We start from the raw sequence: 68,966 nt of genomic DNA on the forward strand, positions 1-68,966 counted from the left end.
TCATTAGATCTGTCACTCTCTTTTTCTACTATCCTCCCTTATTAAGATATGATGTGATAATCTCTAAAAATTATTTATTTATTTATTTATTTTTTAATAAAAATATGATGAAAAACTCAAACGGGCCAGAGTCATGGAGTGGGTAAAAGAAATTGGTTGGGCCCATGATTATTAATATCAGAATCTGTCTCCCCCATGATTATTACAAATTCTCAACAGAACTTAATTCTATCATCCCAAACTATTTCTCAAGGTGCAGAATCTGTCTTCACAAAGGGGCTTAGTGAAAATATCCGCAAGTTGATCTTCGGATTTTACAAATTGAATATCAATAGTTCCCTTTTGCACATGTTCTCTAATGAAATGATATTTTATCTCAATGTGCTTTGTTCTTGAGTGCAAAACAGGATTTTTTGAAATATTTTTGGCACTCATGTTGTCACAGAACAAGGGTATACTATTGATCTTTAATTTGTAATCCTCTAATTGTGTTTTTAACCATATTAATTGTGAACAACAAGCAGAGGCAGAGATATATTCAGCTTCGGTTGTGGATAGAGCCACTGTGGCTTGTTTCTTGCTTGACCACATATTGAGTGAGCTTCCAAGGAAGCAACACATGCCGGATGTGCTCCGTCTATCCACTCTGTCTCCCGCATAATCTGCATCACAAAACCCTACTGCACAAAAATCATCAGACTTAGGATACCATAATCCAAAATTACAAGTCCCCTTTATGTATCTAATGATGCGTTTAACAGCCGTACGATGATATTCTTTTGGATGAGATTGAAACCTTGAGCAAACACCCACACTTTGGACAATATTCGGTCTAGAGGAGGTAAGGTACATAAGTGAACCTATCATTCCTCTATACCTTGTTTCATCCACATCTTGACCATCATCATCCTTTTCAAGTTTTGTATTAGGATGCATTGGAGTACCCATTGATTTGGAGTTTTCTAGGCCAAACTTTTTGATAAGCTCTTTTGCATACTTTCCTTGGTAAATAAAAGTACCACTAGGAGTTTGTTTAATTTGGAGGCCAAGGAAGAAAGTAAGCTCTCCCATTAAACTCATCTCAAACTCACTAGTCATGAGTTTTCCAAACTCTTCACACAAGAAAATGTTGGCCGATCCAAATACAATGTCATCAACATAAACTTGAACAAGGAGCATATCATCATTAGATGCTTTAATAAATAAAGTAGTGTCGATGGTACCCCTTTGAAATTGATTTTCTAACAAGAAGGCACTAAGCCTTTCATACCAAGCTCTTGGAGCTTGTCTAAGACCATAAAGAGCCTTAGTTAGTTTGAAAATATGATTTGGAAACTCTTTATGTTCAAAACTGGGGGGTTGTGCCACATACACTTCTCTATCAATAAAGCCATTAAGGAAAGCACATTTAACATCTATTTGAAACATTTTAAAACCTTTATGGGCGGCATAGGCAAGAAGCAATCTAATTGCTTCCATTCTAGCTACCGGAGCAAAAGACTCATCAAAATCTATACCCTCTTCTTGATCATAACCTTGAGCCATTAATCTAGCCTTGTTACGAATAACTTGTCCATCTTCACCAAGTTTATTTTTAAATATCCACTTAGTACTCGTTACCTTCTTACCATCCGGATGAGGTACTAATGTCCAAACCTCATTCTTGTCAAATTGAGCAAGCTCTTCTTGCATTGCTTTAACCCATGATGGGTCCTCAAGAGCTTGTTTGACATTGTTGGGCTCTATTTGTGACAAGAGAGCAAGATTGCTAGATTCAGTTTGCCTTTTGGTGGATGGTCTTGTTGTTACTCCTTGAGAGGGATCACCAATGATGAAGTTATGAGGATAATCCCTCATAGACTTCCATTCTCTAGGCTTTCGGACAGGTGTAGAGCTTTGATGAACTTCTGGTGGTCTCACTGTTTCAGTTGCTCGTGCCTGCTCAGGAGACAAAATGGAAATGTCTCCTCCAATCTAACGAGACGAAACCGGGCTGACAGATTCTTCATTTTGCACAGATTTGGGATTTTCTTTATTTGTTCCAGCCTCTTCACAATCTGAATCAATATCCTTCACAATACTGGGAATTAAGTTAGAATCACAAAAAGTAACATGTATGGATTCCTCTATGGTTCTATGCTCTTTGAGATAAACTCTATAGGCCTTGCTTGTGGTGGAATATCCAACAAACATTCCTTCATAGGATTTTGGATCAAACTTTCCAAGATTTTCTTTATTATTAAGCACAAAACATTTGCATCCAAAAACATGAAAGTACTTAAGATTTGGAGAGGTTCCTTTCCATAGCTCATAAGGGGTTTTCTTTAACTCTTTTCTAATGATTGTTCTATTCAAAATATAACATGCTGTGTTCACAGCTTCAGCCCACAAAAATTTAGGAATCTCATTCTCACATAGCATAGCCTTAGTCATCTCTTGAAGACTTCTATTCCTTCTTTCAACCACCCCATTTTGTTGGGGGGTTCTAGGGCATGAAAAATTATGAGAAATCCCTAAGTCATCACAAAATTTTTCAAAATCTTGATTTTCAAATTCTCTTCCGTGATCACTTCTCAAATGGGCAATTTTCAAATCCTTTTCATTTTGAATTTTCTTACAAAGGGTGGAAAAGGCATGAAAAGCATCATTCTTATGGGCAAAGAAAAGTACCCAACTAAATCTAGAGTAATCATCTACCACCACAAGACCATAGTGTTTACCTCCTAAACTTTGAGTTCTAGTAGGACCAAAAAGATCAATATGTAACATCTCCAATGGCCTTTTGGTTGAGATTCCATCTTTTGATTTAAAAGAGGATTTTACTTGTTTGCCCAATTGACAAGCGTCACAACTCACAAGTAAGATCCTTATCAAACTTGATGTTTGGAATTCCTTTAACCAAATTTCTTTTGACTAGCTTAGAAATTTGATACATGCTAGCACGTCCCAACTTTCTATACCAAAGCCATTTTTCAGATTCAAAAGATGTAAAGCATGTTACATTTTGTTCCTTTAAATCCTCAAGAGTTAATCCATACACATTATTGCATCTTTTAGCTTCAAGAAGAACATTCCCAGTTTTCTCACAAAAAACTAAACAAACAAACTTCTTAAAAATAACTTCAAAACCCAAATCACATAATTGACTAACACTAAGTAAATTATGTTTCAAGCCATGTACAAGAAGAACATCATTTATACAAGAAGAAAAGTTTTTACCAACTTTCCCAACAGCCACTATTTTTCCTTTCGCATCATCACCAAACGTGACAAGTCCTCCATCATATTCATCAAGCTTTATGAAGAAGGTTGTCTTTCCGGTCATATGCCTAGAGCATCCGCTGTCCATATACCACATATTTTCTTTTCGTTTGGATGCTAGGCACACCTGATCTATGTGATCTGCCATGAGACAAGGTTGTGACTTGGTTTCGGATTCCTCATCATCATCATCCGAGTCATTTTCCAAATCTTCCCATGAGGCCATCAGTCCCTTCTTCTTTCCTCTTTTCGGCTTTTTCTCCTTCTTTAACTTGGGACAATCAGATTTGAAATGCCCCATTTTCTTGCAGTTGTAACAAGTAACTTTGCTAAGGTCTTTCTTCACTCTCCTTGAGCTGCTGCCTTTGCCTTTAAGCTTCATCATTTTCCTGAACTTTTTGGCAAACAACACAAATTCATGTTCAGAGGAGTTATCATTGGACTCTTCATCCAGGGGGTTAGTCATAGAAGAAAAAGCAATTCCTTTCTTTTTTGAATCTTTTTTCAAATAGGTGTTTTCAAAAGCAAGAAGATTTCCTCTCAAATCATCAACTGTCATGGAATCTAAGCTACTGCTCTCAGAAATAATTAAAGCTTTTGTTTCCCACTCTTTTGTGAGACATCTCAACACTCTTCTCATTAGCACAGATTCAGAATGTGTAATTCCTAGAGCATCTAAGCCAACAATGATGGCATTGAACCGTTCGAACAGTTCATCAATGGACTCTCCTTCCTTCATTGCAAACATTTCATATTCTCTGTTTAGCATGTCTGTCCGAGTCTTCTTTACAATGGTGGTTCCTTCATGAGTGATTTGTAGCTTGTCCCAGATTTCCTTTGCCGTTGTGCATCGTGATACCCGTCGGTATTCCTCGAAGCTGATAGCACAGTTGAGTAGGTTTACTGCCTTGGCATTTAACTCCACCTTCTTCCTATCTTCCTCGATCCAGCTTGCTTCTGGTTTGAGAGAGACTATTCCTTCAGCACTTGTGTTATTTGGAAATTGAGGGCCTTCTAAGATGATCTTCCAAAGTTTGTAGTCCACTGCTTGTACAAATATCTTCATCCTCTCCTTCCAATAGGTATAATTTTTCCCATTGAAAAGAGGAGGTCTGTTGCTTGATTGTCCTTCAGTCAGATTATAGGATACCACATTTGCGCCACTGTTTTCTGCCATGAGGATCTTTACTCCAAGCTGCAAAGCTTGATCTCTTTGAGACCAAGCTCTGATACCAATTGATGGTTTCAGTGGCTAAGAGAAGGGGGGTTGAATCTTAGCCCCCTTTTTGCTTGCTAACACTTGCTGAACTTATATGGGACTTTTCTGTTTTTATCTCGTCCCTAGCCACGAGACTTTTTCATTTTGTCTCGTCACTTGGCACGAGACATTTTTTATTTTTAGCTCCTGTGCAGCAGAAACAGAAATGGAGTAGAGAAGAGAGAAAATTACACCAAGATATATCCTGGTTCAGCTGCTAAGTGTAGTGCAGCCTACATCCAGTCTCCATCACAAACATGATGGAATTTCACTATAATCTTCCAGATTACAAACTGTAAAGTGCTAACCCAACTTACAAGGGGATTCCCACAGAATCATGAAACACAACATAGACGTACAAAGGAACTCTAAGACATCTATGGCTTTTTCTTTTAATTTTGCACTCTCTGCCTTTTTCCGCTCTATGGCTTTTTCATACAAACCTCACTGTTTGCCTTTTTTCATGACAAAATTAAACAGAAAGATACTAAACAAAATACATTAAAGGAGAAGAAAATCTGTAAGCTTAGGTAGCTCTGAGAATCCTGTGCCTTACACTCTCACTGCTTACTTCTAACTCCTTGCTCCAAACAGTGGCTGTTCTCCCTTTTTATAGAAGAGAGAAGCCTCCACACTTGAAGCCAAAAACCCAAGCTAACTTCTTCTTCCTTCAAGAAACCGGTTCGGCCACACAGAGAGAAAAGAGATAACCATGCAATAACCAACATGCAATTACCTCTAGTCCTTCCTTGGTCATCATTCTTCATCAATCCGAGCTCTCCATCATTGGCTTGCTTTCCAAGATAGATTTCTGGCCCTTGATGCTTCATGATGATGATGGCTTCATCTGCTCCAATCTCTGTCTCTTCCATCACTTCGCCACTCTAGCTACTTCCTGTGGTGGTTGAGCAAAATCAAAGACAAGCCATGCCTCCAAGAATCTCACCTTGCTGGCCGAATCTTCTTCTTCCTTTTTGAGCATGAGGAGCTCAAGATTACTTCACCAAATCTAACCACATTTGGTGAATATCTTAGCCATAGCATGCTTTTATTTTGATATGTTTTCTTGCCATCAACATGATGGTCTTGATACTAGCTCCTTCTTCTTCTTGTTGGTAGCTTGCTAATGCTTCCATGTTTCCTGATGGAAATGACCGAGAGAGAGAAAGAAGAAAGAGTAGAGAAAGAGAAAAGAAAAGCAAAGCTATGAGTGATATCAAGATAAATTAAATTAGGTGCAACTTTTCATGCTTTGTGTGGCAACGTGTAGACTTCCATCAATGCCATCAAATCACTTTGCTTTTTCTCTTTCATGTTTCCAAGACATTAAACACAATTGAATAAATTTGAAATCCATTCCTTAGTGGGAGATTGGTGTCCGTGAAAACATGCAGCTATACAACAAAAAATTGGATTTCACCATGATGATAAAAGAATAGCTTAACCGTTGGGCCCCATTTCCTTTTTTAATTTTTGGACCAACCTATTTGGTCTTGCACCAACAATTGATTTGGGCTTACACCATTAAATCTGACCCAACTATCACAATAAAAAATTCAGCCACATATTCTTAGATATATTTTTGCACAAGGCTGAATTTTATTTCTCCATTGGGCTTGCTATTTTTTTCGGCCCGACACAAAATCTGCACAACAAAATTATTAATTAAACAAGTATGAATTAAGATCAAATTAATAATTTTGTAATTAATTATTTTTAATAATATTTATTCATCATCAAATTAAATTAGAGTTTTCCAAACTCATCAATTTTATATAGCTCCTTGGTTTTCACGTATTTGGTGAGTTAGTTTCTTTCAATGTCATAAATATATAATTTGGTGAATTCTATATTTTTTTTGGATACTATAATATAATAATATATAATGCTATTGTATATATACGGAAAAAAACACATAATTTATCAATTAGATTGTCTAACTAAAGAGAAATTAAGACTCTAAATCTATCAATTTAAACAAAATAAAATTTTCTTAATTTGTGTGAGCATATATTGAATAGTTTTGAATATATATAATAGTACTGGTTTATTTAATTTTATCATTCATGCCAAGATAAACTTTCATTGGGTATCTTTTCCTCAAAATTATTTAAAGATGAAAATAATTGAAGGAATAGGGTAAGTAAAAAATCAAAGTATAGAAAAACACGTTTAGAACCCTTTACTTCAAATTGTAGATCAACTTTGACATATGAACCGCACATTTTTCATCTAGAAATCAATAAACTAATAGTAGCCATAATTGAAATAATAAAAAATCAGCTCAAATTCAATTTAAAATTATTTTATTTAATATTTATTATTAAAATAATTATACAATTTTAAATATAAGAGATATATAATTATAAATATTATAGATATAAAATTATAAATATTATATTAGATAAAATAACTTTAGATATTATCTTTTTAATATTATATATAATATTAAAAAAATAATATTTATATATAATGCACGTAGAACTTTTTCGATTTCTGTTAATCTTCATTGAGACGCCCACGAACTTTTATTGTGGTTGATGTTATTTAATATGACCAACTATTATATTTGAAAGTAAACTGCCAAGATCGCGTTTGAATAAATAATTTAAATAAATTAAAAAAATAAAATATAAAATTTTTTATTAATAATAATTTATAAATAAATTATTTTATGTTTAAATTTTTAATTATAAAAATATTTTAAAGTTATAGTATTTAAAGAAATGATTCAAAAAATATAATTTTTTATACAAAAAAATAGATATTAAAATAACAATAATAACAAATACCTTCCAATAAAATTTTAATTCACAATCATCCTGATGACAATGCTAAAAAATTATTGTGTAGTTAGTGTTTAGTATTTAATTATGTATGATATGATAGGTGTAAAAATAGAAAATAAATGTAAAATATATGTCATGTATTTTTTTTGTTCTTCCTCTTTCATGGAGACGAGAACTTGCTGTAACAATTATAAAAAAAATAGCAAGTTATATATATAAAAATAAAATCACATGTGAAAAATAGAATTAAAATTGAGATTTCATACCACACATAATATTAAATACAAATTTAATAATAAAAATAGAGTGATAGAATGATAAAAAAAAATACATGGAATAAAGGACATATGCTTCAGGTAATTTAGATGGAACATCGTGTGAAAATGATAGTGAAAAGACAGTAAACATTACGTGAAGATCGCGGTGGAAGATCACTATTTTCAGTAAAAATAGAAAATAATTTTTATAAAACTTTCTTTTCTTTTGAAGACAATTTTTTTTAAATAGAATTGATAAAATAACTCATTAAAAAAGAGAAAAGTCATATTTTTATATTTTTTTAAAAATTTTGAATTAACATATATTACATACACATATTCATAAAATAATAAATTATTATTAATTATAAGCTTTCTCACTTTTTGTTTTATTTTCCTTCTAGCTATTTTGTTTTTATTTTTTTGTCAAGCTTTTCAACTATTTGTTATCTTGTTAACTTATGAGTGATGTGGAATGAAATTTGCTAAGTGATCTTGCAAACTCTAAATTTGAATCATTTTAATTGTTTTTATAATTGGTGTTTGGGCTTATTAAGAGTCACCCAAATAGGCTATATATTTTTTTTGTATTGAAAAGAACTGTCCAAATGCCTTTTTATTATCCTGAGCCAGTTTTATTACATCTAAGTCCTAAAATTTTTCTATAACCCAATTTTATATTTTGGTAAAATTCTTGTAACCCAATTACATTAGGAAGGATTGGTACAAAAAATAAACTAGATTTTTGGTCGGATTTTAAATAGCCCAATTACATTATATTTTTGTTAGTTTGCAAATTTGAATATTTTTTTTCTTTAGACTAAACCCTTGAACTTTATTCAAATCCAACAGTCTATCGTCCTTAAATACAAATTTTTTTTTGTACTTAGACAGTTAAACAACGTTATTTCATATGAACTTAAAAGCAATGTTTCCATGATTTTGTTCTTAAAAATACGATTATCTTTTCTTGGACACATTCACATAAACCACATCTAGCAATTGTAATAGCTAGTGACTGACAAATTCTCAGTTGATTGATTCATATCCTAATTCATAACTGACATCACCATATATATATATATATATATATATTAAGTAGCATTAAAACACATTTTGACTCTTTTGTCTAAATTCAAGAGCATCTTAACTTCTTTCAAATCAACTTGGGTTGGTCAAGTGATCAGCTCACTCATCCGCTTAAGCAAGTGTCGGGGTTCGAATTCCACCTTGTGCATACAGCAATCCATTGGCCAGGACAGACCCTTAAATAGAGCTCCGATCCGTGACGGATTAGTTCTTAACCTATCGGGTTGGGGGATACCGTGGGCAACAAAAAAAAAACTTCTTTCAAATTGCAATAGTGGTTTACATATATTACATACACATATTCATGAAATAATAAATTATTATTAATAAGAGGCTTGGTTACTTTTTGTTTTATTTTTCTTCTAGTTATTTTGTTTTTATTTTTTTGGTCATGCTTTTCAGCTATTTGTTATCTTCTTAACTTATGGGTGATGTGAAATAAGATTTAGTTTGGCTAAATTTTTTAAATAAGTTCTTTTGAAAAAGGAGTTTAAAATATAAGAGCTTTTATTAATAACAACTTTTAAATAAGTTATTTTGTGTTTGAAAAGTTATTATAGAAGTCCTTGTTTTAAAGTTGTGCATTAAATAGGAGTGATAAAATAGCTTTTGAAAATAGGAGAAGTCACATTTTTTAACTTTTTCAAAAACTCTTAAATAACTTTTTGAAAAGTTAAAAGTTTATCTAAAAAATTATACCAAACACTATTAATATAACCTTTTATAAGTCAAAAGCTAAAAAAAAAAGTAGCTTTTAAAATTTTTTAAATAAACCCTAAGTGCTCTTACAAATCCTATATTTAAATAATTTTAATTGTTTTTATAATTTGTGTTTGGGTTTATTTGGAGTCACCCAAATAGGTTTATATTTTTTCTGGTATTAAAAAATCAGCCCAAATGTCTCTTTATTACCCTTAGTCAATTTTATTACATCTAAATCTTAAGATTCTCCAATAATCCAATTTTGGTTTTTTGGTAAAACACCTATTACCCAATTGCATTAAAAAGGATTGGTATTAAAAACAAACTAGATTTTGGGCCGGATTTCAAATAGCCCAATTAATGTCTTATTGGTATAACCAAAACTACTACTTTAAGCAATATATATATATAAGGTAAACAAATAAGAGAAAAAATCGAAAGATTTTAGTAAAAAAATTTAATCTAATAAACTTTTTTTAGAATTGGTGGTTTAAAATTATGATATCAAATTTAATTATTATGATTAAATTTTAAGATTTTAGTTATTATGATATCAGACATGTTGATATTTAGAAATTTTTAAGATCAACTCCATCTTGAGTGACCTCACACATTTTGTTTAACCAATGATTTTTATAATAAATTGTATGTACATTTATATTATGCTTATAAAAAATATATATTATTACTACGTGCACATGAGTACATCTCGTCTCAAGTTTTATTGTATTAATTTTTTCTTTTTCAGGATATTTTTTATGTTGATAAATTCTTTTCTAGATCATTGACTTCTCCAACTGTGTCTGACTAGTACACACGTAAATACGCGCAATGATAGTAACTTAAGTGCAAAGAATAAATAAATATGATAATGTTATCTGCGTATCGTAGCAAGACTTTAGATGGTTTTTTTTTTATTAACAACAAAAATACAAAAAATTAACACAAATAATTAGAATCACTTAGTAATAAATAAGATACTTTATTAGGTAAATTATTATTGATCACAGAAAAATATTTGGATAAAGCGATTATTTTTTTAACTTATCTTTCGTTATATTAGTCATTCGAAATATATATATATTAAGGTAAAATTTCACGTACAGTTATTTTTATGTAAATTTAATAAGAAAAAATATATAGAACCAATTCCAAATCAGTTAAGAATGGAATAACTTAATTAATTATAAATATAATAATTAATTTTATTTATTTATGATCTAAAATATTGATTATTAAATATTTCACCACATTTAAATTAGGAGGAGATACGTTTAGTATCATTGCAACGTGAATCACAAAAACTGATTCTATTAGCCTCCGTCTCTTCACCTTCCTTCTCTCTCTAAATGCCTAAAACATGATAAATCAAAAAATAGATTCAGAACCATCCAATTTACAAAGAAAAAAAAACATCATAATACCTAGTATAAACATCATCCACATAAAAATTCTGAATTCACCCAAAGACATTTAGCTGATTTTTTACTAAAACCATCTTGATTTCCTAGTATTATTGATTTAATAATTGAAAATTATTAAATAATTTAATATGTTCAACTAAATTGTCATCTAAGAATTTTTAACTATTAACTTTAAATAAAGGCAACTACATATAAATTTCCATCGTACGTAAAAAAAACAACCCATAGACATTGCATTAAAGCCAGAATTTCATAGACCACTTCATATAGCTTATGTGATCTTGAGAATAACCAATTGCTACTTGAGATGTTTGAATAGAATCCGTCTCTACATTTAAAACTTAGTTACCTGAAATGAATCTTACAATCCAATATCCATTATAGTCTCGAACTACTCCTCTATATTTCTCATACTGCAAATGTGGAAAGTAGCTACCAATTACCATCAACATTAAGTTAGCCGATTTCAGGAGATTTTCATAACACAGTCGAAACTCGAAAGTCTACCAGTACAAAAAGGATACTTAGTTCCACTGATAAATTTTTCTGTTAAGATGTGATATTTGATTCAGAGTTATGATTTTTCACTTAATTTTATGAGTAATTTTTATTTTTCTTTGTCTCAATTTTACTCCTCGAGGCAATGATCTCCCTCCACTTTGGCTTAGTATAAAGACTCGATATGTAACGACAAAACGACAAAATAATGAAGGATAATATGGGTTCAATTCAAAAGGGTTATATGTTATGTATGTCTGAACATATCTCGTGAAAATTGGAAACATGCACATGATATGTTCAATTGTTTAGGTTAATGTTGCCTTTTATTTAATTTAATTGTTGACGAATACATTGGATGATTGAGAACTTTCATCATATCATATAGAGGGTTTGGTTGATCAGTCACCTCAATCTCAATCTTCGTAATTAGTTCTCAAATCCATCCAATAATCCATGAAAAATAAACCATAAACCTATCATTATTAAACATTGTTGTTAAGAGCAATTGAGGTATTTACACCACTTATATTTTCATTACAAACAAGGGTTAGGGAACAAAACAACAAAACGTCATCATATCATATGTATGTACAAAAAAAGTTATTAGTCCATTACAGCAACATAAATATTTTTAGTTTGAATTTAATTTTTATGAGTTACTAACATAAAAGATTTTACATAAATAATTAATCTTATATTATCATATTAATTTTCAAATATATTACTTACAAGATCATATGAATACATAAATTTAATTAGATGATTGTATAAAATATTTTATACTATTAATATATTAAAATTATTTTTATCTTTTACAAATGGAAAAGTCATTGGAATACAAAATTACAAATGCATGATTCTTATTCCTTTGTCAGCTGGCAATTTCTCTCGTGTGACCACATTCCTTCCTAAAACTAAAATGACATTCATATGAAATTAAAACTACCCCGTGGTACACTCTTTTGACTTGTTAAATTCTCTTTGTAGGATGGACAATTGATTATTGAATTATTCATATAATTAGAAAATTATAATTTTTTGTTTTCTTCTATTGACTTATTAATTTGTCAGTCATGGATTCATTCCCTACATTCTTTGTCTTTATCCATAATAAACGAGCAAATCTGAGATTCAAATTGGTCTCATATGACAAAATATCTTATTAGTTAAGCTCTCAGTAACATTTGTGATATCTTAAAAGATTAAAGAAAAAGGTGGTTAGTTTCTTGAAGAAGGAACCAAGATTTGTTTAAATTTCATGGGCAAAATTAGCACTTTAGTTTAACCTCCTCCTAATAACTCAATCTAAAAATCTTGGTTATAACTATGGACAAAATCAAATCAATTTTGATGGTTTAAAGTTTAAACACAATTATATTGCCCCGGCCAATTATTTTTGTGGGGTTGGACAACAATCATCCTTTATGAACCGTATGCTTAGATCTCAATTAATGTTTCAATTCAGAAGGAGCCCACTTAATTAATAGCTTCCCAGTTCCCTCTCTCACTTGCTAACAGTATGTTCATTAATTGCTTTGAAAAAATTATATCGGTCTAACTTGAAATGTAGACGCTTATAATTTTTAATTAGTTTTAATATTATTACAACCAATTTCCCTTAGAATTGATCATGTAAAGGAAAATTGATGGTTTTTAATATGCAAAAGAATGTGATGGATGATCATATATTACATTCATTTCTCATCATTTTACCGCAATTATTTTTCAACATTTTATTTTAACCAATACTATCTGCCTCTCTGTAGGAGGACATACTTATAATTTTCATAATAAAAATACTATTTGTACATTAAAATTAATTATTAAAATAAATCATTAATATATTTATATATAAATACATGGATTGTTTAATTTATTTTTAATATATATTTATATTCCAACATATATTTCATATTAGTAACTGATTTTAGTGTACATTTAACATGGTTATTTTTGAAAATTACTTTGCATAATTCTTTCATTAAAAAAGAGAAAAGAAAAGAAAAATTCTTTATTAAAGAAATGACAATATCTGCAACAAAGCAAATACATATACCAACTCCAAGTGATTTGATATTTATATTATAGATTAGACCAACTCTCACAATCTCACTGCCCTGTTTTTCTCAAACACTTTGTCCATTCTTTCCCCATCCATGTGCTTAAAGCAACTTCTCTTTACTTACCCTTTCCCTGTCTTTTATGTTCATTCCAAATTTCAAATCAAACATTTTTGTGATTACTCCTGTTAGCCTTAGCAGTTAGCACATAATTGATAGATATAGTTATATAGCAAATTTCACTCGCTCACAGTCACTTTTTCCGTTTCTTTTCTCCTCTTTTTCTATTCTTTTCTGAAGAAACAAGAGACCCCTGATGAAAAGGAACCTTTTTTCAACTGATTCTCAAATATTGTAGCCATGGCTACTTTTAGACAGATCCTTCTGTTTATATTATGATCCAAAAAAGTCACCTTTTTTCAGCAGATATACTTGTTCAGGTAATTTTGTGGCGGCTGCTGCTGCTGCTGTCGGTGGTGGTGCCTTGATGATGAAGGATTTTCCTTCTTGTTTTGGAGAGAATGGTGTTCAGGTAGCAGATGCATCATCATCCTCCTCCTCTTCAATCACAACAACAAGAGCATCACAGAATGTGGTTACTTGTGTCTATCAGTGCAAGCTAAGAGGATTTTCTTGCTTGATCATCAGTCTCTCATGGAGCAAGAATCTCATGGGTCAAGGCTTCACTGTTGGAATAGATGAGATGAACAATCGTCAAAGCCTCTGCAAGGTTGATATAAAACCATGGCTCTTCTCAAAGAGAAAAGGGTCCAAGAATTTGGATGTTGAATCTAGCAGAATACACATAATTTGGGACTTGAGCTCTGCTAAATTTGGTTCAGGGCCAGAACCATTGGAAGGGTTCTATGTAGCTGTTTTGTTCGACAAAGAAATGGTGTTGCTCCTAGGTGATCTCAAAAAGGAAGCATGCAAGAAGGTTAACAGTGACTATGTTCATTATGTTAATGAAGCCATTTTCATTGCAAAGAGAGAACACATATTTGGCAAGAGATTCTACAGTTGCAAGGCTCAGTTTTGTGACAAGGGTCAAGTTCATGATGTTAGGATTGAGTGTGACGCAACAATAGGTGTTAACAATAAAAACAGTGAGCCTTGTCTTGTGATTAGGATTGATAGCAAGACAGTGATGCAGGTGAAGCAACTCAAGTGGAAGTTCAGAGGGAACCACACCATTTTGGTGGATGGTTTAGCAGTGGAAGTGTTTTGGGATTTGCATAATTGGCTCTTTGGAAATGCTTTGGGGAATGCAGTGTTCATGTTCAGAACATGCATTTCAAGTACTGAGAAGGGGAAATCATCAGTTTCAGATCCTAGTGTTTTGTCTCAACAGTTAAGGGAGTCACAGTTACAATTCTCTCTCATTTTGTATGCTTGGAAGAATGAGTAGACAATAGGGGACTTGATAATAAGCAAGAAAGGATGTTACTATTCTTGAGGGTTATACTGATATTGCTAGCCACAATTTTCAACAAACATGTGATCATACAGTTTTCTCTCCTTTTTCTTGTGCTTTATATATAATTTGCGGCTTTTTAAAGTTCAGAATATTGATTTACATAGAGAACTTCTGTTTCTAAATTTTGGTTGGGCATGAAAAGAAAAAGGTTTCAATGCTTGCTTTCCAATTCTACTTTGAATAGTCACCTAAACATGCTGCATGAGGTTTGAATAATCAATAATAAAGCAAAGACAAATACTGAGTACTGAGAAGTGAGTGCAAGAAAGTAGAAACAGAATCTGCTCATATTCCTAACTCTGACATGTTTAAATAAAAATCAGTAGGATAGACTTTGACTCAGTAGTACAATTACTTTCCTTCTGATAATGCGGTGCACTGAAGAAAGAAGGTGCTATTAAATTATGTTTCTATGTACAAAACTTGGATGTATTTAATTTATTGAAATTTTTTGGTGGTAGGGGGTTGGTTTTGGTTTGAGTCTTAATTCTTTAGTCATTAGCCTTAGATATTGATTTGGAAAACTTAAATATATGAAAAATAATTTCTCTTGCTAGCAAATTCTCATATATGTTGGTAACCCATGGTTACATATATTCATACAGAAATTAACGTTACAATCTCTAAGCCAATTCACCTAATTTGAATGAACGTTTTATTTTAAACAGAAAATCACTGCTTCTTGGTACGACCATATGTGTCTTCAACACCATTTGTAACTCTTTCTCTTCGCTCAGCAATCATTTCTGAATATGCCTGACCCAACACCAAACATATTTAACCTCTCTATCCCTAATTTTGAAAAAACAAGAGTATTTAGGGTTTGAGATGATAGCTGACCTTGGGGTAAGAATAGAGGAAGATGAACCACCATGCGAGTATTAGTGATGATACGAGCGAAGTAACTAGCACTGAATGCGAAATTAACCAGCTAATAGCAATAACTGAAACTCCTGTTAGGGTTATTGTCCAAGGTTGACACCTACACAAGACATACGTATAAAAATACGATTGTTGTGTGGAAAGGGAAAGAGTTTTGGAGTTACCAAGAAGGTTTGGTGTCCCAGACGGAGTCGTATTCGAGGGAGAGTTGATTCAGGTAACCATCCATGTCATCCACAGCACCATTTTCTTCCAAGAACAATGCTTCTTTTTTTGACTCGCTGGGATTCACACCAAACGCCGTAACCCCTTTCGTTCTCCAATTCATTTGTGTTTCGATTGAGCTACGTGGGAATCCGGACACAGGAACCGCCATCAGAGGCAGTGTTAGTCTCACTCCCATCATTTTTGCCGCTCAATACACTTATTAATTATTATCTGCTCCCTCTTATATGTTTATATAATTATATCTGATTAATGATTTTAAGTTTTAACCTCACATTTTTCTGCGGCTACGGTTTCTTAGCCTTTTTCCTTATGTATATATATTTTATTTATTCTTGGGTATCCACTACCCATTACTGCTCATAAGAGAGCTTTAAGCTTCAACGTTAGTTGCCTTTGGTTTTACACTTCTACCGTTCTCCTTTGTTCAACTTCATTTTTCGCTCTTTTTTAAGAGAAGGGGTTGTGATTTCATAATTCATATTAATGCCTAAATTGTCTGTTAGCAGTATCACAATAAACTATAGTAATTAGTAAATAGTAAGTTTAGCTAGTACGTTCCAAATTGCATCACCAAGACTAGACCCGAATGAGTTGCTATGAATAATGTTTCCCTTTTCTTAACTACTAATTCGGTGAATGATTTCATTGATTTGCATAATATATTGTTCCTTTTCTTTTATTTATTTTTCTGATTCAGTAAATGATAATGGACTATAAATACTCTAGATTAAAAATGGTGATCTCCAACATGATGTATCGAACTACCGAAAATGAAAATTTCACTATCATGTGATTCCGAAAATTGCGTGTTTTTAACCAATCTGCATACAACTCAAAATTTTCAAAGGGAGCAAGGAAGAAATGACATCAATTTGAACTGTGTATCAAGACAAATATGGAGGGCTCCAACTACATAAAAGATCCCTTTCGGGTTCACAAAAAGTAGAATACATCTCTTCCGAAAAAATAAAATAAATCCATCGTACTGATGCTTAATGAAAACAACCTTCTATAGGGGAGCTGAGGAAGAGAACAGAAAAACAATTAGGGAAAAGAAAAATCTAACAGTAATGAACTTCAACAAGAAAATGTCAATGAAAGTTCGAAGTTACCGGTCCACAGTTACCTGGTATCCATAGTACCATTTTCATCTTCCTCTATTGCTCCCCTAGTACACAAAATTCAGAATGCAAAACACGAATGCTATGATTAGAGGCGAGAGTTAAACAAAGCATCTCTCACAAACAGTGCAAGCAACAACATAACTAAACTCCAAATGAGAAATGCTAGAGGCCAACACCTTTTATCAATATTAGCCAACCGTTTGGAGTTTGGACCAACACTTTAGTTTTATTATTTTATACTATTAGGAATTACAGTTTAGGGTTTAGAATTTAAAATTCTCTTTGTTGGCCAAGTGTTGACAAAAAAATGATAACTTTTGTTGGTCATATAGTATTTGCTCATCAAATTGGCTCCGTTCTTGTGGCGGCAAAACAGCTATCTCGGATATCCAACATTGGATATGAAAAACAGACTAGATGCAACTTGTCATGTAAGCTATTGCATTCGCCAAAATATATTATATCTATTCCTTCATAAGCTTTCAAAATAGTAAGATCATAAGCTAAACAATCACTGTAAATTTTTTACTAATATAAAAATTCAATTGATTGCTTTCAACATGGTCCATCATGCGCGAGTGTGCACATACAAAAAGAGAGTACCTAGTTCACCAAATTGTCGTCCTTATATCAATGCGATAAAATGTGATCCGTTGCAGGGCCAGAAGGTCGATGCCATCGGGACTTTCTTTAAAAAATACCATAGCTAGCATTATTACTATTTTAGCTGCTCAATGGTGATGGAGGACTTCTCTCACTATTCACCAGTATCAGGGGTCTCTGTTGCTGAGAAACAATCAAGAAATATGAGACTTGGCAACTATGGAAGTAAAAACAAAAGGTCTCTCAACCTGAGGTAAATACTCAAACTTGAAAAGTGTATAACCTTCTGTCTGATGGATAATCAACCATCAAACGCATCCAAGGCCTTGTATCCAAAACCTCCTTGACCGGCATAATACTGCAAAATAGAGCAGAACTTTATGATTGAATATATAATCACAGCTTTTTTTAAAAGAAAGTTTACGTTATGTGACCTTAAGGTCGGGCGAAACCATAAAATCAGCCACCGATGCAATGACCAGGTTAGCCAGCCTATATTACACCCCTTTGGCCCTTCCCGGACCCTGCGTAATGTGGGATGCTTGTGCACCAGCTGCCCTTGAAGAAAGTTTAAGGAACACATTGACAAATTATAAGCATTACCTAGAGCTGTAGCACATATGCTGCCGGTCAGTCCTTAATCCTAAGCCTTCCCTGTTGGATATGTCCTATTTAAGAGAAAGAATATTGAATTAAAATTTCAAATTTTAGAAGAAACTTATCTGTAGTGTAAAATATTTCTATCTACTCACGAGATGAACAAGTGATTTGAAATTGCCTGCAATGATTGCTGTCAACAATCTAGCAACTTCCATCTGCACATTAAACATTAGCATTTCTGGAAGAAATGAAGAATGGTTTGCAAAAGAAGGGAATGAAATTACAACACTCACCTCTTTGAGATGCATGCAATCCCTCAAATTTAAGAACTCAAGAAAATTCCCACCTTTGCTATTTCCAAGGTTTCTGAGAAATAAAGTTTTTAGCTTTTCAAATAAATATTCAAAGGAGACAATCAGAATCTGAGGTGCTATTATCGAAGTCTTGTAAAAAAAAAAAAAAAAAAACTGACCTCAAGAAGCTTCCCGTGATTGAAACGGATCTTGAAAAGTCAAGATATTTCAGTTTCTGAAACCCCTGCACATGCAGTTTGTGATTAATAACTCTTTGAATACAGTGTTTTGCTTTTACTTTTATTAAACTACATTTCAGAGAACTATTAGCCAAATTAGGAAATAAACAGTGGCTCCAAATCTCATACCCTCACTTTCACTACTGCCATCTCAATGCACATTCGTATTAACAAGATACCTTATACCTACATGAATTAACGGAAAGTTCCAATAGATGCACAATTCATGAATGTCTGAAGCAAGAGGTTTGAAATAGGACATTGGAAATAGAGAATTTCCTGACAACATACCTTAACCAATATGCGAACTTTATAATCATGTATCCTAATGCCTCTAAGAGATAAAGAAGTTAGATGTGGGCAACCAGCTACTAGATGTGAACAGGTTTGGATATTCAGAATTTTATTACGACCTATAATTAAAAAAAGATCAGCAAAGAGGCCAAAAAAAGTCCAATATGGCAAACTATAACTGAACAAGTGACTTACCAGTTGTTGAAGCTGCAAAAGCAAAACGCTCTATTAAGTGGCAGTTTGCACTCACTGAACTTAAGATACGCCCCAGTTCAACATCTCTAGAAGATATTAATATATAAGTACAAGTTATAAACAAATTAATGGAAAATATGTGAAGTCACATATAATGGCAAAAATCAAGCACCTACAAGTTGAGATAATTAATTAAAAAAAAAAATCTAAACCAAAGTTTAAAGGAACCAAAAAATAAATACATTATCATAAAAACAAGTCAGAACTCCCAATCTAATAATTGAAGACGGTATTTAAATAATGTTTTGTTCTAATTCATATCCACTAGCAATCTGAAAATTGTTTATAAAGAAAAGAAGTGACAGATTGAGAGGTGGAAAAATAACTTACAGCCCTACAATTTCCAGATCAAGGAGAGAAGGACATACTGACAATGTCTCAACAAGTGACGGTGAATCCATCTGTCCAATATTATACAAGTGTAGCTTTCTCAAAAGGGCCCTGAAGAAAGAAAACTCAATTAAGATCCCATTTAAATTTTAAACAAGTCACCCAAACACACTAACCATTAAAATCCATGAACATACCCCAGAGCACCACCATCTGCATTTAAAGGGTTTAAACAGCATCTTGTAAGATGGCATGAATCCTTCTGTGACCTCTTATGACCACATGAATAACATTTTCTGGGAGTATCAGAAAGTGGCTGACATGATCCGGATGAAGTAGTAGCATCAGGGACAACACCAAGCATGAGAGACCTTTTTGAAGGAAGGAAAAAGATAGACGAAAGAAGTAATCAGGAAAAATTAACGATGTTGTCATGCATGTTCAAGAAGCTCACAGAAGTTGAAATGGATGCCGTTATTCATTTTTTCACCGCAATAAAAGAACTAATTAAATCTAAATAAAAAACAGTACACTTGAAACTACAAAATCTTGAAATTACTTAACCATGCAATTATAAGGATAAACAATTTAGATCAAGGATTCTGCAATACATATTATCGAACAAGTCATTGATTAAAATGTGTACACAACGCAGAAGTGGCACACCTTCCAAACAATTCAACTTATAATAGATACGCAAGCAATATTGTGTTTTGGTTTAAGGTGATTCAACTTATCATGGAAAGGGTCAGTACTCAGTACCTTAGTGCCTTTCCAGCTCGGTGTATGATAGTGGCGACTAGTGCATCGTTCACCTTTGGAACAGGTGTTCTCAAATCAATATGTGAATAGCAGAAAGGATCTTTAGCCCAGTTTCTAAACAACTTACAAGTAGCTGCTGCATGGCACAGGCTACTTTTATCGACCAATGAGAAGACCTAAACATTGCCACATAAAAATCAGAATTCAGCATCAAAGAAGCATAATAATCACGTTATATACGCACGGCAACAAAACTGATATAATGGATTAAGTAAATACGAACAATTACATAAAAAGTTGTGAAGAATAAGTAACCTTGATGGTGAGGTCAGGGGGGAGGGGCCAGGTGAGGGAGTTGTGAACAGAAGCGCGGTTTCTGTAGGAGTGTTTGGCGACTTCGAGGAGGATGGAACCCATGGTGGAGGCGCGGTCGACGAGGTGGTCGGCGTCAGAGAAGGAGGCGGAGGACTGGAGGAGGCGATCGAGAGAGAGGGAGAGGGAAAGAGCGAGCGAAGGGAGGTCGGAGAAGGCGAGGAAGTCGTGGAGGACGTGGTCGACGTGGTTGTCATCGTTGTCGTTGTTGTGGAAGCGGGAATCCATATATTTGCAGGTGGTGGGTGCTACTGGTTATTGTGATTCTCACGCTCACTCAGACTCCAGAGTGTAAAGGAGAGTTTTTTTTTTGTCGGTGGATTGGACAACCCGATCTTAGGTAGCCCAATAGATTGGACAAAGGAGAGCTGTTTTGTACTCACTCACTCTGTCAGTCACTCTAATATGCGTTGGGAGATTGAGCTTGGGCCAGAGCATACTATCCCACCCCCACCAATTCTGAATTTCTGATAAGTAGTCTATTATGTTGTCAGCTAATTATTTTTAAAATATAAAAAGTAAATCCTAAATCCTAAATCCTAATCCCTAAATCGTGAAAATTCATTCAAGAAAGAGTTTTAAAACTCCACCAATGTAAATTAAAGATAATTATGTTATTCTTTTAGATTTTTTAATAATTTTTATTTAATTAATCATACGAAAAATGTAACTAGCACTACACCTGATTTTCGTTTCTCAAAACAAATTCTAATTATTTAACTTAGAAATTCATACACTAGACGAATCGAAAAACTGCATATATCAATATAGAATTTCACAAAAAAAAAGTGACTATTCATTAAAAACTAACAACATTCAGAAATTAACCCTGCTATAACCATGGTGAACTAAAATTTGTTCATGGATGAACAAGAATTTACATTAATAAAAACTAAAACTTGTACAATCATCTCTTGGATAATTCATATCTGGTGCATTGTAAAGAGTGGAGTTTGACTGAATCGATGATCCGGAGTCTAAAAGGTTCAACTACAACAGACATAATTAATTGTATATTAGCAAAATGAACAATTGAATTTTTAACTAATTAAAAACAAGTCAATTTTACCTCGCTTTGAGATGTCTTTTTCTTTTTCTTCATGGCATTTCAGATCTTTTTTTCCAGGTTTGATCCAAGTCTGTTCTTGGGCCGACCTCTTGTTTTGACACGTGGTGAGCTTTGAAAGTCATTCACATTACTTAATGTCGCTTCTTTGTGGGTTAATAAACTTTTTCCTTTGCTTCTCTCTTGATATTCTTTCATCTCCGCCATGACCTTGTCAAATACTCGGTGCAGAATTTCGGTCAACTCTTCAGACTCGGATGCAAATTCACATATATTGTGCGACCGAAACACTAATTCGTCAAATCTTTTACTTTTTGGCTCCAGTAGAGGTTCATCTTGGCTGCTCTTGATGTGTGTATGCCTCCTCTTTATGTTCTTGCTCCAGCATTCCAATATGTATTTCGGTGCCACGTTATCCACTCGCTCAAAGCTTAGGACGCTTAGGGAATGGCGGCACAATATGCCCCTAGACTCAAACAGCAAGCAATGACACTTTACATCTCATGATACTGCGTCGTAGGTGACGTCAAACTTGTTGAATGTGGAGTTGCAAACATGCTCTATGACTTCATATGTTGTGCAACCTAGGGTGGAATGCATTGATCTTGTAATACAGTTCACTTTACCTCTGAATTGAGCTTGAACTTCCCTGAACTTCTCATGGGTATATACATGCTGAAACTGTGCCTCTATTGCTGTTTTTTTGCGCACGGTATCACGGTGTGAAAATCTGCAGCATCGAATTCTCTCTCTGCTTGCTAGGCAATTGTCGTATTGCTTCACGAATTGTCTCAAGGAGCTAGTCCGTGTGATGAACTTGTTGAAAAATAAATGCATGCTCTCGCTCCTTTGTGTGCTTTTCATCACAGCCCAAAAGTGGTGATCCAAGTAAACTGGAATCCATATATGTCGATCCTCGTATAGCTCTGTAAAACAAACCGAACCCATAAGGTGTGATGAACCGAAAACAGTGCATGCTTTGGGAAAAAAAAGATATGAGCATGAAAATAATTCGAATTGAAATCTCAATTACCTGAAAATCACTTGTTGCCTCCGAGGCCGTACTTTCTGAGGAAATCGATCCAGTTTCTGTCAAATGCTTCTTTTGTATACGAGTTTCAAATAACATGGCTCATCTCTTATTCAATTTCGTTGTGTCCCTTGTAGCCATTTAATTTGTTTGGGATCTTCTTCATAATGTGCCAGATGCACCAGCGGTGAATTGTTGTTGGCATGCACAGCTCAATTGCCCTTTGAATCGATGAGCATTGATCGGTAAGAATACCTTTTGATGCCTTCCCTCCCATGCAACGTAGCCAACACTCAAATAGCCATTTGAATGATTGGATGTCCTCATTTTTCATCAGTGCGCATCCAAGAAGTGTCGACTGGCCGTGGTGATTCACGCCCACAAAAGAACCTAAAACCAAATTGTACCTGCATAAATAACAAGCAGACGGTGGTGAACCGAAATATCTACACGCACTGAACATAAAAAATATATTTGAATGAACTGCCTGTTTGTGTTATAGGTGGTGTCAAATGAAACGACGTCTCCGAAATAATCAAATGCAGCCCTGCTTCTTGCATCAGCCCAGAATGCATGTTTAATGCAGTGATCGCCTTCAAGGTTGAGCTCAAAGAAGAAATTTTAGTTCTTCTCTTTTATTCTTACTAGGTACTTCCCAAATTCTTTGGCATCGTCTTCTTCGGAAATATTCCATACTTCCCTTGTGATGTAATTCCTCACATCTTTTTCAATAAAACCTAGTTTACGATGGCTGCCAGCTGCTGCCACAAATGATTGGTAAGTTTTGCTCGGTCTGATTCCAGCTTCCTCGTGGGTTTCGATGGTGCGACACAAACATGTTAAGCTCCCTGTGTTGTTTGAGCATCTCAGCCTGGTTTGGACAACAAGGATGTGAGTGATTCAAAACAACTTTGAAATTGTCCAAAGACCAACATCCTTCATTATGTGTACGTAAATTTTGGTCGGACAATTTAACCCAGCTGAAGGGTTTGTCTTCAAAGTTGGAGATATCTTGGATTTCCATCTCCCCTTTCTGGTGCATACAATTAGTTGATTCTTAATCTTGTCTCCGTCCCGAGTCGTGTTCCTTATTTTTGTAGAAAAATTGACAAGTTTGGAATAATGTTTGTAGAACTTTCCAGTTTTTTCTAGTGTCTTGAAAACCATTCCCACCTTTGGGACAAATTTTTCATCCACAACACAGCTGGTCTGCACGGTGAAACCGAAATCTTAATTATGGTGAACTGAAATCTTAATTATGGTGAAAGAATTATATAGTGCTTAAAGAACAAAATAGAATATATTCGTCTAATTTTTTTTACTCCTTTCTGCATACCGAACTGAACACATGCATATGGTGAATCAACTCTTTAGTACTTACCGAACCGAAAAGTTACTCACAGTTACATATTATTAATTCAATTCAATTCAATTCAGATATAGATCACCTCAGTCCATTCAATTCACTTCAAATAAAATTAGCAATTTCATTCCATTTAATTAGATTCAAAATTCAATAATCCAAACCTCATCAAATTGATACGTATCGGAAGAATTATCCAAATCGCACTCATTCAACTGATTTGAAGTTGATTCATTCATTGTTTCAATTCAGAAGTGCAGATCGAAGAAGAAAACGAAGAAGAAGATGAACGACGAAGCTAATTACGTTGAAGTCAATCCAGATCCATAATGCAAAGAAGAAAAACGCGAATAGAGGATAACAACGAATTTAATTAGGTTGAAGAAGAAGAAGGAGAACAGGAAGAAGAAGAAGAACAAGAACAGAAGAAGAACGCGAAGAGAGAAGAAGAAGGTACTTGGATTACGTTATATGGGAATGTTTACGTTGAGAAAGGTTGATCACGCAAAAGAAGGATTACGTTATATACGTTATATGAGGCGCGTGTAAAACAAACGAGTGCGTAGGTGGAGGAAAACGCATGGAGTGGAAGGTACTTGGATACTATCTATGTAATTTTTACATGGATGTAGAGCTTTTCTGTTCATTTTAAAGACTTGCATTTAGAAACTTATGATATATTTCGGAGAGATAAGTTACGTTATCAAACTGTTTTACTATTGTAACTCTAGTCAGTCTAATCTTCGCGAGCCGAAACTAATAGATATTTATATACATACTTATACATGCCTCTTATTCTTATTTTTCCTTCAAACTTCTGATTATCTACTTTTCTTTCGACGCGCTTATGTATATTATCGAGTGCGAACGATTGACGAATTGTCTTCTATTTAAGTTAACTTAACTCCTTTGACAGGCTTCTAGTATAATATATAAATATTTATATCCCAATTGTGTCATAGCATCAAACCATCAATAAATTATGACTTAAGTATAAAACAATGGACAAGAGTGTTATAATCACTAATTACCATTTTATATCTCACTAAATATTTAATATTTATTTTGTGTTAATTATGTAAATTTCACAATTTGCTCGTATGCTCCGTTTTCTAACATAGTCAACCATAACGTTGCCGCCGAGACAACAGTAGGAAAAACTAGTGTAAATTTACAAGATCAACATTTTACATGTTTTCTGTTGCCATTTTCACAGATGCAACCCTTTATAGTTTATACAATCTCAGATTTAGAATCAGAAACAGATAATACATCATATTGCCTGCATAACTTGAAAATATGATGTCATTTAAGGGTAAAAAAATTAACTAGCTATCTCTTGGAGCAGGCATTATCCTAAGTCTCTCCTCAGATGCTTGATTGGTTCCCCCACTAAATCTCTCCTCTGCTAGTAGTGACTGCAAATCACTACCATTTGCCAAGCTGTTAAACTCAACAGCTTTAGATGGCATTGTTGGGTATCGACGTTGGCAAAATGTCATTAGCCTCTTAATTGATTGCAAGTACTTGCGAGTAGTCTCATCATTCATAATGTGAGCAACACTGTTGGTGTAGATCTTTTCACGAGCAGACCTTTCGTGGATACCAACCATAGTAACACCAATAGGCCAAGGTGCATTCCCGATGGCCAGCTTGATGTAATGGTCCATTGCAGCCAGATAATCTCGCTTCATGCAGCAATCAACCACAATCATTAATGCCTGTCGGATGTCATCAGGAAGAACCTGAAAATTGCATGGAACCCAACACAATTTATCAGCTTATTGCTTCAATGTGCTTACATTACTGAACATACTATGCAAACAAGAAAAATTTATCCTTAAAACCATAAAATTTACTACTTGAAACAATAAACATTAAACATTCAACGAGTGTATATAATTATATTCAGTAAATCCTCTAACACGCCAACTCTCTTGTTGTGTCCCCCTCCCAACAACAAAACATTCTAGGACTGTGTTTCAGTATCTTCCTATATACTGACTAAAAGACCAAGGCAGAAAATCATACTTAAGAGGTAAAAAGCAGAAAGTAGAAACTAGCAACGACTGTGATTGCCGTTTCAGAACTAATATTGTCATTAGCAGGTAAAAATCATACAGGACGAAGCATAAGCTAATATGTACATCTAAATTATGACCAGTACAATTTCCAGCACATGCTCAATAATTAAGACAGAGGAGAGGGGTATATCAACTAGCCATGATTGTCCTTGTTGTTTCTGATCACCAATTTTAACAACAAAGCTTTCTCCTATGGAAGAGTTGGCACTTGGCAACATGTATCAATTGAAGCCATTAGGATCTATCATAAATGCAAAACCAAGTCAAAATGCTCCCCAACTGAATCAGATAGACTCCATGAACAAACTCAGCAGAGAAACTAAATTTTGTCCTACTAGATGGGGTTAGCCACAGACGACGCCACAATACCTATCATAAATCTTGTGTGTTTAAACAAATTATATCTAAAGTTCTTTAAATAATTTCTCATATATTTTCTTAGGTTTCTCTCTTCCTGTACTTACAGTACTACCCTTCATTTGATCCACTCTCCTAAGCCTGAGCATTCTTCAAAACCTAACACAAGATTCTCACTTCTCCCTCTCCGATGATGTCCATACCACTCATCATAAACAAACTTATAATAGTAGATATGCAGACATGGACTATTCAAGCTCCATTCTAACAAGCAATCCAAATATGTCTATTTAGACATGCAGGCATGAAGTAATCAAATTCAGAGTGTGCTCACTTTACAGATTTGCGAACTATGGTTTGATCAAACATACAATTCCATTTTTTCCCTCCAATCCTACTTCAATGCTAGAAAATCATACCATCATGCGTACTATTTTCATTATCGAAGTCACAATCACCCTACAAATCATTCGACACTGATCTTCAAATTTTAACTTCCACATCACTGTTTTCCTTTGAATAATTTCAATTAGAGAATAACAAGACCAACGAGCGTGTGAAAAATTCACCTTCTTCCTGCAGAACTTGAACAGCGGGTTGAGGTACCGCGCGCACTGCTTGAACGTGGCGACCATGGACTTCCCTTTCGCCGTTCGCCTCTCGGCCTCCGGCATCTCCTGCAGCTCTTGCTTCCACTCGTTCAGCAGCTTCTTGAAGAAAACCAAAATCTTATCCTCCTCGCACAGCTCCTCAAAATTCGCTTTCATCCGCTTCGAATCGGAGTCCTTGTCGCCTTCCATGCCACTGGACCCTTCACTCAAATCGTCATCTCCAGCACCACCTTCCCTGTCCTCGGAAGCGCCGTCCTCCGCCTTCTGCCTCTTCCTCTCGCCCAGCATCCCCGTCTTCTGACGCTTTCTCAGCTCTGCAATATCGCGCAGGAAATCATTGGTCTGCCCTTCCGTCATGTCGCTATCGACTTCAAACAAACCAGCTTTCAGCACGTACTTCAGGCGATCCAGCCTGGCATCGTCGTCTTCGCCGAACAGCGTCACCGGCTGCTTGAGGAACCGGAGGCGGCGGATGACCTCCTGTTTTGAGAGGACGAGCTTGTCGATGTTCTGCTCCTCGGTGAGGGAGGTTCCCGCGGCTAAGGAAGAGGCAGAACCGGGGAGCTTGGATGTACCACCGGTGGAAGACGATGCGGCGGCAGCGGAGGCTGAGCCGGAGGTGGAGGACGCATTGTTGTTGTTGCTATTGGTGGTGGCGTTGTCGTGGCGATTGGATTTGGCTTCCAACTCACGCTTCTCTTGCTCGCGGAGCTTCTGGATCTCCTTCTGTTGGATCTCGGAGCGCTTGAAGACTCTCTTTCCGCCGGTGACCTCGGCGAGGGATTGGCGCTTCTTGAGGAGCTCTTGCTTGAGGAGATCCATTTGGGATTCTAGGGTTTTGGCGGTCGACGACGGATATGATGTGTTTGTAACTTGAAAAAAAAATAAAAAATAAAAACAATTGGGCCTATGAAAATTTAAAGTAAAATAAATTGGGCCTCTCCTTCTCAAGAAAGTCTCAGGCAGATCCATATGCACCCCATAACCGGTACTGTCGCATCTCTCATCTGATTTCTTCGTTGGCAGCTGAAAATTGCGCTCCATTACTCTCCGCAGCTTCCCTCAATTTCAATTTCATAGCCTTTTCCTTTGAATCCCAGAGAGAGTAAGCGTCCGCTAGTTTTCAAAGGAGCGAGTAAGCAAGATGACCACCATCCGCCGCTTTTGCTGCAACGATCTCCTTCGCTTTGCCTCCGTCAACCTAGACCATCTTACTGAGACCGTACTTCTCTCTCTCTCTCTCTCTCTCTCTCTCTCTCTCTCTCTCTCTCTCAGCTCAACTTGATGATTTTGTGTTTCAGTTCAATATGTCTTTCTACATGACCTATCTCGCCAGATGGCCAGACTATTTTCATGTTGCCGAAGGCCCTGGAAACCGAATCATGGGTTACAGTAAGTTATTCAAATTATTGGTTTGTTTTGTGTTGTTCTTCGGTGTATGTATGTGTGCTCCAATATTCTTAGCTTGGTTTAGGGCACGGACATCATGTTATAAAATTATGGGATTTCCTATTTTTTAGCTACGAAATTAGTCTTAATTCGTCAACATTAGGAAATAAGAAGAGGGAATCTACTGATGCCGCATGATGTGACATTCGGATCTGGTGATGAACTGCATATTAAATCATACAATGTGAAAAGCCGATGTTTTTCTTGCCTTCTTTTGAATTACAATGGATATTAACACAAATGTAATGAATGTAGTTATGGGTAAAGTAGAGGGACAAGGAGAATCTTGGCATGGGCATGTCACTGCAGTAACCGTTGCTCCCGAGTATCGGCGGCAGCAATTAGCCAAGAAACTCATGAATTTGCTAGAAGACATCAGCGACAACATGTAAGGCATTAGTATCTGATGTGCTATTTATTAATCTTGAGCTTCTGGTTTATGAAGCATTCGCTTGGCCTCTGACTTTTCCTATTCTTGTTACATCATTAATAAATAAGTGGTGCAGTTTATTAAACATGAGAGTGTTTCTTTTAACTTTGGGGGATGGTGTTTGTTTCTGGTGAAAAATACACAAGTTACTGGTACCCTCATTGAGTCATTGTTGTGTATATGACATGTTAAGAATGTGGTTTTTGTAGTGACAAGGCTTATTTCGTTGATCTTTTTGTGAGAGCATCAAATGCACCAGCCATCAAGATGTATGAAAAGGTAATGATTTTGTACTTTCCATTTTTCCTCGCTGTGTGTGCTCTGATTGTCCTGTTCTATATCCTCTTTCCTCCAGTATCTCTTGTTTTATCAATAAACCTGTAGGAGTAGTGGAGAAAAAAGGGTGTAGAGAAAACATTTTTTTTTAAATAAAAAAAAATCAAAATCAAACCAGTGCAAACTGTTATTTCATCATCTGATGAGGACAGATTCATGAACCTTCATACACCCCATAATTTTCATCAATTTGGCAACAACTGTGGTCTTTTGCTCCACAGCTTCGTGTATTTTTTCCGTTATATTCCCTTGTGTTGCTGGAACACCGTTGTTTTTTACTCAGTGGCAACATGCTAACAAGTAACAAATCATAAGCTGTTTTGCAAGAACTTTGAAAAAGTTAAATGTTCTGAGACTATTGGAAGAAAATTAGATTATCAACTATTTAAGGTATAGAGACTCATTGATACATGTTTGTGATAAGTTAATTAAGCTATGTTATGTCCAATACTGTAATTAGAATCTGAGTAACCACAAATTGTCCTAACCTAAGTAAGCCTGTCAGCTGTCGGCTACAGATACATATTGAAATGGATATTTTCATGTAAAATGAGTGCATTAACATAGTAAATAGTGTTGGGTATCTGTATTATGGATTAAGGTATATTGCCACTGTAAATTGGGGGATAGAATAGTGTTGGATATCCATATGTTGGATTAGGAGTTTATTTTCTATTTTAGGTAAGGATTTCCTTAGTCTAAAGTTAGAATTGCTGACTAATTACTCTTTTTTCCTTTCATAATTGATATCTAGCTTGGCTATGTGATTTATCGACGAGTGCTACGCTACTACTCTGGGGAAGAAGATGGATTGGGTATGCTTCCTTGTTATTGTACTTGGCATTCTTTTATGTTAATAAAGCTCATCTTGTTAGTATCTCAACATTTTATGCTTTGTTTTCAGATATGAGGAAGGCATTGTCTCGCGATGTTGAAAAGAAGTCAATCATTCCTCTTAAACGACCAATCACGCCGGATGAATTAGAGTATGATTAAATCTGCTTTTTAAGCAACTATGTTGAATGAACTTATTTTTGTGATTTAAAACAAATGTTAATTAGGTATTATACTGTAACTAAGTTTGATTTCCCCAGTTATTAGAGTTTAAGACCAATTACATGTTTGAAAATTTGAAGCAGACACTTCTGGAAATTATTCCTGAACTACTTGAATCTTGACATTTGTACTTTGTTTTTTTCGGAAGTAACCCTATGTTCACTTTTTTCGTTTTCAACTTGAAAAGGAAGGTGTATTGGAAGGGCTAGAAAGTTAAAATGTTGGCCTGGTAAGATCATCTCGCTCAAAACATGAACTGGATTCCAATTCCAAGTTCAACATATTCTTTGATTGTCATAGTTTGCCATGCATTTGTTCCGACCCATTTATTATTTTTATTGTTATTGTTATTAATTTTAATATTCGAAAATGACAATTGTAGCCACATATTTTATAGCTTACTTTCTCCTTGTTTCTTGTCCAATGTGTTAGCTTTAAGTATCACTTTATTTATCATTTCATTAGATAAATACTGAGCTGTAACAGAAATGGTGTGCACTGTGTATAATTAGCTCTCAATCATACTAGAATTTTTGTGCTTGTGGTTTCCTTGTTTTTCCATCTCTCGTGTTCCATTTGTTGCATACTTGCACGTTGCACCTATTCAAGATGATGTTGAGGGATGTCAATGACTATAATGGGTAAGAGGAAGGAGGTGGTGTTCAGTGGTTATCATGGTTGCTATTGTTGGTGCCTGGAAGACAGAGAGAGAAACAATGAAAGAAGGTGAAGGTTCACCATTGATGCTCCATCCAACGCCGATTAACCATAAGTTGATCCTTTTTGCATTTTTTAATTTTTAACTCTTTTGTTTTTTATAATGTTTGATGATGTTAATAAATGGTGGCTACAGGACTTAAATTGAGTGGGAGTGGTTGCTTTGAAGTGCTTATATTTGCACATAAATCTTTACATATTTTGTGGTCTTTGATAGTTGCTAATTAATGGTATACTGGTTAGTTGATAATATTTGAACTCATCTAAATCTTAGGTGCGATAGAATTAATATCCAGTGACTGAGATGGTTTGTAATTGGAAACAATTGTAAAAGAAAAGAAAGCAAGGTTTTAGTTGAAGTTTAAGTAAGAAATGAAGTTGTCTTTTAAAAAATGGATTTTTAGTATATCACTATTAATATACACTTGGTGTCATTTAAAAATTAGACAATAAACTAATAGAGTTTGACGATGCTACAAATTAAATCATATTTGACAAATTATTATTATTATTCTATATTATTAATGATGATAAATTAATTATAGTGATTGGCATTTTGGCAGCACTAAGACTTAGCATTAATGTTATTTAACCAATTCTAACTATCTAACTACTCGGCGATTACTAACTTTACAACTTCTTTATCTATCTTTTGGTACGAATTTTCTATTCTTTGTCCATCTTTTTCTACATATATGAGAGTGTATTTTATAGTTGGCTCTAAAAAGGGTTTAAAAACAATGGTGCCATATGTTCCATTGGGATTCAATAAAATCTAAAATGTACTGAAGATAAATCATTAAATTCTTTTTTCACACAAGTTTTATTGTGGTGCTTTGTTAGTTTGTAGTTTGTGTTCTTCAACTAGTGACAGAACAAGGCTAATTTTTTTTGTTATGAAAGTATCTGTGGTGATATACTTTAACATTGTAATTTTTGGTGTTTTTTAAAATTGTAGAAGTACACAAATCGGAGGGTCTGATTTCTGTACCTTAAAAATTTTTTTTTACCACAAATCGGACGGTCCGATTTGTGTACCTTTCACAAATCGGACGGTCCGATTTCTGCACCTCTACAAATCGGATGGTCCAATTTCTGCACCTCTAATAAATCGGACGCTCCGATTTCTGCTTCTCTAATTAAACGATCCCACATTTGAGTATAACACCCTAACAATCCACATTTTAAAAAAACATCACTATTACTCCAATATTAAAAATAAAAAATTCACAGAACAATATATGATAAAAGTTCGTTTCTACTCGAGTCATAGAATATAATATATATATATATATATAAGTCAAAAGATAAAGTTTGCGATCAAAAGAAGAATAAAGATAATAATTTTTATCTTATATTATGCTATTTATTGTGGTAAAATTTAATAAACGTAGTTTTTTTTTTTTGGGTACATGAGACTTGAGAGTATCAAACACAAGAGTAACGCGAATGGAACTAGACTAAGTGAATATAACAGAATTAGGGTAGTGTTTGTTTTCGGAGACAGGACACAAAGACATGGACAGTACATATTTAAAATGTGTTTGGAAGCAGAGACATGGACACGGAACACATTGTCTCCGGGACAGTTTTTTATATTTTTGTGTCCACTCTTCTACGAAGGACAATGATGGACACGGGATTTGGAAGAGTGGACACGGACTCTTTTATAAATTTTGTTTTCCTTTTTGTCCATAGATATTTTTTATTATTCCACTATTATCCCTTCTTATTTTTCCTATAATTAGTCTTGAAACTTTTGAAAGATAAATATTATTAAAGGTAAAATTGATCTTTTTAAAATGCTAAAAAATAATTTATAAGTTGTAATTGATTTTATATAATTTAAAAAAATCAGTTTTTAGATAAAAAAAATTGGTTTTCTAAATAAAAATAAATTTTTATGTGCAAAAACTTTTTTTTTTCATGTAAAAATAGATTTTTTTTTAAATTGATTTTTTATTTAAAATTAATTTGGCTTATTAACCTAAACAAAATTTTTTATTAATCAAACTCAGATCTATTTTTTTATTAATCTTAACCATATGTATTCCTACATATTAATAATAAATTTAAAAATAAAATAAATATATTTATAATTTTTATTTTAATATAAATACTATTATATATTTTTTTATTAAAATTTTTTGTCTCTTCAAATATTTTTTCAAGTTTCGTTTGTACTCTTACGTACTCTCATTCTCTATTAAATTACTTTGTACTTGATGTAGAAAATTTGGAATCATATAGTTATTTTAGTCATTTCATATAATATTTTAGTCTTGTCCATATATATCCAAACATAATACTGGACATTACATTAGTGTCTTGTACATCGTATCCAAACACAATACACAAACAATAATTTTTAGTGTCTCCGTCCTATTGTCTCTGTCTCAGTGTCGTGTTCTGTCCTGTCTTTGAAAACAAACGCAGCCTAGTATAATAAATTAATAATCTATATAATAATTACAATTCTTTTTAATCTCATGCACGGGATATACACTCGTTTCCTATTTAAACATGAGATAAATGCTTTGTGAATTTTTTGGGACATGAAAAAACAAAAAAAATAGATGGTCAAGATGTTAGTCATTTCTAACATTTTTATGGTCGTTTATTGTAAACAGAATTTCATTAATTAAAAGTTAAAAGTCTAGTTTTATATTATTTTAAAATAATATTCTAAACTAAACCTATAATTTTAAATAAAAACCTTAACTATATAACATTAGAAATAGCCTAGACTATGTTTATGCCCTTATGGTCAAAATAATAAAGGTATATTCTATGGTGCCTACAAAATACACATGTTTTAATTTTATAAAAGAGTGGGTCTCATCTCTCAACGCTCATAATTCTGCAATATCGACACAAAATTTGTAGATATCATAAAATTTTCCAATAATTTTTTTATTAAATTTGGATAGATTGGACCATTCTCAATCATAACACCGCCACTCTTTTACACTATACACTCACCGATTAGACATTTAGGTAGTGTTTGGTGGAGAGACACAGACGTAAAGATTAAGAGACAGAGACTAAGAGACGGAAATTGAAATAAATCTTAGTATTCTGTTTAGTGTAAAGTGGGAGACAAAAATTGAAACAAGAATGAAATTCTAATTTAATTTGTACAAAGGGTAAAATTAGAATTAATTAATTGAAATGAAGATATTTTAGGTATAAAATGTTATTAAAGTTTCAGTTTCCATCTTTAAAAATTTTAGTCCCCTGTGTCCCTACTTTTTGGAGGTACTGAAATACTAAAATTTTAGGGAAAGAGACAGAAATTTTAGTACCAGTCTCTGAACCAACAAACATGATACTGAATCTCAATTTCTCAGTCTCTATCTCAATACCTCAAAACAAACGCTACCCTAAAAGTTTCATTTACTATTTGGCATTCATCAATATTTTAACTTGGATGCATCATATTTAATTAGTTCCGTTGTGAACACCCTAGCACATGTTATCTAAGACTCATTTTGTTGGTTATGGAAGAGGGGTTGGTGTTGTGCTGGGATATGGATTGAGGGGGTGCTACACCCGAATGTGGGGCAGCTTTTTCTGAGCCATGGCAGGGGGGAGTCGGACTGTCCGATTGCGTTGCGCAGAAAAAAAAAATTTGAAGTTGTGTGTAGTAATTGGACCATCCGATGAGCAAAAAAATTTTTTTTGGACTGAACTCGTAGGGTCCGATTCCTTAAGGGACCAAAGTTAATAATTTTTTATTTTGTGTATGAAAGTGGAATCGCAGGGTACGTGTAGTGGTTTTTGGTTTTTTTTTTTTTTTATGGACTCGTTGGGTCCGTTTTCTTGCAGGAAATTTTTTTTTTTTATAGGATTCGGAGGGTCCGATTCCTCCAAACGCTGGGTCCGATTCGTGGGAGGAGGAATCACTGGGTCCGATTCCTGTTATGGCTTTCTTCCTGACACCACTCCCTTGTTAAGCACCCAGTCACCCCATATCCACGCCTAACACCAACTACTCTCCAATATCAAAATTAAAAAGCGGTTATCTAAAGCGGAAACTCTTTTGTTTTTTTTCTTTTGGACAGGGAAAAGGAACTCTTATCTAAAAAAAGGGAACTTCCTTCTTCTAGTTTTTTGTTCTTTTTAGTCCAAAACTTAAAAAATGAACCTCTTTTGTTTTTGGAAAAAAAAAAGCTATTGAAGATTTTTAATGAAATTTTTCTCCTTTTATTTGTGGGTTGAATGTTTTTATTATTTGGATCATAGGTTGAGTATCTTATTAGATTATATTAGTAGACAAAGTCAAACGGTTCTAGCAATTGAGGCCTAGTTCAAGTAGTAAATTATATATCTTTTAATATGATGTATTTGCATTCGAACTAATTCGCCAAGTATTGAATATGAATCCATTTTAGTATTGTGTGGGTGAGCGTATAGTGTGATAATACCTAAAATTGGCCATTATCCAATCCAACTGATTCAATATATATATATATATATATATATATATATATATATATATATAACATTTGAGAGTGTACTATGACAAAAAAAATCTTAAAGAGTTGACTATCCACAAAATAGTTGAGAAGTAAAACTAGTTAGGAAAATATTTGAAAATGAAATACAATATAAGTGGATATAAAATATTAATGAAATGCATAAAGAAAACTAAAAAATGGAAGAAGAAAAAAAATTAGAAATGCGTGCAAAATATTTTTCATCCTTGGTTGACAATAATATAAGTGAATATAGAATACTAATTGACTTTATATAATTACTATATGCATCTTCAAAGGATACTTGCTACTCCAAAGCATGTATCCAAGTATTTTATCAAGTGTAAAATGTAGATAATAAATCCTATGTCATATCAAATTTAAGAGATGTTTGATCTCTTTTTACTTTTGAAAATCATCCACACTTCTGAATTCTGATACATCTCCATCTCCATCTATCTTTTTTACTGGATTGTCTATGTCATGGCCCTCATGGTCAATGGGAGAAATAAATGCAATCATGCATCAATGCTTTTGCCTTTACTGCTACTTTTGCAGCCCTTTAATTCAAATTCAGCAGTAATACAATAATATTAATTTTAATGTAACTTTAATTATGCATGCCACATATATAACGAGTCAAGTGTTGTGATTGGATTATGTATTGGCTTTCATTGGATTTATCTTAGATGATAAATTTTTTGATAAAATACACTATTTTACTGATTTATCTGAATGTTGATCAGTATAGAATGGTTGATAAAACGGTGTCTAATAATATATTGGTCTCAATTTTCTTCACTTTTTAAATTCAATTTTAGGTTAATCTACTAGTTTTGTTATTTAATTTTATTGATAATTAATCTTTAACTAGTTTATTGATGTAAATTGATAACTGGTATTGATAATTTGGTCCAATCTTCTATTAACTTTTTTAGGTTAAGAAAAATTGATAAAAAATAATAGCATATATGACAAAACAAAATAACATAGTGAAAACAAAATTAACCATACCATATAAACATTAAAAGTGTAGTTCATATTATTTTATCAAAATTTTCGAATGTCATTATTCTATTTTATCTAAATGCTGATCAGTATAGAATGGTTGATTAAAACAGTGTCTAGTGGTCATCTAGTCTCAATTTTCTTCACTTTTTAAATTCAGTTTTAGGTCGATCTACTAATTTCGCTATTTAGTTTTATTGATAATTAATCTTTGACTAGTTCATTGATGTAAATTGATAATTGGTATTGATAATTTAGTCTAATCTTCTATTAATTTTTTTAAGTTAAGGGAAGCTGATAAAAAATAATAGCATATATGACAAAATAAACAACAAAGATAATAGCAATAATATGGTGGGGAAAAAATGAATCATAACATTTGAACACTAAAGGTGTAATAGAGTACAGAATGTATTTTAGTACTAAAAAACATGAGATTTATCTCCTCTACCATATTACCTAATAAAACTATTCAATCTATCATTTTAGTAATATTATCTAAAATGAAATTGATTTATAATTGAATTGCAATGCATGGTATCAGAAGGTATAACACTAATTTGCATGATGGACAAATGTTTACATGAATGAGCTTCTCTTCAGATCTTTGGACTCTTACCTACACCTGTTTATGTTTTTGTTGCTATTTAATGTTCTGCATCAGTTATCAATTTTAGTTTGTAGTTTTCCATTGTTATCCTGATGAGAGCTATTTTAGCTTATCCAAAATTTTTGTCAGTATTCAATGTCACTTATCTAGAGTGATTCATGCATTTTGTTTTGTATTTTTCACTCTTTCCTCTGAAGCTTATTTGGAGATTCATATTCCAACTTATCTAAATAATTATTTTGGTCAGTGTGTAATGTCACTTTTTATTGCTGCTATGGAATGAATGCACGGTATTCTTTCACGGCAGGACAGCAGTTTCACAACAGTAGAATAGCATAAACATGATTAAATTATCAAGAATTAATAGAAATTCATAGCATGGCTAATATCTCGAAATTCACAGCATGGTTAATATCAGCAGATTCACAGCATATATCTCAGTTTCACATCAAGTATGTCCAAATTAACAGCATAGTTAATCCCAAAAAATTCACATAAACATTATAATTGAAATTCACAGCAACTATGATTCACAACAACTATATTTCACAGCATGGTTAATCTCACATGATGGTTAACATCAACTATGATTAAAATTGAAATTCACAGCAATTTTGATTCACAGCATGCTTAAACTAAGAAAATGCACATCCTGTTAAAAATGAAATTCATGAACCTGACTGACCAGTGAGTTGCCATTTGTTACACGAGCAGCTGTGTTTGATCAGATCCACATCAACTTTGGATCCCTTGTAAGTGACTTCAAACCGTTTGCGCTCGTTGTCACTAATCCACTCCGCTGTCCATTTGTTGCTTGGTTTGATAAGCCTCTGTAGCCTTTTCTCTTGCACTGGCGCCAGTTTTCCTTCATGAGTCCCCAGAAGTTTCTTGTGTTGAACCATTCGCCGCATCACATAGCACCGTAATTCCTTGCATATTGTGAGTATGGGCTTGCATCTGTACTTAACCACCTTTGCGTTAAATGACTCGCACATGTTGTTTGATAGGTTGTCGACCTTGGGACCATGGCTAAAGTATGCTCTAACCCAGGTAGCAGGATCAAATTTCATAAGGTAGGCCCAAGCATCCATGTTCACTTCTTTCAGTCTCTCCATGGTTGTCTTGAATTCAGATATGGTGGTGCATCTTGCACAGTCCCACACTATTTCTCTTATGTACAGATCCTTGAATCGGTTTATGAAATTCTTCCACATATGCATCACACAGTTTCTAACATGTGCACTAGGCATTACCTCTTTCAGTGCAGGTAACAGTCCCTAACAACAATGAAGGCATCAAGCCATGTTTACAAAAATATATAAACCAGAAAATGACTCAGGCAAGAAACTGGGAATGACAAAAAAGAAACTAACCTTCCGTTGATCTGACATAAAATTCCAACCGTGGTTGCCAACATCACCAATATCCTCCTGTAATAATGTTAGGAACCACTTCCATGATTCTTTGTTTTCGGATCTTGCAACTGCGTATGCAACCACGTAGAACTGGTTGTTTGCATCCTGTGCAATAGCAAAAAGTAGTTGTCCCCCATGGTATGTTTTAAGAAATGCTCCGTCTAGGTGGATCAATGGTCTGCAGCCACTCTTGAATCCCTACTTACAGGCCTTAAAACAAACATACAACTTGTCAAACATAGGGGGTGCTTGAGGCTGAGGAATTAGGTCTATCAATGCAGAAGACCCCGGATTACTTCTATGTATCTCTAATAAGTAATCCCTCAATTTTTCATACTGTTGCTTTTCGTTACCCATCATCCTCTCCCTTGCCTCCTTCACAGCTCTATACACCATCTTTGGGTATGCAGTAAGGTCAAAGTCCTCTCTTAGAAAATCAACAGCTTCATGAGTTGTCATATGCGGGTGCGTTGACATCCTCTTCTCCACTTTTTTACTGATCCAGTGTTGATCAGCAGCATTGCTTCCAAGGTCCCTTGCACAAGTGTGCTCGTTTCTATAAGTCTTGACTTGGAAGCATTGTAACTGACGGTTGTATGACAAGTGCGCAATCCAACCACACTCTTCGTCCTTGCACCCAACCCTTACTCTTTTCCTATCATTCTTGATCCAAACCAACTCCCGACCTTCAGCAATGAAGGTATCCTTTACAACCTCTTTGAACCTCTCAATTGTTGCAAACCTTGTTCCAAGCTTAAATCTTCCCTCTCCGAAACTATATTGGTCATTGAACTCAGGCCACTGATGTTTGTTTCCCTCATCCTCAGAAGAAACGGGTGTATGCAGCTCCTCAGATTCATACTCCCATATAATATCATCACCATCAGTGTCTGCATCACTCATGTAGTCTACCAGTGCTGGCCTTGGTCCTCTGGCCCTATTGGGCTCCCCTGCAGGCCTAGATCCACTGGGCTGTCCACCAGGCCCACCTGCCTCGGGCTCATGGGCAGGCCCTTTCTTTCTTGCAGCAGACCTTGTTCTCTGAGACACGCGTCGAGCTTGCTTCTTGGGTTGCTTACTTGGCTGAGGGGTTCTCTTAGGGGAATGAGGCACTTGTTTCCTTTTTCCTCTGCCAGACACAGACCCATTGACAACATCTTCTCCACTCTCACTGTTACTTTCGTTACCGGAAGGTGGAGGTGCATACACATCATCCTCTGCGCTATCGTAACTATCGTGCTCTGTCGACGACTGATCCAATTCATCCACCTCGACACGAACACCATCTTCCTCTACCTCATCGTTTTTCTTACCAGCACAATCTACAGGCTCCGGGTCATCAATAGGATGATCAAAAAATATGTAGAACTCATCAGTATCTTTGTTTCTCATCTTTGCCTGGCGCATCTGGTTGATGACTGCATCTTCCCTCAGAACATGCAGCCCTGACTCTATATTCTTGCTCTTTGGATCATACCAGTAGGCCTCCTTGTATGATTGATATCCCAGTCCTTTGAATAGTGTTATCAAGTCACCGAAATTTACAAAATTCAGGTCCATCGGTGGGAACCTCTCAATCTTACCATCCAGGTAAACTAATTCACCATTCGGGGCCCTTTGAAAGTAGCCCCCGTGATGAAAAACAGGAATCACGAATATATCTACCATCTGCAGCATTGTTTGACTCAACGATTAGCACTAAACATTAGCAAATACATAACTACCTTTCACCTAAATCCCACACAACCCATGTCCCTCCCAACACTACAGTAGACCTAAACCCCAATCCACGACAAGCATAGCAGATAACGTTTGAAAATAACGGTCCCATTCAGTGTCATAACAAGGGTACTTACCGGTACAGATGCCAACCAAAGTTCCACCAACGAAGCTTCACCGGTGCAACGTTAGAAGAAAACAACGAAGGGAAGAAGATCAATCGTTTTTTTTGGAGGAAAAAGATCATACATATGTGCGCTAGGGCTTCTTTGGAATTGTGTGTGATTCATATGGGCTTCTTTGGAATTGTGTTGAAACTTAATGTTCTCAAGACGTTGCCGTTTTACCTCATAAGGACCTATTTGTCCAAGCCTTTTTCCATAACGGCCACACGAAGCTTCCTCAACGGTACCGTGTTGACACATAGGTCCAACACACGCCAACTCAGCAACACATCACCCCTCTCCGTTACGTCTGGGAGGGTATTTTGCACGGAAGGATCTATCCGTCACACGTTTTGAATAGTGAAGGGCGTTTTTGTAATTTTATATCGTGAGGGACGAATATGTCTACGACTTAAAAGCTCAGGGACTAATTTGTCCTTTTTCCTTGTTTTTAAATGACAAAAATGATGGAATAGATAACAAAAAGGCTTGAATGGATTCAAACAAATTGGGCTAATACAGAGGCCCATTAACGGGCTAACATATCAATATTATTAGATATTTCCATGGACACTTGTTTCTTCCGAAGCTAAAAACAACTATATATACAACTTTGTAAATGGATGATATTCAATTGTCAAAAGACAGAGGCTTTTGTAGATCAACAAGTTCTACTTTCAGTTGAGCAGGTACTTCTTATAATAACTAATTTTATTGAAATTAGTTTACATTAACCAAATAATTAGAATGTAAAGATAGAAAGACTCAAATTTAAGTGAATATCAGAAGTTTCAGAAGATTATGCCATTTGAACTATAATTAATTGATATATTAAATAAATTCATTAAAAAAATTATATTTTATATATTTTATTTATGAATATATTTTAAATGTATATAACAAAGTTATTACAATAATTTATTTATATTATTTTATAGTAGATTTTTTTTATAATATGAAGTATAAAAATATAATTTACTACTATAATAATACCAACAAAGTACTCTAATTTTAAAAAATAGATAATTTTTTTATATTTTATCAAATTTAAAATAATATTTTTTATAAAAATTAAGATAATTTTTTTATACAACAAACCCTTATTAATATTTTTTAATTAAAAAAATACTAATCATAATTATATATATTACTAAATATATATTATTCTATTTGATTATATAATATTTTAATTTGGATAAAAAACACAAATAAACCAATGGAGGATAGTTATTACATGAATAAGCCAAATTGAAAATTGATTCACGAATGAGCCAAAGCATACTTATATGTAATTCGAACCTATTTGGTTCGAACTCCAATTGCATATAAATCGAACCTATTTGGTTTGAACTAGGCACACATAATTCGAACCTAATTGGTTCGAATTACTAAGGAATAAGTGTGAATATGTTATGTGCATGGGATTGTAATTGACGAATATGTTTCGTTTAAGGAGTTTTAAAGGAAATGTCTATTGAACACACATGCGAATAAATTAGTCTATGAAGTAAATTAAGCAAGACATGATGCGAAAATTAAATAACATCAAAACGTAAAATACAGATGTTTTCAGAGTAATACACATAAAGATAGATACGAAGTAACACTAACAAAATACATACACGAAGATAGGTAACATATAAGCATTTTTTACTGTCAATGAAAAAGTTGATCTTTATCTTTTGTGGTTGTACTTCTTTAACTCATCGTTGTTTCTAAAGATTGTATAACTGAAAATTGGAATTAAATTAAAAATACACTTTATATATGCAACTTGAGGATTATTTAATTTTATTCTTAAATTTTATTTTATTTAACTTTATTTAATTTTAATTTTATTTTATTAGGATTTAATTTTCTTTAATTAAATTGAAATAAGGATAAAATTAACACAAAATAAAATGTTGAAAGTAAATCTAAACGAAATAAAATTTAACATTAAAAAATTAAGACAATTAAAGATATAAAGTATATTTTTCTCTTACAAAATTTGTAAACCAATTATTAAAAAAAAGTTAAAAAGAATTTGATTTTAGAAATATTTTTTAACAACGCAGACAATTAAAACTAAACAGAGACTAATATATTTAAAAAAAAAAAGCCTAATTTTGTATTACAATAAGTGATAAGTAAAGTACAAGTTATATTAAAAATCAGAAGAGTACACTAACTATAATTTAGAGAAGTTTAGAATTGGTCTTAAAGATATTTTTTATAAACTTTATATAATAACTAATTTTTTCGTATATATTACACCATTTTAAATTTGTTCCATTTCAATGAATATATAATTTATTACAAACATTTTTTAATGTCAATAAAAAATTTGATTTTTATCTTTTACGTGTATATTTCTTTAGCTTATCGCTGTTTCTAGAGATTATATAGTTAAATATTGGAATTAAATTAAAAATACACTTTATATATGCAATTTGAAGATTATTTTAATTTTATTCTTAAATTTTATTTTATTTAACTTTATTTAATTTTAATTTTATTTTATTAGGATTTAATGTTCTTTAATTAAATTGAAGTAAGGATAAAATTAACACAAAATAAAATGTAAAAGTAAATTGAAACGAAATGAAATTTAAGATTAAAAAACTAAGACAATTAAAGATATAAAGTATATTTTTTTCTTAAAAATTTGTAATTAAATTATTAAAAAAAATTAAAAAGGATTTGATTTTAGAAGCATTTTTTAATGAGGCATACAATTAAATCCAAGCAGATACTAATATATTAAAAAAAACTTATTTTTTACAATAAATAATAAGTAAAATATAAGTAATCTTAGAAATTAAAAGAGTATATTAATTATAATTTAAAAAATTTTAGAATTAATTTTAAAGATATTTTTTATAAACTTTATATAATAAATAATTTTTCTGTATATGTTACAACATTTTAAATTTGTTTCATTTCAATTACAATCCCATGCACATAACATATTCACACTTATTCCTTAGTAATTCGAACCAATTAGGTTCGAATTATGTGATAGCCTAATTCGTGTGTAATTCGAACCAATTAGGTTCGAATTATGTGTGTCTAGTTCGAACCAAATATGTTCGATTTATATGCAATTGGAGTTCGTAGGTTCCAATTACATATAAGTATGCTTTGGCTCATTCGTGAATCAATTTTCAATTTGGCTTATTCATGTAATAACTATCCTCCATTGGTTTATTTGTGTTTTTTACCCTTTTGATTTTAAACTAAATTTTTTAGAGGTCTAATTTAGGGTAAAAAACTCAAATAAATCAAGGGGGGAAACTTGTTACATGAATAAGCCAAAGCAAAAAGAGATTCACGAATCAGCCAAACCATATTTATATACAATTCGAACCTAATTGGTTCGAACCCTATTTGGTAATAATTCGAACCTAATTGGTTCGAACTTTAAGTTTATAATTCGAACCTAATTGGTCAGTCTTCACTCTTGATTGATGATTTTACACTTACTTTTCATTCTAATGATGATGAATTGATGATGATGATGATGTAGGTTTATGAGCTTCATCGTAGAGCGTATGAAACGATAAGGAATGATTCGGCTGCATGGAAACATTTCCGCTCTTTTGACCGAACCTGGTTAACTCATCTTAAAAAGAAGGTGACATTCTTATACGCGGAGGCTCGTCAGAGGGAATCATCCATCCTACCCCAATCCGAGCGACCTCATGTTTGTTCAAGGGTCGATTCTTGTGCTCTTGATCATGATGCAGAATGTGTCACTGAGATATTAGTTAGAGGGATTTGCTCGACGAAAACCCAGCCATTCGAAATACAAATCCGAATGTACGTTGACCTCATCCTCTCCGAGTACAATCCTTTCAAGATTATGAAGGATGGAAAGTTGGTGGCTTACCCATGGGATATGCCTCCTCCTTATCCAACAGATTCGGCGATCCTCTCATCTTCGATGTCTTCTTCGTCCTTGTCGGATATTCTTGGATCCCTTCCTTTGAAGAAGACTGAGCCCTTGAATCTCTATGAGTCCTTTGGAAACTTGGTGGCTTACCCATGGGATATGCCTCCTCCTTATCCAATAGATTTGGCAATCCTCTTATCTTCGTTGTCTTCTTCGTCCTTGTCGGATATTCTTGGATTCCTTCCTTTGAAGAAGACTGAGCCCTTGAATCTCTATGAGTCCCTGCGCAGTTACTTTGTCCTCAAATACTCTGAGAGCGTGGCAAACAGAGTAGAAGGCCTTCTCCAAATGCTACACAAATTGCGCAATGAGATGCTGCGTGATGACCTTTCGCTACCCCTTCGCCGTGACTGCCTCATCCTTTATTTGAAATACCTTTGCATGATTGAGCCTGTTTTCCCTATGAATGCCTCACCCAACCCACCTATCTTTGTTTGGTACAATGCCATCATCCCTCATCAGCACTCTTCTCAGCATAACATCCATTTGGAGAAGGCCTCTGTTCTCTTCAACCTGGGATCCCTCTGCACCCGCATTGCTCTCTCCTGCGATCTCACCACCATCCATGGCCTTCGCCTTGCCATGGACGCCTTAAATGATGCTTCACGTTGGCTCACTCGACTGAGATACTGTGAGTCTCGCCTGGCATCTGGCACGACTGACTTGTCAGAACACTACATCAATATGATAATCCGTCAGTTTGCCCGCTTGAAATCGAAGTTTCCTTGTCCCCAATCTGTTGAATCATCATCACCTAGATATCGTGTATGTATAATCATCTACCTTTTCAGTTGATCTTTTCTTAGTGCAATTGATTGATGTCCATCTTGATTTGTTAAATTGTTTGATTGAGATGATGCAGGCCTACTCAGCTTATGATCCGGTCAAATATGAGCTTTTGGCTTATGATCCAAGTGATGTCACTGAACAATTTCTTTTGGGATATTGTAAGGGTTATTCCATGGTTCAAGAGGTATGTGAAAGAGGATTGCCATGGGAAACACCACCATGCTTGGACCTTCTCTCTGAGGTTAGCCCTGTCAAGATTAAGGATGGAAATCTTGTGGCCAATGCAACCTTAGAGGCACCAAATTCAGCATTGGAGAACATGAGCTTGCAGGAGACGACACTATAGTAACATTACCGTTGAAAAAAGCTTTAGGACTTAACTTTTTTACTTTGTTGGTTGATGCTAGAACTTTGATCTCCTAGTTATTGCGTGTTATTGTTGCATATCCGTAAACTGAACTTATTCAGTGTTTCCAATTTCCATCAATGCCTAGGGATTTTAAACAAGCAAATAATATTGTTTCATTTAGAATGAACTTCTGCTTTGGAAAGATGTGAATGAACTTGTTTCCTCTTCAGAAAAGGATATCATCGACCAACTATATGTGAGCATGTTATGATGCCATTGCTTGGTTCTAAGTATGTTGGTGCTGGAGTATGTATCACATAAATGTAATAGTTGCTCCAGCATTGTTTGTTTCATTGTTTAGTTTTTGTTTCTTTCAGTACTACACTCTGACTAATTTTACTGTTGAAAAAAAATGGGTTTTGCTAGTAACAAGAGTTTCTATGATACTGTGGTTAATTATGGCATGAGAAAGTTAATGACTAGGGATATCTTAATACAGTGTTTTGATATTTTCTTAGGTGCATGTTTTGGTGTCTAGGAAATTCCTTGAATCAATTGAGAAGATTGTTATTAGCCAACGTCCTGTGTTTTTGGTAAACAATGTGATTTTGGTCTTCTTATGTCTGATCATTCTGTGTTCCCTTATCGTACTGGATTTTTTTCTCCCCTATTTCGGTTAACTTGTTGAAAAAAAAAAAGTCAAACGGGTCTAGCAGCTGAGGCCTAGTTCAAGTAGTAAATTATATATCTTTTAATATGATGTATTTGCATTCGAACTAATTCACCAAGTATTGAATATGAATCCATTAGTATTGTGTGGGTGAGCATATATTGTGGGTGTATTGTAGTGTGGTAATACCTAAGATTGGCGATTGTCCAATCTAATTGATTCAATATATATATATAACATTTGAGAGTTTCATGTGGCAAAAAAAAATCTTAAAGAATTGACTACCCACAAAATAGTTGAGAAGTAAAACAAGTTAAGTTAGGAAAAGATTTGAAAATGAAATACAATATAAGTGGATATAAAATATTAATTAAATGCATAAAGAAAACTAAAAAATGGAAGAAGAAGAAAAAAAATTAGAAATGCGTGCAAAATATTTTTCATCCTTGGTTGACTAATATAAGTGAATATAGAATACTAATTGACTTTATATAATTACTATATGCATCTTCAAAGGATACTTGCTACTCCAAAGCATGTATCCAAGTATTTTATCAAGTGTAAAATGTAGATAATAAATCCTATGTCATATCAAATTTAAGAGATGTTTGATCTCTTTTTACTTTTGAAAATCATCCACACTTCTGAATTCTGATACATCTCCATCTCCATCTATCTTTTTTACTGGATTGTCTATGTCATGGCCCTCATGGTCATTGGGAGAAATAAATGCAATCATACATCAATGCTTTTGCCTTTACTGCTACTTTTGCAGCCCTTTAATTCAAATTCAGCTGTAATACAATAATATTAATTTTAATGTAACTTTAATTATGCATGCCACATATATAACGAGTCAAGTGTTGTGATTGGATTATGTATTGGCTTTCATTGGATTTATCATAGATGACAATTTTTTTGATAAAATACACTATTTTACTGATCTATCTGAATGTTGATTAGTATAGAATGGTTGATAAAACGGTGTCTAATAATTCATTGGTCTCAATTTTTTTCATTTTTAAAATTCAATTTTAGGTCAATCTACTAGTTTTGCTATTTAATGTTATTGATAATTAATCTTTAACTAGTTTATTGATGTAAATTGATAACTGGTATTGATAATTTGGTCCAATCTTCTATTAACTTTTTGGGTTGCACTAGCGTACAGATTCAAATTTACAGAGATTCATATTATTTTGACACGTGTGCATTGGATCCCCCTTGGAGTAAGCAGCTTTGTAGATAGTTGTTTTTAAGCAAATGAGCGGCTTGGCTTGGCTTAAATTGTGAAACGGTACTCTCTCTATGTTGGGTTGGATTGAATGTGTATGGATTTGTTTGCATTTGGAACTCACATGTAATTTTTTTTTATAGTTAGCAAAAACTTGAACATACAACTCCATTATTGGGTATGGGTACTCACTACTTTTACTGCCGTAAAATGGTTTGTATCACTTGAGCTCCCATGACCACAAAACCAAAAAAATATATTGCAGCCCTATAAAAAAACAAGAGATTTAACTTGATTTATCTATATTTTTCAACACTATTTAACTTGCAGTTTATTTAAAGATTTATATTCACACTTCTTTTTATCTTCATGTATAATTTTAATAAATAACTAAAAAACTTTTATTTTTAATTATAATCAACTATAGTAATATAAAAAAGTAATATTTAGCTAAATAATTTCAAAAAAAAGTAGCAGTTTGGTATTAAATTTCAAAGAAATGACATATTGAAAAAAAATTACTTTTCTATTTATTTTAAAAGTTAAAAATTAATGTTAAAAGGTATTATAATTTTTAAGGGTATCAAACCCTCTCTTGAATATATAGTTGCTGGTAGGGTTGGAAGTGAGTCGAGTTAGACCAAGCTCAAACTCGACTCACAAAAATTGAGCTTGGCTCACGACTCGACTCATTAACAATCGAGCCTATTTCTTAAGCTCAAGCTCGACTCACCAAAAGCTCACGAGTTGGCTCGAGCTCACAAGCTGACTCAAATAATATGAATATAATCTATAATTCTATATCAATAAATAATAACTTATATATTTTAAAAATTATTTAAAAAGATCAATTTTATATATTTTTTATCCATCAATAAATTATAAATTTTTTATTTATGTCCTACATCAAAGTTATATATAAAAAATAAATATAAAATTTTAAATAATTAAGATCATTAATATATATAATTATATATTACTATTTCATATGTATGTATATAATATTAAAAGTATAGATTAAATACATATATATATATATATATATATATATATATATATATATATATATATATATATATATATATATATAATCGAGCTAGCTCACGAGCTAATGAGCTCAGCTTATTCAAACTCAAGTTCGATTCATTTAATTTATGAGCTCAATTCCAAGCTCAAATTTGGTTCACCAGCTCACGAGTTTAGCTTATCGAGCTATTAACAAGTCGAATTTAAACTGACTCATGAGCTAGCTTGACTCACTTCCAGCCCTAAGTTGCTAGAATTATTGTAACAAAAGATCTTTAGACCTTAAAATGTTTACTTTTGGAGAGAAACACACTAATTAATATTTTAAGTAAACAAAGGGATATGCCAAAGATAAAAAAAAAATCAAGTGAACAAGTTATTTTAGGTAACTAAAAGTCTACTCAAGTCTTTTTTTTTAAATATTATTTATATATCAAAATCAATCATTAAAATTAATCATCATAGAATTGGTGTATAAATATATATAGTTAAATTCATTTTAAAAGTATATTTTATATTTTAATATATATTCTACCTTTATAACTAATATTAATATATACCTAAACATGATTACTTTTTTGTTTTTTTTATATGTCTCCTCCTTTTTGTATGTGCCTATCAATTATTAAACTAATTTAATTACATTTAATTGTCAAACGACTTTATCATGTAATATTACTAAGATAAAATATCAATTTAGGAGAAACAATAGAATAATAAAGTAGAATAACAACATATAATAACATAATAATTTTTTTAATATCTTATATGATTTTATTATGTAATTTTCAATTGTTTGTTTGATGGTATTTTGTTAATTTTGTGTTGATTTCTGATTTTATTATCTAATTGTAATAGATTTTAATTTTTGAGTTTGTCTTCTGAACTTCTGGATGTAATTGTTGATTGTGTTATGAACTTTTAAATGTATTTTGTTAATTGTATGTTGATTTATGATTTTATTGTCAAATTATAATAGATTTTAATTTCTGAGTTTGTCTTCTGAAATTCTGGATGTAGTTGTTAATTGTGTTATGATGTTGCATGTGTTGTTGGTTTGTTGATGTAACTAGAAATTGTATAAATTCATAAACTATTTCCGTTGATGTATTCGTGGTGTTGTTAACTGTATTTGATTTGTGCAAGTTTGTGTTGGTGATGGTTGCTAATTGAGTAATTATAAATTTTTATTTTTGAAAATAGAATTTTTAATAATTTTATTTTATATTTAATTAAATCGGTTAAACCATTAAATCGTTAAACCAATTATTTTATCGGTTTATTGACCGGTTTGGTTTTCAGAACCTTGATTCTCATAACTACCTAAGCTGATTGAGTTCTTCTCCTTCATGTTGTTCATCTAGTATTTTCTTTTTTTTCAGTTTAGTCTGTCTGAGTCTCATTGAAAATGACAAACATGATGAGATTTGTAAGAAAAAGCCAATAAGAGGTAAAAGACAGTGAGTTAAACCGTGAGAAAAAGCCATAAGATGTTTCAGAGGTCCTTTGTACATCTTTCTGTTTTATTTCATGATCCTGTGGGATTCCCTTACAAGATGGGTTAGCACTTGACTGTTGAAAGCTAGGTTAAGTCCTACTCAAATTCAGATTAGGTTAGAATATGGATTTGTCCCATATAGAATTGAATAGATCCTAGGGAAGCATTGATGTTTGTAATCTTGTAAAAGAGATAGTGAAATTTCATCATAATTGTGATGGAGACTGGATGTAGGTTACATTGCAATAAGATAGATTAAGTAAATTAATAAATTTTTAGTGAAATTTATATTTATATTAATAACGGTATATAATTAAAATATAATTAATTTTAAAAATAGAAAAAACAAAAATTAAATTAAATTAGATATTTATGTATACTATATAATTAGTATTTGTCAAATATAATATTTAGAAGTGCAATGGCTAAGTGACAAGTAGAGGTTATTTTTGCTCCAAGGTTCTTGGTTCGATACCTTGTGGAGACATTTTAAAAAAATTTTCAAGCAGACCAGTTTGGTTAGACCGATTTGCACCGGTTCTTACCGATTCACACCAGTTTTATTCCTTAAACGGTCTAAGGAGTAAATCGAACTGAACTAGAATTCGGTTCTAGTCCGGTTCACTAGTTTTCCGGTCGAACCAGCCGATCCAGTTCGATTTTTATAATTATGGATTCAAATACGAACATAATTTCAGAGACCAATAAACAATATCTCTTTGTTGACAATTAAGTTGTTTTAATGGTAATTAAGATCTAATAATGGTTTATAATAAAAAAAGCATTCTTTTGCAACAATGAACCTATAGTAGTAGTTAGAGGTGTTCATAGATTAGATCATATCCATATAAATCCACAGTATTTATCCGTATCTGATGTGTAATTTGAGGATATGATCTGATCTGTAAGATGATTGGATTAGATCGAATCGGATCCACACTCTAATCAGATAGAAGTAAATATGTTTACAAAAGTAAACAATAAAAATTATTGACTTTTTTGGTAAAAATAATTTTTTTTAATATTTTATATTTCATGGATATGTTTGATATCTGATCCAAACATAAAAAGTGTGAATATCGAATTTGATCTAATGAGTTTAGTGCGGATTTGATCGAAATTTTAGCCATATCCCATCTGTAAACACCCCTAGCAATAATAACTAAAAAATTATAATGATTATATTTTTAACTAAGAGGAAGTGAAAAAAAAAGTACTAAATACAAGAACATTTAATCAAATATTAAAAGAAAATTTTACTTTAAAACAGTTGGACTTTTTTTGCTCATATATATATATATATATATATATATATATATATATATATATATAATGTAATAATAAAAATAATATGATAATTGTTTGATATATCACATAAATATAAACGTTTTTTTCCCCTATGATCTTAAGAAAGGTTTTGTAAGTTTCTAACCTTGTTATCGATTTTTGTAGTGTTAGCCCTCATATTATCAATTTGATCCATATATAATTCGGATGATAAATTATTTGGAGACGTGCTTCCTTTTTTACTGTGATATACTTGTTTTTTATTATTATTATTATTATTATTATTATTATTATTATTGTTATTATTATTATTATTATTATTATTATGTACATTAAAAAATAACAGGCCAAATTATTGCCATAACATAATAGAAGTATGGAAGTTTATCATTCTTCTCTAATGGAGGAAACAAAATTCTTTTCAATAGTTTATTTAACGTTTAGTAGAATAAAAATAAATTTTATTAGAATAAATTTTAGTATGAGTTTAATATTTTTATTCATCATAAAATATTTATAGAATTACTCGTAGATAAATTTAAAAAAAAAAAACATGATTTTTAATTTTATTTTTAAATAAATTTTATTTTTAATTTTAAAATAAATTTTAATTTTATTTTTTAATAATATTAATTTTTTAATGTATATAATTATTCAATTATTTTTTAATCATATATAAATAAATTACTCTTAATAAGACTTTTTTGTGTTATTCAATTATCTTTTTTAAAAAATAATTTTTTATTAAAATAATTAAACTTTTCACATCAAAAATAATAAAAAAAATTAACTATCTTGATAATTTTTTGTATTTTATTCATATTTTAATTATTTATGAAATGTGACTATAGATGTAGATAAAATTTAGTTATATTATTTATATATATATTTTCATTGTATTGTATTGCTTATAAAATTAGATTATAATTATGACAATAGAATTGTTCTTGTATTTTTATATGTGTGACTAATTGGTGGTGTTAAAACATTACTCTTAATTATAAATAAGGTTTATAATTTAAAAAATCAAAGACTCAATTAAAAAGATACGAAAAAAATAACGTTAAAATATTCTAACTCTTTAAAATAAAAATATTCGAAATTCAATTAAAATTTATTTAAAATTTAAACTCAATAAAAATTTATATTTAATGTGTTTTGTATTAAATATATTTAATAACCTATTATATCATATTGGTTGAAATTAATTTTTATAATATTAATTTTTAAATAACACTTTATTAGAAAAATGATATTCTCAAAATTTTTTAAAAACTAATTAATATTATATATATTTTATTACATTACATCTTATTATAAAAAATTTATTTAGTTCTAATTCTTATAATAAAAATAAAAATAAAATTTAAATTAGTAAATTTTAATCGATAATATAATAATAATATAGTAATTGTTTTATATATTATACGAATAAAAAGTAATTATTTTTTTATTTATAAAAATTTTAAGAGCTTGTTATATATATATATTTTATGGATGTGATATATTTTTTATGTAAATAATTTTTTAAAAAAAATCTAATAGTTAATCTATTACCTTTTTTGTTTTAGTGTAAATTAAATATTTTTTATTATTTTTAAAAAGAAAATCTTTTGAGAAATTTAATAATATGTGATGAAAAATACCGAATAAATTATACAAAAACCAATTAAAACACAACATAAAAATATCTTTAAAAAAGGACGTTTTAGACGTCTTTATCTGAGTGAGTAGCCTCTTTATATTTTTTGCTCAACCGTCAAACAACACAGAATTAATTAATGTTCCAGTGTGCTTGTAACGCATGCCACCCTTTCAAACATGATGCCCCACGGCCCACCCATATCCAAGGCCACACATGGAGCCCATCCAACCATGGCCCAATCCTCCACATCCTGCCGCAGCTACTTCTATCCAAACGGAGCCAATTCCCTTCCCGCGCATCAGCTACTCGGCTACATGGTGGCTTCATGTTACACCGTTGCCGTGGACACCTGTCAGCACCACATAGCCCCAGGAAGAATATCTGTATCCTCACATCTGTATACTATAAATCCCCTAACTTTTTTAGGTTAAGGAATGTTGATAAGAAATAATAGCATATATGATAAAACAAACTAATATAGTGGGAAAAAAAAATGAACCATACCATATAAACATTAAAAGTGTAGTTCTTATTATTTCATCAGAATTTTATAATGTCATTATTTTGTTTTATCTAAATGTTAATCAGTATAAAATGGTTGATAAAATAGTGTCTAGTAGTCTTCTAGTCTCAATTTTCTTCGCTTTTTAAATTTAATTTTAGGTCAATCCACTAATTTCGCTATTTAGTTTTATTAATCAATTAATGTTTGACTAGTTCATTGATGTAAATTGATAATTGGTATTGATAATTTGGTCTAATCTTCTATTAACCTTTTTAAGTTAAGGGAAGCTGATAAAAAATAATAGCATATATGACAAAATAAACAACAAAGATAATAGCAATAATATGGTGGGAAAAAAATGAATCATACCATTTGAACACTAAAGGTGTAATAGAGTACAGAATGTATTTTAGTACTAAAAAACATGAGATTTATCTCCTCTAGCATATTACCTAATAAAACTATTCAATCTATCATTTTAGTAATATTATCTAAAATGAAATAGATTTATAATTGAATTGCAATGCATGCATGGTATCAGAAGGTAACACTAATTTGCATGATGGACAAATGCTTACATGGATGAGCTTCTCTTCAGATTTTTGGACTCTTATCTACACCTGTTTATGTTTTTGTTGCTATTTAATGCTCTGCATCAGTTATCAATTTTAGTTTGTAGTTTTCCATTGTTATCCTGATGAGAGCTATTTTAGCTTATCCAAAATTTTAGTCAGTATTCAATGTCACTTATCTAGAGTGATTCATGCATTTTGTTTTGTATTTTCCACTCTTTCCTCTGAGGCTTATTTGGAGATTCATATTCCAACTTATCTAAATAATTATTTTGGTCAGTGTGTAATGTCTATTGTCAATTATGTATTTTGTTTGTTTTACCTTCACTTACCTGTCAATTGACACTCCAACTATTCAGATAATAACGCATCTATATACTTTACATTATTAATTTATATTTTTATAAAATAATAGTTTTTAATAATTTCAAAACTTATTATACTTTTCACTATTCATTTGTTACTTATTTGTTCAGACTCATGATCTGTTTTCATTTTTTCAGGAAATACTATTGTAAATGCTATTTAGGTGTTCTTAAAAAATATTTTATATGAAATATAGCAGCACTTACAAAAAAAAAGAGTAAAAAACTATTTATATAATATTTACTATAAGAAATTTTACATGTAGTATACTAGACCAAGATTTGATAATTAAATTCTTCCACTACATTCTATATCATCACACAACAAAAAAAAAAAAGTTTACTAACCTTATTTAATGTATAATATAAAAATGACAAAAAAAATGTATTTATTTATTTCATTCTATGTCACTATTCTCCTCACTTTCGTATTTGTCATTTTCTCCCACCCAAGTTCTCGTTTTTTTCTTATTTCTTTTGATTTTTTTCTATTTGAATTTATTATAAACAGAATGTATTTTTCAAGGTTAGTCACAGGGAAGTATATGTTATTGATTACTAACTTATACAGGGTAACCATTAATGGAGGTCAGAGTTTGTTCATAGACATCATTTTAATTTTGTAAATTTTCAATCAATTTGGTCTATTCGTTAACGATAACCCCTTAAATAGAGTTTAAATGTGCGACAAATTAATTTTAGTAAGTCAAACTGAAAAATACTATAAGAAACCAAAAGAATTTATACATATTTTCTTTTTTTTTAATACCATAAATTTTTTATTTTCCAATAATATATACATATATATTGCATTACACAATAACATAGAATTATTGTTTCAAAAAATCATGATATTAGCTCATAACTCAAGCTCTATTCTATTGTTTGCACTATTTACTATTTAGGCATGTGTGGACCAGCTTAGTTGAAATTAGCTTAATTACATATACAATAACACAAAAATAGTTACATTTTTCTGAACTACTCCACCAACTTTAATATTAAAATATTGAAAACAAGTTGTTAGACTAGTGTTAACAACTTCTCCACCACCCTCACAATGTTGGCTGAGATAAAGCCAAAGTTGAAGTACTGTTAGTATTCACTATTTGCTTCTCTTTTTCAACTTATCATTCTGTACTGTAATTCATCCTTTTTATGTTGTCTATTCTATTTGTCATAAGTTATCTATATAGGGCAATATTGCTAGCACCAACCTTATGGGTCATGTCCCCTACTTTAATATTCCTGTTACCATACAAGGCAATAATGATTTATTTGGTGATTTGATCAAATTATTAAACCCAAAACTAAACCTATATGGGTATAGCTGGTTTAGGTATTAGATATTTTCTGGAATGTTGAAGAAAGATAAATGTTCATAGAGTCATTATAATTTATTATTTTTTGCCATCACTTAGTCATTAATTCAATTCTTTTAATTTAATTTTTTTAATCTAATAATCTAACAACATATTTTTAAACATTAATAATTAACTGATGATAAAAAATAATAAATTCTTATGATTCTCTGACATTTTTCGCATAAAAAATCTAGGTAATATTAGGTAGACAAAAAAAAAAAAACAGTCAGAACTTATCTTATTTAGCATTAATTAATTGTCGCAACAATTAATGAATGCTAAATAAGTTAAGTTATGGCTTTTTTTTGCTGATTTTCTTTCGTTACCAAACATTTTCGAATCTAAAAATGATAATGTAGCTAGGATTCGGTATATATATATATATATATATAGCTCCGCCCACTTTGTCACGTGTCCAAACGTGGTCTTGTCTGCCATGCATTCTTATTATTATTATTGCCTAAGGAAACCATTTTCCATTAGACAAAGTTGTCTAAATTAAAGGGATATCTATTCATTTCTAAGAACAACATAACGTGCTTTCCCTTATAGTAGCCCACTTGCTAAATTTGTTCAAACCACCACTATCTAATCTAATCTCCTAGCTTTCAACATGGGTCAATGACTCAAATGGGTTATATGTTTGGCATACGTAATGCTTTCTTTTGCACTTAGGTTATGTTACGTGCATATATATTTTATAATATATTCAAGAGTTTAGATGCTGTAAATTGATAAACATCATCCCATACCCCCTTTAAGCTATCTTTCTAATCGAACTTGATTCTGTTTATAGGGTTAGTATAGTAAGCTACTACCAAGTTGGATTGGTGTAGTTCTAAGCATGCTTGTCCTTTTAATAGGTCTAGGAAATAACCTTTCTTTTTTTTTTTCTTTTTAAACTATATATACAATTACAATTACCTGTATAAAGACTATTTATATATGCTCAACTTCGTAAGTATGGTTGAACTAATTTGGATTGGTTTAATAGTTAGGTTATTGATCGTTTAAATAAGTGTCGAGAGTTAGAATCTTATTTTGTACATGTAATAATCTATTGTCCAACAGTAAATCCTTAAATAAAGCTCAAATTTATGACAGATTAATCATTGATCTGTTAGACTAAAAAATAACAAAAGCAACCAAAATTTTATAAATATTGCTGAATCATAAAGATGCAATAATTAATTAAGAAAGTCTTATTCACATGTTTGTTTTATAGATATCCGATTGGAAAAATATAATTTTCTAGTTTAATAGTGTTGAAATTTTTTGATAGAACATATCTCTACTACTTTGGAATTTTGGCTTCCGATTGTAATTAAATTTCTTAAGAGCAGTTTCTGCAATGATGTTATCAATTGATTATGTATTTGAATTAGTGGTATTTGACTATTTGCTCATATGGGAGCTGATGTATTATTTTGGAGTCAAAATTGAATTAGGTGTGTAATTTGCTATGTTTTTGTAACATTGGTTAAATTGAAATACGACAACTTCTTATTATTCATTTATTTATATTACATTGATGGAGATCATGTCCTTGTACACTTGTACAGTTGTACACTGATGCAACTACAAACCTAACTCATTTCATTAAAGATCATCATCAAACAACTTTCTCAAAGAGAACTTTAGCAACATGGAAGTTGATGGTCCTTGAATCACAAAAGGCTGCATAGTAAAAACTCTTTGCCACCATCAGGAAAGTGTTCTTTATGTTGAAACCAAGATCATTAGTTGAAGATTTTTGTAACACCAACTGCACAAGTTCTCTCATCTCAGACTCTACTTCTGAAGTTGTAATCTTGTGCTTCCCATCGTACCTTCCAGGCTCATTTTCCTGATGCAAAATACAATCTAAATTAATGATGAAGCCATTTACTTATTAGCAATTTAATTCTTTTTCTTTCTTTTTTTTTTTCCTTCATATTTTGTGTGCTAGTGCAGCACTAAACTACACGACAAATTTTATGTGTAGGATGATGCTATGTTGGGGAATGGAATTCAATTACGCAATACTTAAATGCTAAACACCTCACCTCTTAACATAAGTGACAATAACTTAGTTGTTTTTGCTCACAAGCAATGTCATTGAAACATGAATATTATTAGTCCTGTGAGAAAAACTATAATATGGTGCTTACTTCTTTTTTTTTTTTTTTTTTTTTCATTTTTTGGAAAAAAGAAACCAAAACCTATGAAAAGAAAAGTCTTAGGATATGGTTGCCGTGTCACACTGACCTTGTCCTTTTGGAAAGAATAGAGCTTGTGACACACTGAGTTGGTTAATTGGAGCAAATGCTGATACTGTGGATTGAAGCTTAGCTCTTCCTCTGAGATCCAATGTCCACCGCTTAGGTTTATTATATGCACCAATAGCCCTGCTTTTCCTTCGCAATTGTTCCCTTCTATTTGCCAACTTGAAAGCCATTTTTTCCACTGTTTAATTTTTGTAACATTTATGGTAAGAAAACAAAGATAATCCCATGGTTTAATAATATTGATTTTTTTTTTTAAAAAATAAGTAATTTGGTTTGGTGCTAGTTAGTTGATGCACTGATACCTATATAAATTAAATACTTATTAGGAAGATAATTACTATTCATCTTTCTAGGAAAACAATGAAAATTAATTTAAACAAAAATCAAACATAAAAATCTAAACATAACACATTTAAAAATCATATTAGCTTATTATTGATTACTTTTTATTTTATTTTTTTTAGATTTATTCAATTATTTTTATAATAATTTTTTGAATAATTATATAAAAAAGAATATAATCAAAGAATAATAAGAAATTTACACTATTTCTACCTTACATAGTAACATTCTATTTTCATTTTGTTTTTTTCCACTTGGGTAGTTACAAGTACTATTTGTTACAATGGTCAAATGGATTATTATTCTCCTGAAAGATAATTTTGTAATTTTTGATATAAATTCTCAAGTTTTATCAATTAAATGACATTAATAATAAATCATATAACAGGAAATACATGAGAACAAAAAGACACTTACTGCATGAAGCATGTCATATCCAATTTCATGACCATGAGATACGAATATATCCCAAGAAATTTGATCTATATCCGCAACTAAAGTCTGAGCAAGTTCTTGTCCTGTTCTATTCTTCTTCAACCTCCTGCAGATAACATTCAAACCACTCTTTAGTGTGTTCAGTTTCTAGAAACTAACGACAAAAACGAAAGGACCACTGTAATTGATTCCTCCAACTTTCCAGAACTCATTTCATAGAAAGTATCGAAAACTAAATACCTTCAAAAAAAAATAAAAAAATATCTAAATTTCAACATGCAATATACATTTGTGAAGATTTACAGAGTACACTAGAGTACTTACCGAATATTTAAAAAAATGCAAATAAAATCACCTATGCTATCAATCTAAAAATATAATCATTCATAAAAAAACACATTTAAATATTTAATTATATTTTAATATTTTTATTATATCTAAATATAATTTATATCAAAATATGTTGAGTCATAAATAAATATATTAAAATTTTAAAATAATAAATATATTTAAAAATAAAAAAAGTAGTAATACATATCATAACTATTTGTTTATTAATGTGTAGAAGAATATTTGCTATTAACATGCATGCAAAACCTTTGGTTAAAAAAAATGTATATTTATGTCACACGGCACATAAAAAAACATTTGATTAAAGATTCCTACGATTTGTTTTATACATATCTATGTATATCATTAGACAATAAGAGAAAGAGTATGTTAAATTGACACAATAACTTTAAAATTAAAATTAAATGTCCGAATATACTACATAAAAACAACAAAGAGTAGCTAAGTGTGATGAAGCATTATTAATAAAAAAAATGGGGTCATGCAGATATCTAATGTTTTTAGATATTATTAGCATGTTCCATTAATTTAGGCGACATTTAAAAAAAAGAAGTAACTAAAAAAAGTTACCATCCAACAGAATTGTCACATTTGTCAAAGCATTGAGTGAATTTTGTGACGAAATCTTTTCTTGAATCAGCATCGTCGTCCGTAACATAGGATGCTATTGTTTCAAGCAATGCGGTGGTCTTGGCCCATGCAAGCCTCTCGTGGGACCTTTCAGGTTCATAAATGCTGGCTGCCGCCAAAAAGTATGCCAATAGCAGAGAGTTTTTGCTCAGTCCAAATTCTGCTAATTTCAAATTTGAGTACCACCTAAAATATATTTATCTATTGTCAAATTCAATTGTTATATCATAAAATTGTTAAATGAAATTAAGGACAAATGAAATTTATTGATAAAGATTACTTAATTGTTTGATCTTACTTCTGAATTTTTTCCCATTCTGTTAGATGGACAGCTTGGCAGTTGTTGTAATCTAATTTAGCTAGCTCCAAATAGTGGTTGTTGTTCACAATTGGCATCCTATATACAAATAAAATTATAAGTGATGAGTACTACTATTTGAATTCAATATTTCTAAGTTACTCATATATATATATATATATATATATATATATATATATATATATGCTAAATGTTTTTTCTATTAACTTAGGTTTTGATTTCATTCTATTATCATAAAATTAGTTATGCTAATCATCATGGAAATATGTGTCAAATTATTCCTATAACAAATTTAGATGTACTTTTTGCATTTTGGACATTATGAGTTGAAAGAAATTTTTGTTAAAAAAGGAAAAGAAAAAAGGAATATTCTTTAATACATTGGAGTTTTTATTTTTCAAATAATAATTTTCTAATATCCAATCGTGCATATCTATAAGTGGATGTTCCAACAAGTAGCAATGACATAACATGTAAAAGTCTCTCTCTGGTGACAATAAAATATGGGTTTGTCGTTATCATACTCTTCTATCATTTTTAAAAAACATACCAACAAAAATGAAATTTTATATATTAAGTTGGAAAAAGAATACAATACTAGTTCACTCATGACAGAGGATTGTTTTCAAAGAAATAGTATCATGGGCCTAAACTATAAGTAATTATAATTTCATATATTTATTTAGTTACTTAATCTTAATACCATTATTTTAATTACAAAAAAAATTATAATTTCATGTAACATGCATGATAGATTATTGTGTTTTTATGGCATTAGTACTTGTGATGTAATGATATGAAGCAAGTGTTAATCTTATTATTATCAAATAATGAAAATAGTGTGTAAATTTTACTTTTATTAAATTTTATTTAATAAAGTAGAAATTTAAATTGTTAATTAAAAATAAATTAAAATTAATTAGATACATAATTAATAAATACTGATTGTTTTCATCAACTATTCAAATATATTTAACATACTAGTTTAGTTTTTTTTTTTTTAATACAAGTTAAGTTATTAATAATATTAGGATTAGAAGAGAGAAGTTGTAGATACCTGTAAAGAGTTTTGCCAATCCAAATGTCACTCTCACCACCATATTGATCAATGTAGAATTTTGTCTCCACTCTATTCAAGCTTGCATACCATGGGATGTCCAAAGCATATGCCACCTGCCCAACAAATTAACACATTCATTACATTTCTATACAAACCTTAGACCCATTTTCTATCCACATCATCACCAACCTAAGTGGTCCAACATGATAACATAATAAAAAACAAATATTAAATTATCAAAATAAAATCTAATTTACTTTCTTTTCTAGAAATAGCTGGTTTGTAGCATCAATTGTTATACCTCTTCTGGCAAATTCTTCATTATGATCCATTTATCAACTAGCTGATTTGACTCTCGTTTTTCCCTCAAAAACTTTTCGGAGAAACTCTTTGCACTCTCAAGAATCTCTTCTCCAGGGAACATCAATTGTGTTGCTCTATATAGATTGAACATTCCAGTCAACCCTTGTGTTGATTGCCCAGCAAAGCAGAAAAATTCACCGTTTCTTTGGAAGTTCTTAAACACATCTAAGTAACCAAGCATAAAAATCCATAGTTAATTAACAGAATATAAAATCGTAGTATTTATCTTATAATACGTGGTTATAATACTTACTGGCTGACATTTTATACCCATGTAGTCTTAGTAATCTGAAACCCATTGCTGTGTCATCAATATCTTGAACACTCGAATTTTTTGCCCAACAAATACCTTTCTCAGTCCAATAACTGAAATTTCATTATACAATATTTTTAAATAACAATAATAATCAGCATTTAGTCTACCACTATATGTGTTGGCCCCATAAAGGGTCATATCCTTACATAATAGTTAAATTAAATTAAATTAAATTAAATTAAATTAAATTAAATTATTACTTGAAAACATAGCTCAAACAGTCTTTGATATGTTGGCCAAAATATCGCGATATCCCGAGGCGCTGCAGTCGATCTACCGTCCAAAGATGTTCAAACAAATCCACTGGATACACATTTGGAACTAACATGCACATGCACCAAAAATAAAATATAATAATTTTATGTATAAATAATTAAAATTATATTATATTATATTATATTAATAGTACATTAAAATTGAATGAATTTGAATTAAATTGAATTTACCTCCACCGTTGAACTTATTAATGGCTTTATTCAAATAAGAGAGGCAATTGTGATCTTTGGTTTGCATGAGAGCAAAGGCAGTGGAAGATGGAGAGAACAAGAATGAGCCATCTTGAGATTGAAGTTTTAGAAGCTGTTTCCAATTCAAGCCTGACATCCCTTCCAAGCTATGTAAAAGAGTTGTGGGCACTTTATGCATCACTTCTCTTGGTATTCTATTTCAATAAGGCCCACATCACACAAACAACACACCATAATTATTACACACACGTTAAAGAGAATGCCTTTCTTTTCTTCTTTTTGCATTAGCTTCGAAATTTGTGATTCCATACAATACTTTGCCACAAAAAGAGCTTGCAAAGATAAGGTTGATTTGATTCTATTATGGAATAAGACATGGGTGTAGTATAGTGCTAACCGCTGGCAACCATATAATAATAATTATGGCACAGAAACTAAGGTGCTAATTAAATCAGATTAATTATTGAGTACTTATATACCTGGTTAGTTTTAAGTTTCTCTTGGCATAAATTTCTTTTAATATAGGTGAATCCTCAGGCACTTCAATGTTCAGCTTACGCGCTATGTCCATAAGTGAAGGGAAAGCTACTTCAAACCCAATTGGCATGTGTTCATCATTCTCATCCTGAAGCTTCTCAAGGTTCTCTTTGAAGAATTTCATTCCTAATAATAAATAATAACAAATTGTAAGAGCTTTAACACAATGAAGTGAAACTTCTTTCAAACTAGAGAAATAAAACAATCTATATATATATAATATTATATTTACTTTACTATATACCGTACCTTTGTCACATTGTTCAGGATGCATATTCCATGTTTTTAATGCAACCACACAAGCTAAGGTGTTGAGGATTCGATCATGGGCTGAGAATACTTGACTGTCACCCCAAGAACCATCAGGGAGTTGGTTGTTTGAAATCCATTCAAGGCTTTTTGGAAATTGAGGAGAACCACTTCCTTTAACATCTTCAACAAGAGCAACCCATGCTGTGTCATAGGCAGACACTGATATTTCTCCATCTTCCATTGAATCCAACAACGATCTTATAGCTTCCACCCTTTTTTTGATCTCATCCTTCACTTCAACCTAAATATTAAATAAATCCCACAAACACAGAGATTAACATAGATCTGAAAACTTATAACATTATTAAATAACGATGAATTTAATTAACTAGCTAGTAGTACATACCTCAGTATTTTGCTCCTCTTGTATTGTTTCATCTACATTAATCTCATTCACCTTTAAGGTTGTTATGCCACCCTCCAATGTTTCTAAATATTTTTTTTATTTGTATAAGAACAATAATAATAATAACAAAATTTAATTCAATAATAATAATTTTAGAAATGAAAAATGAAATTATATATATACCTCGTGGCTTCGAGACAGCTCTGCATCTTAATGCCTCTTGTTTTTTGCCTTTATTATTAGCCTCCGAAAACGCAACACCTACAGTAATAATAGTAATAATAATAATAATAATAATAATAATAATAATAATAATGATATGCAAAGAGAATAAACCAATACAAATGGTTAACTTAGCGGCTTGTTTTAATTGTTATTGGTTGGAAGCAATGAATAATCAAAGTACTAATAAATTGCTTTCTTTAATTATCAGCTTTTCGTAAAAAGCTATAGTACTCCACTACTACTGTATGTATGTACTTTATTTTCTCCTTTCCAAATCTTTCTCTTTTATTAGTGAAGAAGAGAAAACAAAAGACAGTACAAAATTCTAGCCTGCTTGATAACTACAGAAACCTTTTTTAATTAATTAGAGCTAAAAGTTATTAACTAACAGAACACAGAATGGAATAATCTCATAAATCATATATTGTGATGATTTTCCTTTGATGATGAATAATTATATGCTTCATTCATACATATAGTTTCATATAGAGTACAATATCAAAATTTATTAGATAACATTATTGCTGATGTTTATGATATATAGGAGCTAAATAAAAAGATGGTGACGAATGATTACTATATATGCATGAAAAGAGACTTACACGCAGAGGTTTTGGAGAATATTAGATGAGAAAAAGGGGGAAGAGTACGATAAGAAGAAGAAAAGAAAGAAGAAGAGTGAAAGTGGGTGGAGGAGAGGTAGTGATGAGAAGACATGACGAGGGTGTGAATGAGAAAGAAGAAGAGAGTGTTTGATAAAAAAAAGGAGAAGGAGAAATGAGAATGGGAATGGAAGCAGACAGAAATGAGTTGGTAGGAGATTCCCGCTAATGGGTGCATGGGATCAACCTTCTACTACACTACTCCTTTTATTGACGCACCTACGAGGGGGTAAAACTGTCCTTACACTGAATTATTCACTCATTTTTCAGATTTTTTGAATTTCGATGTAATTATAATTCTAAGAATTATATACGCTGCACTGACTAGGATTTCGATCCTCTAAACTGAGTAAGGGACCAAATTTATTTCAACAATAAAAAAGCAAAATATTAATTATCTATGAATTAGTAACGCTGCCTGTGAATGGTCTTGTTGGATAAAAATTAGGTTTAATTATTCTATTAATCCTTATAGTTTCGTAAAATTTTTAATTAGATCTCTATATTTTTTTTAAGTTGATTCCTGATCCAATTTTTTTTTTCAATTAGGTCCTTTTTTGTAGTAATTGGTTTAATTGTATAGGGATCTGATTAAAAAAAATTGGTACAAAGACTTAAATAAAAGGAAAAAAAAAAGTAGAAATTCAATTAAAAAAATTTTGGTTTAAGGACTCAATTAAAAGAAAAAAAAGTACAAGATCTAATTAAAAATTTAACGAAACTATAAAGACCAACAGAATAATTAAACCTAAAAATTATATAAATTTAATCATATATAATTAATTATTTATTCTTTTTACTTTGCAGTTTTATAGTGATGACGATGCGTGAATTCAATATAATATTTTAAATTAGTAGTGCATGTTATTTTAATTTTGAGATAATACTCAATTTGGTCCATGAATTTACACGCGAGTCTCAATTTAGTCCTTAAAGTTTTAATTGTCTCTATTTAGTCCCCAAACTTTGTGAACATAACTCATGCTAGTCCTTGAAACAATTTTTAACGTACAAACGTTAACGGTGACAACCGGATGCCACACTAAACTTTGTAAAATGATGTCATTTTGGTTTTGACACTCAAATAACCTAAAAACAACATCCTAAATGGTGTTTATTAAAATTTTACCTAACAAAATAAGTAATACAATGTCGTTTTTGAGTTATTTAAATGTCAAAACCAAAATTGCATCATTTTACAAGTTTTAACGCGACATGTGATAGTCTACAATAGTGCTCTATTAACATTTTTATACTAAAAATAGTCTCAGCGACTAATATGAGGCACGTTTATAAATTTTGGGGACTAAATAGAGACAATTGAAACCTCATGAACTAAAATGAGACTCACGTGTAAGTTCAGGGACTAAATTGAATATTATCTCTTTAATTTTTAAAACTTTTTAAATATTATTTTTTTCTAATAGGTCATACTAATATAACTAATCATATTGTATGTATAAAAGGATTAGCATAATATATAGAAGTTGATATTTAGCATTTTATAAAATATTTTATTATATTATTATAAATAGATTGAATTATTTAATTATATTATATTTAATTATTTTAATAATTAATTTTTAATTAAAAATTTACAAAATAATATATAAAAATATATATAAATACATAATAACTTATGTGATGACTAATTTTTTATATAGAGACAATATTTTATGCGAACGGATTTTCAAAGTCAAATTTATGCGAACTCATCTTTATACAGATAATTAATTAATTATGTACTCACGTCTTGAACAATTCAACTTAATAATTCTAACATGCATTAACTGTTATATATATACAATCTTCTAATAACATATGTCTGTTTTTTAAAAGTTAATTTTTTAAATTTTAATTTATAAAAAATCATATTAACTGTATTTAGTATAATATTTTAGATATATTTTTAATTTTTTAAAAAATTATTTAAAAATTGTTGAAAAAGTTAAAAAATTTAGCTTTTTTTATTTTTAAAAGTTATTTTATCACTTTTATTTATTAGACAATTTTAAAATAAATATTTTTATAATAATTTTTTAAATACAAAATAACTTATTTATAAACTGCTTTTAGTATAAATTCTTATGTTTTAAACTTTTTTTTTAAAAAACTTAATTAAGTTGTTTATCTAAACTGATCTATAGTAATTCTAATTTTTAAGACATACATCAATTGTATTATTATTATTTATATTTTTATGAGTGATTTTAATATTATTATTTTTATAAAACTATTTCTTTTAAAATTTTTAAATAAAAAAAGATAATATAAATGATTATATCTCTAATATTTTTTTAAACAAAAATTTAAATTTATTAAATATAAAATTTTAATATTATATTATAAAATAATTATATTTCGTATATATCATTATCATATTTTCACCCTTTTTTATATATATAAAACAGTTATTGCTCTTCAATTGATTATATTGTAGAAAGATTATACTTCGATACATGTATTAACGACCAATTTTCTTTTCTTTCCCTGTCAATTTCTTCCTAACGCATGCATGCTTTAATTTTAAATAATAAGATATTATACGTCATATATAAACTTTGAGAAACACAAATATTTACTATGAACTAAGACAATGAATCATACATGCATTCTGATATGTGAGAGTGGGGACTGTTGAAATTATGGAACGATGAGTCCGTATTCATAAAGTGCGTGTCACATAAACGAGTCACATATTCTTAGCTAGGAATAACATCATTAAACTTTTCTTTGATGTTTCTGCATCTAGCTAATTTCTCTGATATTATTTTGTTAAAAAATAATGTTTAGCCTTGTTGCTCCTTCATCTTGAATTTGAGTTCTCATCATTATTATTTGAGTTATTGTGTGAGTTGTTTTGAATGTTTTTAAGGCTGCGATTAGTTCTGAGAATAAAATAAAATAAGAAACAAGATATAAAAGACAGATATAATAATTAATATTTTTATATTTTATTTAGTAATAAATTATAAAAAATTATTTTATTTTTAATAAAAAATATAATTATAAAAAATTAATAAAAATAATAAAAAAATAAACAATAAATTGTCTTTTGTTAGTGTCTTGATATTTTTTGTTGGTATAAATACAAAATACACTAATTCAATATTATGTCCATATCTCATCTGTTAAATATGATTTTGTATTTCTGTATCCATATTTTATTGTCTTATCCTTCTAAACAAACACCACCTAAGTTATCATCTCCGATCTTAATCCTTTGGAATCCAATTTAATTAAACAAATTTTTATCACTAAGCATCAACCACTTTGAATGTGGATGGTGAGTCCAACTAATTGACTGATGATGATGAGCTTAAATATCAGTATTATTAAATAATTAATTTTAAAAATATGTTATATACTAGGAGTATGAATGGAATATAATGATGTTTACTTGACTTGCATACTTATTTATGTATTAATTTCACTATATTTATAATGTACCAGAAAATAATAAAATAAAGTGAAAAGGCATTCTTATTGCTTTAATTTAATTTCCTTGACGGACCGTACCCTTATAAATGGTAATATTGGTTTAACTCGATGCAAATAGATGGAAATGGTAATAGACTAAAATTTCATGGTCTATAATTATTAAGAAAACTACCATGGTTATGATAAAATTAATTGCTAGTTTAGTAATCAGACACATTACCTATCTAATTAACCGTAGGATTACATAATTTAAGAGGAACTACTCTATTTGCATATAAAAAAAATGATGGAACGTAATAATTCAAAGCCTTTTTAACACAACAATTGGTTTCCATATAGAGCAGTATGTATATACAATGATGTTTTTATATAACAAGTAGTAAAAGCAATAATATATTCAGTTATTGTTTGTCTCTTTCTATTTTTTAATTAATTTATACTTTAATCTATTGACCATTTATATAAGATTTTGTAAACACTTCAATAATCAATATTTATTCATATGTCTACTTATAAACACTTCATCAAAAAAGTAAATTTCTTTGTAAATATATTATCGCAATAACTTCATCAATGTTAATTAATGATATATTGGTATATATCACATAACCCAACAAGATTATTGATTTGTGAACTTGTGTTAGTGATGATTAAAAACGACAATTATTATTATCCTGGCTTCTAGCGTTGGTTTATGTATAATGGAATCTTCACCCTAGCCACACCTTTGATGCTCTTTTTTTTTTTTTTCATATTCATATATAACTATCTTCTTCATTTTCTTTCATTCTTCTTTTAATGCACTCGACATATATTTTTGTCTTAATCTTTGTTGTATCTTTTATGGCATAATGCAGTTCTTAGGACCGCAACTACTCTATCTCAGCATTACACAATTAATAATGCCATGCTCTTTTTGAACAATGATTCTATAATTTATTTTTATATATTGAGAATATATA

General features: G+C 31.3%; 7 protein-coding genes across 15 annotated transcripts; 3 read left to right on the forward strand and 4 right to left on the reverse strand.

The window, feature by feature from the left end:
* The first annotated feature begins 13,268 nt into the window (after positions 1 to 13,268).
* On the forward strand, positions 13,269 to 14,940 carry LOC112758193 (uncharacterized). The gene has a single exon (XM_025806798.3). It carries the CDS (start codon positions 13,829 to 13,831, stop codon positions 14,747 to 14,749), a length of 921 nt encoding a protein of 306 aa, XP_025662583.1. The 5' UTR covers positions 13,269 to 13,828; the 3' UTR covers positions 14,750 to 14,940.
* A 550-nt stretch (positions 14,941 to 15,490) lies between these two features.
* LOC112758194 (uncharacterized) lies at positions 15,491 to 16,106 on the reverse strand. The gene is made up of 3 exons (XM_025806799.2): positions 15,865 to 16,106; positions 15,659 to 15,800; positions 15,491 to 15,574 (listed from the first exon to the last, which is right to left on the reverse strand). Exons 1-3 carry the CDS (start codon positions 16,104 to 16,106, stop codon positions 15,491 to 15,493), a joined length of 468 nt encoding a protein of 155 aa, XP_025662584.1.
* A 576-nt stretch (positions 16,107 to 16,682) lies between these two features.
* On the reverse strand, positions 16,683 to 21,286 carry LOC112758384 (F-box protein SKIP17). Of its 6 annotated transcripts, none has more exons than XR_011873744.1 (14): positions 20,744 to 21,286; positions 20,429 to 20,604; positions 19,864 to 20,037; positions 19,667 to 19,777; positions 19,277 to 19,362; positions 19,079 to 19,200; positions 18,728 to 18,783; positions 18,549 to 18,621; positions 18,408 to 18,470; positions 18,259 to 18,323; positions 17,939 to 18,013; positions 17,656 to 17,838; positions 17,055 to 17,096; positions 16,683 to 16,948 (listed from the first exon to the last, which is right to left on the reverse strand). XR_011873744.1 is itself a non-coding variant. In XM_025807049.3 (12 exons), the coding sequence occupies exons 1-12, from the start codon at positions 21,026 to 21,028 to the stop codon at positions 17,823 to 17,825; spliced, it is 1,311 nt and encodes a 436-aa protein (XP_025662834.1). In that variant the 5' UTR covers positions 21,029 to 21,286; the 3' UTR covers positions 16,683 to 17,822. The 6 variants fall into 6 exon arrangements, 1 of the variants encoding a protein (XP_025662834.1); XR_003179623.3 differs by having other exon boundaries at positions 18,728 to 18,792; XR_003179624.3 differs by having other exon boundaries at positions 17,041 to 17,096; positions 18,728 to 18,792.
* Positions 21,287 to 25,410: 4,124 nt separating this feature from the next.
* LOC112754450 (uncharacterized) lies at positions 25,411 to 28,133 on the reverse strand. Its single transcript, XM_025802108.3, has 2 exons — positions 27,270 to 28,133; positions 25,411 to 26,004 (listed from the first exon to the last, which is right to left on the reverse strand). The coding sequence occupies exons 1-2, from the start codon at positions 28,131 to 28,133 to the stop codon at positions 25,588 to 25,590; spliced, it is 1,281 nt and encodes a 426-aa protein (XP_025657893.1). The 3' UTR covers positions 25,411 to 25,587.
* A 127-nt stretch (positions 28,134 to 28,260) lies between these two features.
* Positions 28,261 to 31,467, forward strand: LOC112754451 (N-terminal acetyltransferase B complex catalytic subunit NAA20). 4 transcript variants are annotated; one of them, XM_072219665.1, is made up of 8 exons: positions 28,261 to 28,533; positions 28,613 to 28,703; positions 29,016 to 29,148; positions 29,400 to 29,469; positions 30,281 to 30,341; positions 30,431 to 30,512; positions 30,770 to 30,811; positions 31,192 to 31,467. In XM_072219665.1, exons 1-7 carry the CDS (start codon positions 28,456 to 28,458, stop codon positions 30,789 to 30,791), a joined length of 537 nt encoding a protein of 178 aa, XP_072075766.1. In that variant the 5' UTR covers positions 28,261 to 28,455; the 3' UTR covers positions 30,792 to 30,811; positions 31,192 to 31,467. The 4 variants fall into 4 exon arrangements, with proteins under 4 accessions (XP_072075766.1, XP_072075765.1, XP_072075767.1 ...); XM_072219664.1 differs by having other exon boundaries at positions 30,770 to 31,467; XM_072219666.1 differs by lacking the exon at positions 30,770 to 30,811.
* Positions 31,468 to 41,316: 9,849 nt separating this feature from the next.
* LOC112758176 (uncharacterized) lies at positions 41,317 to 46,118 on the forward strand. The gene is made up of 3 exons (XM_025806776.3): positions 41,317 to 41,382; positions 44,202 to 45,392; positions 45,490 to 46,118. Exons 1-3 carry the CDS (start codon positions 41,317 to 41,319, stop codon positions 45,760 to 45,762), a joined length of 1,530 nt encoding a protein of 509 aa, XP_025662561.3. The 3' UTR covers positions 45,763 to 46,118.
* Positions 46,119 to 57,411: 11,293 nt separating this feature from the next.
* Positions 57,412 to 64,751, reverse strand: LOC112756347 (ent-copalyl diphosphate synthase, chloroplastic). Its single transcript, XM_025804903.3, has 15 exons — positions 64,504 to 64,751; positions 63,860 to 63,937; positions 63,677 to 63,759; positions 63,268 to 63,571; positions 62,961 to 63,144; positions 62,461 to 62,675; positions 62,215 to 62,335; positions 61,952 to 62,064; positions 61,637 to 61,863; positions 61,333 to 61,448; positions 60,255 to 60,353; positions 59,897 to 60,142; positions 58,958 to 59,081; positions 58,179 to 58,376; positions 57,412 to 57,777 (listed from the first exon to the last, which is right to left on the reverse strand). The coding sequence occupies exons 1-15, from the start codon at positions 64,739 to 64,741 to the stop codon at positions 57,544 to 57,546; spliced, it is 2,580 nt and encodes an 859-aa protein (XP_025660688.2). The 5' UTR covers positions 64,742 to 64,751; the 3' UTR covers positions 57,412 to 57,543.
* Positions 64,752 to 68,966: the final 4,215 nt, after the last annotated feature.

Source organism: Arachis hypogaea, chromosome 16 (genome assembly GCF_003086295.3).
Source record: "Arachis hypogaea cultivar Tifrunner chromosome 16, arahy.Tifrunner.gnm2.J5K5, whole genome shotgun sequence".
NCBI lineage: Eukaryota > Viridiplantae > Streptophyta > Magnoliopsida > Fabales > Fabaceae > Arachis > Arachis hypogaea.

Coding starts and splice junctions, on each gene's coding strand:
- LOC112758193 (XM_025806798.3), top strand. CDS start 13,829: ATGATGAAGGATTTTCCTTCTTGTTTTGGAGAGAATGGTGTTCAGGTA.
- LOC112758176 (XM_025806776.3), top strand. CDS start 41,317: ATGATATTCAATTGTCAAAAGACAGAGGCTTTTGTAGATCAACAAGTT. Junction 41,383..44,201: donor TTCTACTTTCAGTTGAGCAG/GTACTTCTTATA, acceptor ATGATGATGTAG/GTTTATGAGCTTCATCGTAG. Junction 45,393..45,489: donor CATCATCACCTAGATATCGT/GTATGTATAATC, acceptor GAGATGATGCAG/GCCTACTCAGCTTATGATCC.
- LOC112758194 (XM_025806799.2), bottom strand. CDS start 16,106: ATGATGGGAGTGAGACTAACACTGCCTCTGATGGCGGTTCCTGTGTCC. Junction 15,801..15,864: donor TGGGACACCAAACCTTCTTG/GTAACTCCAAAA, acceptor TGTCTTGTGTAG/GTGTCAACCTTGGACAATAA. Junction 15,575..15,658: donor TCCTCTATTCTTACCCCAAG/GTCAGCTATCAT, acceptor GTGTTGGGTCAG/GCATATTCAGAAATGATTGC.
- LOC112758384 (XM_025807049.3), bottom strand. CDS start 21,028: ATGGATTCCCGCTTCCACAACAACGACAACGATGACAACCACGTCGAC. Junction 20,038..20,428: donor CGAGCTGGAAAGGCACTAAG/GTACTGAGTACT, acceptor TCCTTCAAAAAG/GTCTCTCATGCTTGGTGTTG. Junction 19,363..19,666: donor GATCTGGAAATTGTAGGGCT/GTAAGTTATTTT, acceptor AATATCTTCTAG/AGATGTTGAACTGGGGCGTA.
- LOC112754450 (XM_025802108.3), bottom strand. CDS start 28,133: ATGGATCTCCTCAAGCAAGAGCTCCTCAAGAAGCGCCAATCCCTCGCC. Junction 26,005..27,269: donor TCAAGTTCTGCAGGAAGAAG/GTGAATTTTTCA, acceptor TGCAATTTTCAG/GTTCTTCCTGATGACATCCG.
- LOC112754451 (XM_072219664.1), top strand. CDS start 28,456: ATGACCACCATCCGCCGCTTTTGCTGCAACGATCTCCTTCGCTTTGCC. Junction 28,534..28,612: donor TAGACCATCTTACTGAGACC/GTACTTCTCTCT, acceptor TTTGTGTTTCAG/TTCAATATGTCTTTCTACAT. Junction 29,470..30,280: donor CCATCAAGATGTATGAAAAG/GTAATGATTTTG, acceptor ATTGATATCTAG/CTTGGCTATGTGATTTATCG.
- LOC112756347 (XM_025804903.3), bottom strand. CDS start 64,741: ATGCACCCATTAGCGGGAATCTCCTACCAACTCATTTCTGTCTGCTTC. Junction 63,760..63,859: donor AGCTGTCTCGAAGCCACGAG/GTATATATATAA, acceptor AAAAATATTTAG/AAACATTGGAGGGTGGCATA. Junction 57,778..58,178: donor ATTCTTTCCAAAAGGACAAG/GTCAGTGTGACA, acceptor ATTTTGCATCAG/GAAAATGAGCCTGGAAGGTA.